This window comes from Rutilus rutilus, assembly GCF_951802725.1.
Source record: "Rutilus rutilus genome assembly, chromosome: 25".
Classification (NCBI taxonomy): Eukaryota; Metazoa; Chordata; class Actinopteri; order Cypriniformes; family Leuciscidae; genus Rutilus; species Rutilus rutilus.
The window spans coordinates 19,664,675-19,735,396 of NC_140229.1; the positions used below are offsets into that span (position 1 = coordinate 19,664,675).

The following is a 70,722-nucleotide window of genomic DNA, read 5'->3' on the forward strand; positions in this document are numbered from 1 at the left end:
CTATTTGCTAGAATCCATAATACCATGTCTCTGAACAAGATGTCCAAGACCTCCAGCAAAAAAAAATAGGCCCAAAATTTCACTTTTTGCACCAAACCCATCTGGTTTTGCAGCACATAAGCTCTTTTTTTAGTTTCATCTGACCCTTTTGAAGTTCCAGTCGTGTCTGACTCTGACAACTGAATATGCCGGAGTTTGTTTTTGGATGAACGAGGAGGATTTTTCTTGAAACCCTCCCAAACAACATGTGGTGATGTAGGTGCTGTTTGATTTTCTTTTCCTGAGGCTAATTCCTGCAATTCTCCATCTGTGATCCATGGAGAGTCTATGGCCACTCGAACTATTTTCTAACAGCCACTTGCTGTTTTGTGAAGCTCAACAATCTTTTGCTGCACATCAGAACTATATTCTTTGGTTTTACTCATTGTGTTGGATGATTAAGGAAATTTGGCCTCTGTGTTTCTTCATATTTACACTCCTGTGAAGCCTTTTTTCTTCAAGTAGCCTAAGTGGACGTTTATGATGATGTACTAAAAACAGAAAAGTTTTTCCTTTGCGTTTTTCGCGTAGGCTACAGATGACAACGTTGTCAATATGATATCCATTCACACGGATCCGCTTAAACGAGTAAAATACATTATTCATGCCAGGCCAGTAGATGGCGATGTCACTTTGTAATAGAAACTACGCACCTATAGACTGAACGCATAATACGCATGTGCATGACGGCACCGTTTTCACAAATTTGTTTTTTTTTTTAGGCCTATACGTTTCTGTTTTAAAACGTTGCTATTGTATAAATGCACGGCCAAAAAGCATGAAAAGATTTCCGTTTTTATCTGAAAACTGTTGCGTTTTTTAGTGGCCCCTAAAACATTTTCAAGAATCTTTTTTTTTTTTTTTTTTTTTTTACTTTGACTCAAAAAAAAATCTAAATGAATTTAAGTATGCTCATAGAAGATGTGTACTGAAGTCAGTGTATTAATGAATTGCATTTTTGAATATAAGGGTCTGTTTTAATGTTGATGGCAACAGACCTCCACAACTAGTGTCACTCCTAAAATATTGCATTACAACATTCATCCAGTTATACAACAGATGTGTTATATAACACGTTTCTTTCATCGGTATTGATTTACTTTTTCTCATCTACTGTTGAACATTGGTTGGCTTTCATTTACACTGAGAACAGATGTACATTTGAAAGAGATGTTTTATGTATTCTCTATCAACAGATATAGACTTGTCATAAGTTCCAAGCAAGGCTGATGAAATATTTGCGGTTAGTAATTTGCCAAAGATGTTTAACTTGCAAAAGGCTCCAATAACAAAATGTTCTGTTCGTTTGGAGGTTCAACTTTCATTGTGCTCATGATGAACAGCAATGATCCATCTTCCTTGTGTAGACTCGCCCACATCTCAAAGCGCTTGTTTATACTGGAGGCTCAAATTCACTTTCCTTCAATGAACAACAGAAGAAAAAAAATACAAAAATCAAGCCACTTCCCGCAGTCAGGTTGTGCACTTGCCAGATCTGTTTGGAATCTATACAAGATAAACTCATTGCAGAAATCTACAGGTCACCAAACAGTTTGTTCCTTATCACTGATGCCCTAAAGCTAATGAGTTTCAAGTTAGTCACGTAGACAAACCTCACACTTACAATTACTGGTTTGCTGGCTGGGTTAAGTTTAATGGCATTTTCTATTACAAAAGCATTATTTTTGTTTTTATTATTGAGATGTATATGCATAAGATGTCTACGGATGGAGATACAAATGTAATCGAAATTATTCACCCCCTGAATAATCCTCTGGCACTGGAAACCTGCAGCGTGTGGAAGGCAAGATGGATTCATCGAAGCTGAGGCTTGGACGTCATTGGACCTTCCAACAGGACAATGATCCAAAGCATACATCCAATTCCAAGAAGAAGTCCTGGAAGATTCTACAGTGGCCATCACAGTCACCTGACTTGAACCCCATAGAAAATCTCTGGTGGGATTTGAAGAAGGCGGTTGCAACACACAAACCCAGTAATATTACTCAACTGGAGGCCATTGCTCATGAAGAATGGGCTAAGATTCAGAAACACTGCCAGAAGCTGGTGTCTGGTTATACATCTCGTTTGCAGCAGGTCATGACAGCAAAATGATGTTCTACCAAGTACTAAAGATGTTTGCCATGAAAGGGGTTGAATAATTTTGAGACTACAGAAGTCATTAAAAGTTGTATTTTCAGTTTGAATTTGGGGAAACTTGAAACATTTGTTGTGTTGAGCTATTTCAATTACTTTTGTTTGATTTGTAAATTGCAAATAGTTGAAAATGTATACATTCTGCCAATAAACCTGATTTGCAATGGGGGTTGAATAATTGCAACTGTAAACAGACAACGACAATCTTCACAGTTGCATAGATTCAAGCTATGTTTGCGGAAATCCCCTTTTGACTGCCAGATAAAGTTACACGGGAGTTTTCAAGAAGTCAGCTGTCAGGCATGCAAGATTTTATAGATCTTTCTCTGCAGATAAGCCGGATATTCCGAGCACACTTTGCACCCGTAACTCAGACTGGACCTGAGGTCTGACTTTAAGCACATTCAGAATCGTTTCGTTGAAAAAATGCACTTAATCTCTCATCTTTCCTTGTTTTGAATCTGTCCTTTTTGTTTGTGCAATGAGCCCGCTTTGATAGGAGAGATCTTTTGTAGTGCAGGGACAAAGGCCACTGGAAAGTCCGTAAGATTAGTTTGTTTATGTGCCAACCACAGGTGGTCATTTCTTTACATGACGGATGGGTATTTTCCACTTTGATGTAGGGCACAAAGGGGGACGTTTCTTCTGGTGCCCGTATTGGTTAATTGTTTTTTTTTTTCTGCATTCCTGTCATGTGTAACAAACAAACTGAAGCTGGTGGGGAAAACACTGATCATTATTAAATAAATAACCTGGTTTGGTTTTGGTTGCGTTTCTGCAATGCGATCAGAAACATCACGGGTCATTTCCTAGAACATTTTCATGTCCAAATATATAGGATAAAAAAAATGTAACTCGTATTCATTTGTTTTCTTTTATCATTATTTTACTATTTTGATTGGGTGTTGTAATTTTGTAATGTAATTCTAAGAATTATATAATAATAATAATTAATAATATATAATAATAATAATAATATTCTTATCTGTTAATCCATCCATTACTTTCTATCCTTTTAGTTTCTAGTAAAAATAAAATAACTACATAACTAGTTATATTATAGGTGCTTAATAACAAAATCCAGCTCCTAAATCTGTTTTTTATTTTTTTATTAGCTTTAATTTTTCATATTTTGCCAATTTAAGTTTAATTGTTAGTCATTTCTTCATGCGATTTTGTAATTGTATTATTATTATTATTTAAATATTATTTATATTTATTTTAGATTTAGTAAAGTTTTTGTTTTTATTTAATTGCTTCAAATTAAAATTATTACAGTTTATTGCCAAGGCAACATTTCTAATTAAATAAGTTTACCACATTTATTCTATTTGATTTCAGCTTTATTTCAGTTAACAAATATGATTTTAGTAGTTTTAGTTAACAATGATATTCCTGTCCTGAATGACATCATATTCCATGAGGTGACTCCATTCATGGTGGGAAAACAATAGCACAAACTTCAGTAGGTATTAGCAATGTATTTGATGAATTTTTATGTGTTCTCATTTTAAACACCCATATACAATAATCTCAATTTAAAAAATGAAAATAAAAGCATCAAAATGAAGTCCCTCGTGTAAGCTAACTTTCAATCTCTCACTGAGCATTGACTAACTTTATTTTTTCCATTCTGTTTGCTCCCATTTTGTTCATTTTCTTGGCATTGTGTAAATAAAGTATAAATATTTAGACACAGACAGACTATGTTTTGGTTGTGGTTCAGCTCTGCGTGACTATGTGGATGAAATAACCTTCACAATAGATAATGTTTCACAAATTAACTCTTTTAGAGAGTGGCAATTTATCAGTTCAATAAAATAACTCCCTCAGCTGTTGAGTAATAAAACACCATCTCCGCATGGCTTTTACAACATTCCAACTCCCTGTTCTCACCATTTCCAAAAAGCCAAGCCCATGTTGATTCTTGTTCTATTAAGGGCGCTGTTGTCGTTCTCTCTTTGCCAGCAGACTCTCTGTTCTGCGTTTTTTTTTTTTGTTTGTTTTTTATAGATTCCCCAGAGGTTCAAGATGAATGCATTCAAGATTTAGCAGCTCCATGTCAAGCTTTCTCACTCATTGTGACTGACAACTACCTATAGCACTCTCCATAGGTGTAATTTGCGGGTGGGACATGTCCCCACCACTTTTCACCAGGGTTTATAGCAACCTTTTAGCAACATTTTTTTGCTACAGGACCAATACAACAAATCCATAACTACCATTGAAATTGGAGCATTACACCAAAAATAAACTATAAATTCTTACCAGAACGATCAATTCTGCTTGTTGGTCATTCCTGAGCTTAATGTCCACTTATGCAAAGAGAACGACCTATGACAGGGCACTTTGTAATGAATTTACCCTGGCACTTGCAGATTTCATAGGGTGGTTTTAGATAAAACAGTGCACTCTGCAGGACAACAGCTGCTCCTGCAAACACAAAGAAACTAGAATACACACACAAACAACCATTTCAAATTGTACAAAATATTTAATTGATTTTTTTCCCCTTTATCAATGAATTTAAACAATTAAAATGATTTCTTTCACAGCTCTAATTCAATCATCCACCACACATTAAGATGTTATTAAAAGCCACTGTATGGCTTGACTGTATTTTGCTTTAAAAAAGTAAATACAAAAATTAGCCTCTCACACACACAAAAAAAATGCACACATGCAGAACAGAATATTCTATTGCATTATGGCTAAATTAACCTGAGCATATGATCATGTAATTATCTTCCCCATGCATTTCTCACAAAAATGAGATGAGTAAAATCATTTAATCCATTAGTGAACTAAATATGTGACAGCTAAATAAATAACAGTCATTGCAAATTGAATGAACACAGATTTCATTCACTAATATCAAACAAGGCAACCGTTAAAACTAGTGACCTGATATCTAGGTGAAGAATTTACCTAGCCAAAAAAAAAAAAAAAAAAAGAGGTGCAGAACACAACATACATGTTATTGGTTCAACCCTGATGCTGGTTATTGCTAGGGAATAGACAGGACACCACATTAACAATGAGCTATTACAAATAAAATAAAATAAAAAACACACACAATAAGAAGCAGGACAATAAAAGAGAAAAAAAGAGAGAAAAAAAACAATTAATGAATGGTTCAGTCCACTGCTGAAATTAATGATGCCCTCAAGAATGGCTTTTAAAGAGACAGTTCAACCAAAAAAAACAAAAAATAATTCTGTCATTTACACTCCAAATCCTGCATGACTTTCTTTCTTCCATAAAACACAAAGGGAGCGCTGTTGCAGAATGTTCAAGCTGCTCTCTCCTATTCAATGAATAGTTCAATAATAATTCAATGGTGAACACAGTTTTCCCTGGTTACAATCCACCATTATTGTACGGAGCTGCTTGGTCAGCTAAATCTCGACATGAGGGTTTAAATGATGACAGAATTGACATTTTAGTTGAACTAGCCCTTTAAATCTTTTGGTCAGTGGGGAGGGGGGGGGGGGGGGGGTTATGAGTTCACATCATTGCAACACTGTGGATTTCATGTAGCCCTTCAATAAAATAACTTCTTAATATTCTCTTGAATGACCTTGTGGGCATTGCAGTAAAAAAGCATGCACAAAGATCATCTCCCTTTCTCTCTCTCTCTTTCAATACAAAGGCAGTAAAGCAACCAATGCCTGTCAACAGTTCAATAGCTTATTGAAAGCATAATGACTGTTGCAGTCTTCTAAAATAGCTTCGGTTTATTGACTTCTCACACGTTCAAAAATCAAGAGATGCTTTAGACCTCTTTGGCCCAAAGTCAGATGCGAAACAGATCTGGTTTTCATCTGTATGGTTGGCAGTGGAGCTGAGGAGGATGGCCAGGTGTCTTCAACTCATCTCTGAAAAGTTCTAGATGAGTTTTTTTGGGTGACAAGTGCTACCTGGAGTTCTGAGGGAGGAGTTTCTTAAACAGACCGCCCACTGACATGTCCACCCTCATCACCATGGCAACCCCCAGAATAACAAACATGCTGCCCACGATGAAGCCAGATGCCTCAAACATCAGTCTGCCGAAAAGAAAAAAAAACACAGCTTAGGATGCAGTTATGAGGATTGTTTTTTAAAAATTAACTTACGCTGTAGTTGCGCTGTGTCATAATTACAGCAATTACAAGATGAAAACTACTCGGGGTTTCTATGCCAACACTCATAATGCCACAATGGATCCCTGTGTGGGTTTGTTCGTAATGACAGCAAAAATACTTCCCTACATAATTTCACCTCATGTGAAAGTCAGAGTTGTCAAAACTCAGAATTTATGTTATAGTTTTAATTCAGGGTCTGTTTAGAAAGCACTGGACTGGAAGTCTATGCTGACAGCTTGCTAAACCTTCTCAACATGAAAAGCAAGTGCTGCGTGGGTGAATTTTAGAAAAGTTTTAAAGGACCTTGTACAAAACAACACTGTCAAACAATACTGAACTATTCGTTCAACCCACCAACAAGTCCATGTAAATGTAACATTAACAATACATTAAAATAAGAAAGAGATCAGAGGAAAAATAGAGAAAGAGATGGAGATGGAAACTCACTTCGGTGCGAACACTTTCCACACCATCAGGTGTCTCCTGAGGATAGCAGCCGCACAGACCGATGCAAAAACCTAAAGGTAAACAAGTTATTTATCATTTTATTTTCCATTTTACAAAAACTTAATGTTAGATGAGAATACACTAGCCTGCTAAGCCTGTTCACACCAAGTCTTACGCGACTCAACACAAATGTATGACATTCGCAAATAAAACGTATTAGAACAATTCACATCTGGTGAATTATTTTTTTTTAAATGACCTAACCTACAAAATAAATGGTCACTGTGGAATGCCATTTCACTGTAATGGAGACCACAGAAACATACTGTTTAGTTTAAAAAATGTTCTGCACGAATTTGGTGTCTGACTTAAATGGTTAGTTTTTGAAGCTCCAAAAAAGTACATCCACCCATCATAATAGTAATCCATACATTAAAAAAGGCCTTCTGAAGCATTTTTGTAAGAACAAGATCCATTTATAACTTTATAAACTAGAATCACTGGCTTCCATTCGTGAGTCTAGCATGACAGAGCAACACAAAACACCAATCACAAATTAGAAGTCTAAATCAAGAATTTTTAAAGAGAAATGTTGAAGGAGCTTGAGTTTGTTGCCCAGTCCTATTTGTTTGAACCACTAGAGTCGTCTACTCTTATCTAAGCTTAAACGCTTCATTCGCCAGAACTCGACTCTTGTGAACTCGTGAATGGACGTTACCGGAAGCTAGTGACGATATAGTCACGTGCGATGGCACGTGCGTCATTACTACGACACACCCCTTACGGCATTGGTCCTGGCTTTTGTTCACACAGGGCGCGTTCCGGGACTGATCCCGGCATCGATCTCGGCATCAATCCCGGGACATGTTTGCATTCACACAGAAGGCACACTAGCAATTTTATGGCAATTTCCCGGGATCAACGCGCCGTGTGAAAGGGGCTTAGGATAGCTTGAGGGTGAGTAAATTACAGGATAATTAAAAATTTTAGGTGAAGTAACCCTTTAAATGTCAGCATGAGGCAATGTGAATGTAGGCATAATTTGAACGCACCTGTGCTCCATTCACAAAGAGGTAGCGTGCAGCGAGCTGCAGGAGACTCGAGCTGAACTTCTGAGGGTTCTCTCTCAGTCTCATCTCCATGACAGCGTCCTCACTCTCCTCTGCTCCTGCTGAGCATGTAGATCGGGTCCCACGCACCTCGCACACCAGAGGCCAGAACAGCAGTAGAGGACAACCAACTGCATGTGCGAATTAGATAATGATCATTAAAAATTGAGAGAATGTATGGACACAAGGGAGAATCTCATAAGCTTCAAACATATGGCTGATCAAAGTTATGACTGGTTGACCAGTATAAGGTGATACAGAAACATCAAGTGTGAATCATGCCTATCATGCACCTAAGCTAAGGTCAAGTTACCCGCAAAGATGATGTGAGAGGAGAAGGTGTTGAGGGTCACCAATGAGGCAGGAAGCACAGTGCCTGTGTGACCTTGAGGAAAACCCACAAATGCAGCACCCCACTGAATGGAGGGGAAGGTTGGGAGGTGTCCTGTAGCGTGGAAAAACTGGGTGGCTGCCAGAGACCATGAAACCACTGGAGCCCATGGCACACTGAAACCATCTGGAAGGGTTCAAATAAGAATATTTGAGGCACAAGTAAAATGTGAAAAAAATTGACGCTTTGAGTGCTGTTGAGCGGAATCGTGAACACCTCTGATTGGCCATTGTGCTCACACACTCATCGGATATGTCGGTGATTGGCTACAATGATCAGCGCACGGGAGCATTTCAAAGTGTTTTGAAAGCGGGAGCGGGAGCGCTTGATAGACACCTGCTTTCAAACGCTCCCGTGTGTATCTGTGTAAGCGCTCAGTGAAGAGCGTCATTGATGTATATTTACAACATGTTTTTGAAGCACTGATCATTGTAGCCAATCACATACATATTTGATGAGCATGTGAACACAATGGGCTATCAGAGGTGTACAATTCCGCTCAACGATAAAATTTCAGTACCGACTTTTTGACAACACTAGTAGTAATAGCTTAGCAAGGCATAAGGTGTGACGGTAGAAATGGAGTGCATCTTACTGGAGTGTTTGTGCAGGCTGGAGAGGGTGGTGCTACAGGCGTGGATGTGCAGCACAGCTCCGGCCTCCAGCAGGAGAAGCAGGAAGGTAAGGGCCATTCCCTCTGGATGGAGTAGCAGAAGCACCAACCCCAGGAGTTCGCACAGCAGGACCAAGGGCGCCGAGTACACTGTACCCAGACCATAAGCCTCCACGGCTGGCCTGCTGTCCTCTTCGTTACCTTCTGTGACCCCATCCTCCAGCGAGTGTCGGATACGCTGATACAGCTGTGGTATAAGGTGGTGCAATTCAGCCTGTGGACTGATTCCCGTGCTGGCTCGGTACTTGGGGGGTGGCAGGGATGTTCCTCGAGAGTTCAACGGAGTCCTTGACTTGAGGAACACAGTCATGGGATCCACCCACAACAGAAGCAATCCCAGGCCCAGCAGACAGAAAGCGGTCCGTGGCAGGTACACCTGGGCTAGGCCGATTAGGTCGGACAAACTCCGGAAGGTGTCCTGTGGAGTGGCGCTCACTGCCCAATGCAACCCCATGCAAACACAGGCCAGTGGTACAAGGAAGCAGGCCAGAAACAAAGTCACGCTGAAACAGTTAAGGTTCCCGTAGTGTCTGAGCCAACGATGTAGAAGGTACCCCCACATGGCCAATGAAACCAAGGAGAGGACATAGTGGAGGTTGCGCAGTTGGCTGTCCTGTACACGTGAGAGCGGGGAGAGGAAAGGTGAGGGCTGGCAGGTGCCCTGCTCCTCTCGGCAGTTGTGGAAGGAGAGGGATAGGTAAAGCGATCCAACCAGTACTCCCAACCACACCAGCAAGATGGTGGCCTCCCGTCTAACCACTGAGGACGGCAGTGCTGTTGGGAGCAGCCGAGGTGGCTTCTGGGTGTCTGGTGGAGGAAGTGGGACCAGGAGTCCATCCCAGTTGAGACGGAGAGGAACATATACGCTCAACGTGAAGAGTAAGAAGGTAACAACATGGCCCTCATAGATGACATAGCTGTCCGAGAGTAGCGAGGCACAGCGCAGGAAAAGAACCAGCAGGGCCGGCGTGAGGAGGCCAGAAGGTGACCACCTATCTTTTGGAGAAACTCCATGAGTTCTCCATAGAAACAAAACCTCAGAAGAAAGTGCTGCAACTCCCAAACACCATGAGAGCTCCAAATAACCTTGCATGAACAGCTGACCTGCAGCTACTACTAGTCCCATCACAAGCCCTGAGAGTATAGGCAACTTCAGGACGTTTTCCTGAATTACTACATGAGACAACTCGGAAAGGACGTAGCACAGCATACAGGAAACCCCTAAGATTAAGAGCCCAGCAGCCATTTTGAAAGGGTTGAAACGGGCCCAGGAGGCTCTACAAGTCTCTCTGACAGCTGTCAGATAGTTCTGCATGGAGACGACTAGCTTAGGAGAGGGAAGATGGCCCTTGTGGGCAGCGGCTAAGTACTGGGAGGAAATGTTTGAGAAGTCAGCCCGCAGCTGAGACAGGCTGTCTGGTGGGATGTCTTTGGCCATGTTAGAGTAGGTCTCCAAGAAGCGGTGTACCTTCACAGAAATGGAAGAATCAGACAGAATTAATTAAGCTATGCTCAGCACAATTGTTAAACAAAAAAATCTTAAATATAATGGAGGCAAAAATATAATTACGAGAAATTCCTCTAACCTGTTTGACATTAATCCACAGCGCCTCAGCCTGGCTGAGTCCTGTAGGTGCACCTCGGGAGCCATTCTGAGGAAACAGTGGCAGAAGAACCTGGCCCACACTGCTATAAGGAATGGGAACTCCCAGCAGAAGTGCCAGGGTGGGCACCAGATCAGTCTGAGGTACTACCTCAGGTTCCACCTAAAAAAATATAAACATGCTGAACTCCAAATGTATGGAAAGAGTCCAAAGATAACCAAAGCACTAAGGTTTTATAGATTTTTTTTTTCTCATTTTATGAAGTGGAAATTGGAAGTAGAAAATTGAGAAAAGGATAATAATTCTGCTAATAATTAAACAATTTGTTTTTCTTATTTTAGATTTCGATATGGACTGAATGTAAAATATACGGATTATGATTTTCTTTCCAATTTGAAATTATTTGATATTAGGTATCTATGTTTTAATGTCACATCTGAATTAAAGCTGCACCTGACTTTTGATTTTGGGGAACGCTTCTGACTTAAAGCTCTTGAGCAGTCAGATGTGTTTACACTCGTGTACATTATTGTTACATTTATACACCAACATTTTTTCATTTCACACAACATTAAAATCTCTGCAATTATGTGTAACACAAGTAAATAAGTGATGCTATTATCATGCAACACAGACGAGTAGTGTTGACTACAGTATCTCTACTCTATCTTTCCACCCAGTCATTTTTTCCTGGACACCACAACTGGTTGTGAAATATTAAATATAGACAAAAATGGACAAATCATAACAGTGTCTTTTACCTGGGAGCCTGGTGCTGAAAATAAGGGAGAGGAACTGTAGAGAAACAGGGCAGCATCTGTTTCTTTCTGGCTCTCTCCACCATGATCCCCAGTGTCTGTCATTCCATGATCACCCATCACAACCAACAGGGTGTCGTTCTTCAGACGCTTTATCACTGACCTGGGGTTAGCGGTGAGACAGCAGCAGATAATATTTAAGAGAATATATTGAAACTGTAACAGCATGCCAGAGTGTGGGTTAATGAACAGCCATGCAGCTAACCTGATAACTCCATCCATCTGGGAGAGTTTCTCAGCCATTGCAGGGTGATCCGGGCCAAATCTGTGCCCACAGTGATCCACACCCAGGAAGTGAGCAATCAACACGTCCCAATCATCCCCCTCCACTGAAGAGAGCAGACAAAACCTCTTAGCCACTCACTCACCCACTGTGTTTACAGTGTAAACATGAGATGTGTACGTCTATTTACAAGGTAAACAAAGTGAGATCTTAAACCAACCAGGCAGGTTCCTAATGGATAGGTGAAATCATTCTGCTTACTGGTAGGATAAATGTTTTGGAGAATGCCATTGTCCACGGTGTGCAAGTCCTTCACATTGAAGCTGGGGAAGGGCAGAGATTTGTGGAACTTCTTGGGGAAGAGACTCACCCATGTATCATCCCCCATAAAAACAACTCTCTTGCCTTTAAACCAGGAGAGAAAACACAACTATTAACAAACACTCTAGCAGAAAAGCTACATTTTATGATCATTTCAATCTAAATATTTAAAGCACAATATATAAGATTTGTAGATTTAAAATATCCAAAAACCACTATAACCATATTATATATTTTGTTGACTGGTGTGCTTACAATATCCCAAATGTTTGCACCATTGTTTTAACCAGTGTGACGTCCCGCGTCTTTTCACCGCCTGTCAATGATGTAATATCCGTGTTACCCTCCATTTCCGGTTTTACTTCCATAGAAAACACCAAAGAAGCTTTAAAAAACATTTGATAGGCGAGCAACTGTTTGGATACCTTTATCTAGAGAAAACTGATCATTGTTATAGCTCAACACGGTTAGTCTTATTGTTAGAATCTCTTGTTTTCTCAGCCACCGAGCAAACACGCAGAGTAACAATATAACAACTTTCAAATGTAACATTTTTTAGTATGATTGTTTTGACTAAGTAAAACAGCTGTTACCCCATAATTTTAATTCGTCAAATAAAGTGACCTGAGTAGTAATATAGTAATATTTTAGTATAGTAATATAGTCAAATTATTTCATTACAATGAAATAAAACGATGTGAATTTAAGTGATCAAACGTAACTATAGTAAAGTTCAAGTTCAGGGGCGGATGTTAAGATTAACTTTAATCGCACAATAAACATTAACAACAAAAGATGAGCGGCAGGGCTGGGTATCGTTCAAAAAATTTCGATACCAATACCGATACCGATACCTTGATTTCGATACCGGTTCCTGATCGATACTTTTTTCGATACCAATTTTATGAAATCCATTTTAACAAGATTACATAACACATTACCTCAGAAAAACTTTGGTTTTATTTTTTTCAGTTTGACTCATGCTCCTTAGTCAGTGCACAAAGGAACAAAAAAAGCACAAAGGAACAAAATATTCCTTATACATGTATATACATAAGGTACAAAATATTTTTTTTATAAAGAGCTCATGCTCACCAAAGCTGAATTTATTTCATCAAAAATACAGTAAAACTTGTAATATTGTGGAATAGTATTACAATTTAAAATCTTATTTGAATATATTTCAAAATGTAATTTATTCCTGTGTTGTCAAAGCTGAAATATGAAAACAGTTTTTGGAAGGTCATTTTTGATCACTTTATTGCATGCTTATTGCTTACTGAAAAAAATTCTGACCAACACGTTTTTGAACGGCAGTGTACAATTCAGTAGGTCATTATTGCAATATAAACACAGTCAGAGTGATCAACAAGGTATCTCTTCATTTACCAGTCGAAGACGCAGCAACTTTCTGCTCTTTTGTTTACTCCGTGCACTGTCAAGGGCTTCATCATATCTGTCGCGGTACCGTCTTTGCAGCCATTATTTTACCACAAATACTGCATCGTGCGCTGTTGGCATCGAGCCTAAAGAAATGTAGCCACACTTTTGATCGACTTTTCCACATCTTTAGGGTATTGTGAGTGTGTGTGCTTGCGTGTCATTGAGTATGTGCGCGAGTTTGTGTGTGTGTGCTCGCGTCCATAGGCTCGCGTCTCATGAGAATGTGCGTGGACAGTTTGTGTGCGCACGCACACAAGAGTATGTGCGGAGAGTTCCGCGCGTCTCGTGTGTGTAGAGTTTGCGTGTATGTGCGTGAGCGAATTTAGGCGTGTCGTTGTGCATTTCATATGTATTTGTTTGAGCACTGACGTTGACGAGTTAACCCCTTAGGTATCGAAATCTGGTACCGAAAAACAAGTCATTTTTCGATACTCGATAGTATCGAGGCAATTCGGTCGTACCTAAAAAGTATCGAACTCGGTACCCAGCCCTAGCGGCAGCTGTGGCACATAAGCATAATAAAAACAGCAACGTAAAACGTCTCAGGCTCTCTGCCCTGCTTCATAACACAGTAACGTTAATAAAACTTTAATAACTCATCCATAAACATGATTTCTGCCTGAGTCCCGTCGGATTGCTTTCCATCGGCTGTGGAGGTGAAGTTGACAAATTCCCATGATTCCACATTCAATCACGCCGTCATCAAGCTACATCTTTGTTATTGGTTTGAATAAGCGACCTCTAATGGTGAAACTTGCATACTGTGCCTTTAAAGCAGGGCTCAGTAGTTTTGGGATTTCTTCGCTGTATTCTCGCTTTTTGCTCGCAGGTTTCTCTCTAGAGCTCCCCCCACAGCTTCGGAATAAATATTTGACAACACTGTTGTAAAAACTCATTGGCGATTCTCAGACACCAGAGGCTATAGATCAACGACATCAAAGCAGATGGGGCATTCTTTAAAACGTCTTCTTCATTCGGGTTCGAACAGCGTGAGGGAGCGCAATAATGACAGCATTTTAGCAGATTTCTTTTGGCCGTAAAGCAATTGTTTACATCGCGAGACCTGATATCACGCGATACTTCCTGACGCGGCGGCCGGCGGCTCAAAGTTGCAAGTGCGGATTTTCCGCTCACGGGCACCAGGGGGGTGCGAAACGACCACCATTCAACCCCAACTAAGTAATATAACCATTCCAATGACTCTGAAGCTGTTCAGTTAAGGTAAAAAAGTTACTCAGATCACCTTCAAGATTCATTTAATTCAATAAAATAGTGATTTAGTAATAAAAATTTCATTAGTTCCAATAATACATAGTAAACAACAGAATTATGGAAATATTTTAGCCTACATATTTCTATATGTTATAAATATTGCTTTTTAGCAAATCTCACAAATGTAACAAAAAAAGGCCCAAGTCACATTTCACCATAAAAATCTAAAAGTTCAAAAGTTTGGAGTTGGTAAGATTTAAAGATTAAACTCTCATGCTCACCAAGGCTGTACAGAAATACGGTAAAAACAGTAAAACTTTGAAATATTATTTTCAGCATCATTACTCCAGTTTTCAGTGTCACACATTCCTATGATGCTTTGGTGCTCAAGAAACAAGTCCTTATGTGTTATATACTATTATTAACATGTTACATTTTTAAGTTAGAACATTATTGCATGTAATATCTGCACACACAAAAAAGTGCACTATATATACACAATTCTGAGTGGCCATAGAATACTATAGTCTTCATTTTCTATAAACTCTTGACAGGTTTGGTGAAAAGGAAAATGCCAGTTTCAGATTCACTCACCCACTTGGCCCAGCTGGTGCACTAGATTGTCTTCCAGGATGGCATTGGATGCAAAGTTGTTCCCCACGTCAATGAACGTGGGCAGGGAACCAGTCGTAAAGCCTTTGATCCTCTGCATGGTAGTGGTGGGCGGATCGGCTCGGAAGGTGTAGAGTCTGGCATGTGAGGGGTGCGATGATGCCATCTCATCTAACACCGGCAGCTTGTTCTCAAATGGTTTGGGTGCTGTGTTCTCCGGATCATAGCGGGTGAAGTCGGCCTTCAGGGCGTCGATGATCAGGACCACTGCCCTACGAAAGCGAGGCTCGCTCAGGCAGAAATCTCCCTTCATCCGGGCTCCTGGAGATAAGACGTCCGCACAGGTGCTGGTTCTGTTGACCTCCAGCCTGACGAGAAGGAAGCCTCCCACAAACAGGAAGATGCCCACATAAAACACTGAGCAGACCCAGATGAGGGCAACCAGGACAGGAAGTCTTCTCATTCTAGGCAAGACGGAGATCATGGAGAATCAATATATGGCTCGTTGTAAAATTGGGGGATATTTCACATCAACAAAACTGTGATTTAAGGCAATTCCAAGCAAACTGAAACATTAGGTACAAAAAATATTTGTGTGAGATAATATGCTTTCCTTTAATGGATAAAATATGCTTTTTCTGAAGAAAATTGTTAGAAACAATATAATTTATCAAATAATACAAAATATATTCTAAATTGTAGAATGACTTATATATATATATATATATATTACATTTAGACATACACATATTAGAGACATATTGAGAGCCTTTCCTAGACACCCCAAAGTGCATTCACTGTTCACAAAAACGCTGTCTAGGTAGGCAACTCACTAGGTTTTGAGACACAGACCGACACAAGCAACGCTCCATAGGTCAAAACTGAAACAACACTAACCTTTAGGACTTTCTCTAAACGTAATGTGAAATGTGCTGTGTAGTGTGTGTGTGCCAGGCCAGACAAGTATATACTACGGAACGCACTAGAAATTGAGTCCATAAATGCAGGCGAGTGGCTGCTGTTGTATTCATTGTGTTTTGTGTGTGTGTGTGTGTGTGTTGCATGCATCCAGTACTGACCTTGCTTCTCTGTGTTCGTCCTCTCTCTCTTCAAGGATGTAAATGTACACCGTGCGTCCACTGCAGGGGGACTGAAGTGCCACAGGTTCACCCACATCTGGCGGCGGTGCTATCAGAGCCTCACTGCTGCTCTACACTTCGGGACATGCAGCCTAATCCATGTCGGGTTGATTTCAATATTGGTCATCTCGCAGCCCGGTTTCCACTTCCGCTGACATGCGCATGACGACGGTTACAGGTAAAGCCAAGTGTCAAAATAAAAGACGCAATGTCTGATTGTTCTGATTGTTACTGATGTTCAGAATAAAAGCCTCTCTGCTCGCGCAGAATCTGTTTTACTGGCTCGATTGTAGTAAAAATCATTGCGTCCAGGCAGGATTTTTATTATTATTTTAAACTAACTTATTTCAATACAAGTAAATACCGTTTAAAATGTTTTTCACGTTAGGTTTAAATTAAATAAACTTAATTTGTCCTAAAGAAATTACTGGGTATGTTTGTTAATAGACATTACAGTTGTAAAAGGCCACACCAACTAACGTTATACTGCATTTATTCTGGCGTAGAACCAGTGGCGCAAAAACGGGGAATGAAGTGTATGCAGAGCATAGGGGCGCAAGACAGGACGGGGGTACCATTGTGGAAAAATAATTCTTTGAAAATCTCCTTTAATAAAACTTTATAAATAATCCAAAATTGTTTGTTAAATTTTTTTTACATTTTGGAAAAGTTTTTATTTAACTTTTGTTTAGCATTTTAACTGATTATTTTATTATATCAATCAATATCCACCTCTCAACTTCCGACTACTTTAAGTCTGTCCCATGACCAAAAATTGATAGATGTGGGAAGCGTTCTGGGGCGCAGGAAAAGGTAAACTGATAAGCTGAACCTATTTATTATTATTTTTTTTTTGTCAATGTAAGTTTTCAAATTGATAAACATTTAACATTTACAATGGTTAACTTTGGTTCAACTTTGCATTTCAGGGCTCGACAATAACACTTGTTTGCTTGTCTGGAGTGGTGAAGAGTCCCACTGAAGTGATGGGTCCCAGCTAAGGACCCAAGCAATCCGATTGGTTCAAAGCACGTTTTATGGATAATCGCTTTAGTGCCTGGTTACAAATCATACAAAATGCAGGGTTCTCAAGTTTTATCAAAAGCTTGGAGTGAGATCACATGCGGTTAGGGGAGGAGCCCTAATGGAGCCCCGCCCCCGCCCGTCCATCTCCGCCCCCCAATTTTAACCATTGTTCATAATTAACCAGCACAAATTGAAATTATAACAATTGGTAAATCTGATAAATGACAGAGCAATTAATCACATCAAATATACTCTTTAATGTTATATTTCAAAATTACAAATATACAAAAATATAACAAATTGCTCCAAACAGTTTGGAAAAACAAATCTTTTTGCATTTTGAATGTGTCTAGTTGTAATGGTATAATGATTTATTGTGTGGTGGGACATTGTGAACAAATGACATAGTATTAAGGTGTGTGTGTGTGTGTGTGTGTGTGTGTGTGTGTGTGTGTGTGTGTGTGTGTGTGTGTGTGTGTGTGTGTGTGTGTAAGTGTGGCCTGGTAAACCTTACATTATGGGGACAAAATGTCCCCACAAGGATGGCAATATCCGAAATCCTTGTTCGTGTGGGGACATTTTTTGGTCCCCATGAGGAAAACTTCTTATAAATCAAAAAAGTTATGTTTTTTTGAAAATGTGAAATTGCAGAAAGTTTTCTGTGATGGGTAGGTTTAGGGGTAGGGTTAGTGTAAGGGAATAGAATATACAGTTTGTACAGTATAAAAATCATTATGTCTATGGAAAGTCCCCATAAAAAATTAAAACACTACATGTGTTACAGAGTACACACTGCAGCTTATGAAATGTGTTTTGTGTTGTAAGTGTTTGTTGCACATTTTGACGCCTTGATAACATTGATATATTTAATGTTCTGGCCTAAAAATGTTAGACGAGCTTTCTTAATTCCAACTTACCTTCTCCATCACGACGTGTGTTCGCGTGATGTTGTTGGTTACTTAGTAACGAACGTACGGCGGCCGAGAATTTTCCGTCAACTTCCGTGTGTTCGCGCCTATGGTTCGCGCATCTATGTTGCCTAGTAACGAACGCAATCTGGCCGAGATACGTGCAGAGAATGTCTGATACGTGCTGGCGGCAGGAAGCTTCACTTTGTGTGCCTGCGCCTCGTATACAATGTTATAAAGCTTGCAGGACAACTTGGTTGGCATTGCCTTTTCAGCATGAGAAATACACGGTGTGGCGTGTGAGCGTGTGAACTGGTTGAATTGCGTGTGTCTCACGGCCAATGCGTGAGACTTGAGAACCCTGAAATCACTTTATTATAGAAGACGTTTGAACTACGTTATAACGAGTCATTAAGTAAGGGATAATGTAGAGCGAGGCGGTTGTTATAGCGAATACAACCCCGACAGGCGGATCAGGACCCCCACGCCTCACTCATGGGTCTGTGACAAAAGAGGAGTAGCGCCAAACTTTTGTGTGGAATAACTAGAATGTACATTTCCTGAAGAAAATATGAGTGGTACTTGCAGTGGCAAAACTCGGCACTGGGCAGATGCTGACACAATTAACAATGTTGCGATACCATGATATACCACCTTCTAGTATGATTTACCATGATTTATCATCTTTCTAGCATGATTTACCATGATTTACCACATTATCGCATAATTTACTATGATTGACCATGTTTCTAGCATGATTTACCACGATTTACCACATTCTAGAATGATTTACTATGATTAGCATGTTGCTAGAATGATGCTAGCATGATGTTAACATGATTAGCATGTTGTTAGCATGATTAGCATGTTGCTAGCATAATTAGCATGTTGCTAACATGATGCTAGCACAATTTGACTCGTTTTTATCATGTTTAACCCTAAGCTAATTGCATGTTGGATGTCCTGTTTGCTAGCACAAGTCAGAAGAGCCAATCCCCATCTCTATACAATGTTCTGATGCAGAGATATAGGTCTTGCAAAATGGTTGCTAGGGTACTGTATTTGGTTGCTATGGAGTGGCTTGGCAGCTGACAATGATGAAACTCCAAAGGCTGCTTGTCAGTATGGATGATATAAACCAACCGCCATGCCTCTATGACATTCAGAATGGAAGATATGCCTCTTTGGATTTGAGTTGCTAGGGTGCTTGACAATGGTTGCTAGGGCGTGGCAAGGAAGTGTTGAGGTGATTCATGATTGGCTGTTTGCTGCCCCGAGTCAAACGAGGCCATCCTCATGTTTCTATGACACTTCTATCCAAAGATATCCCTTTCATCTTTCAATGGAAGTCTATGGAACTTGTTGCTATGGTGCTCTAAATGGTTGCTAGGGCGTGGCTTGATAGCTTCACAGTGATCCTGAGAGACTGATTGGTCGTCTGAGTAAAATGAGGCCGCCCCCTTGTCTCTATGACACTGTGATCCAAAGTTTTGTTCAATACAAAATCCCTATGCAATTCGCCATAGTAGGAAAAACATATGCGTTTCATGGGCCGTCCTTCGCCATAGTTTGTCTATGGGGCAAATTTGGGCAGCTCCTGCCCCCCATGGGTACAACGTTTACCCCATTGTGAGGTATGTTCTTACCGAGCCTGCCAGCCTCTTCAAATGTGGTAAACCGCACGTTTCTGTGAAATCCTCGCTCTGAGCTATGACCCGTCAAAGTTTTCGCAATGCAAAGAGCAGGGGATTTTTTCGGCCACTTTTTCGCCCCTGAGGCGAACATCGTACCCCCGATCTCTTATAAAAATCATAGCACACCATTCCTCAATAATCTGCACGTTTTTACGCCTCATTCGTGGGTCTGTGACAAAAGCTGCGGGAGGAGTAGCGCACCAAAATGTTTTCCAGAAGAAGAAGAAGAAGTATGAGCAATAACAAAAGTGATGCCTTGCCTTTGGCAAGCACCACTAACTAGATAAAAAAGTTTGTTGACAAACTTTAAGTTGACATGAAAAAGGAGCAGGAGTTGGTAAATTACACGTTATTAAATCTATTTATGCAGAAGCAACCAAGATTTTGCGCAGGCTTCCATACATACAAGAGCATACTGACATTTCCAAGCCAACCGTTCTATTAACAGCATTCACGGGTACTGCAGCCTTTAACATCTCAGGTAAAACACGGCACTGTCTTCTGAAACTCCCAAGAAGCTTGAAGCCTCCATACCAAGGCCTGGGAAACAGCTTGGATGAAATCAGGGCAGACCTTTCTAATGCACACATTTTAATTATCGATGAAATATCAATGGTGTCAAAACAGTTGTTTGCCTATGTGAACTGGAGACTGCAACAGATTAAAGGAAACCAGAAACCTTTTGGTGGCTTATCTTTATTAGCTGTAGGAGATTATTATCAATTACCGGCTGTGGGAAAAGCAAAACCTCTCTGTGTGTATGAGGACCATGTGCTGGACTTCTGGAAAGATCATTTTTAAATCATAACTATGACACTTGCATATGCTGAGCTACTCAACAGACTGAGAGTAAAAAAGAAGCATGAGAAGCTGACTGATGCAGACAAGTGCATGTTAGAAATTGTCATAAGATCCTCCCCTGAAGTGTCCCACTGATGCATTACTCATCTATGCAACCAATAAAGAAGGAGACAATCACAACAGTGAAGCCATATCCTCCCGCTTTTCAAATATTATTAACATTGATGCACATGATTACAAAAAAGATCCCAGAACAGGAGAAATGAAAAGGCAAGCGGCACCATTTAAAGGGGACAATCCTGACCTTATTGATACACCAGATGCTATCATGCTAACCAGAAAATTATGCTAACCAGAAAAATGGATGTGGAAGATGGACTGGTTAATGGCACTTTTGGCAAGGTGGCCAAAATAACAGCTGGAACCCGAGATGGATTTGTTCAATTAATTGGTCTTCATTTAGATAATGTGACTGCTGGACAAAAACATCGCAACAAAGCACCTGATGGAGATGACAACATTGTCTACATTGAGAGGTCAGAGGAACCACTGAAAAGAAAAGGAACAGTTCGAAGACAATTTCCCATGAAGCTTGCTTTTGCATGCACCATCCATAAAGTGCAAGGAATGACAATTGATTGTGCTGTTGTATCTCTGAAGCACATATTCGAATCAGGCATGGCAAACGTTGCACTCAGCAGAACAACATCACTCCGTGGACTGCACATTACTGACTTCGATGAAAAGAAAATCTTCTGTGATCCAGAAATAAGTGCCTCCTTGGAGAACACGCCAAAAGCAGATTTTCACAGTATCCAGCTCATCCTTCATATTGTACAGGACTTAAAATCATTCATCATAACACAGAGGGACTGGAGTGTAATGGAGGATTTAAAAATGCCACCATGAGCTTCTCTTGGCTGATGTTTTGTGCCTCACTGAAACACACCTGTCAGGCTCAGCTGTTCCTGCACATCTACATCTGGATGGATACACCATGCACAAACGCAACAGGCATGCATCCTACACAAACTATGTACATTTGGCAAAAAAGAATGGTGGTGGAGTGGCCATTTATGTGAAGAACAGCTTTCAGGTTTGTCCTCTGATGTATACAGAATGTTACTGACTTGGAATATTTGGTTTTGAAGATAGAAGCCCCCAAACAAGCACTTCTCGCTGTAATCTACAGACCACCAAGTTATAATTTGGCACATCTGAACAAAGATCTGATCACATCTGATCACTGGAGATCATCGATTTCAAACCTCTAATCGTTTGTGGCGACTTTTTCATTGCAACAAACCTATTCTTAATTTGTTTCAAGATAAAGGATACACACAGCTAATCAGCACCGGGACAACAGAAAAAAACACTCTTCTGGACCCTGTGTTCATAAGCAACACACTCAAACGTCAGGAGTTCTACAGGCGTATTACAGCTAGCATGATCCTGTGTATTGTGTTTTAGAATAGATACATCAAATGTGTGTGTGTGTGTGTGTGTGTTAGATAAGGAATGAATGAAGAGTGAATGTCCTTTCCAAGGATCGCCACCTTGACGTGGTGGAAAGGCTTGTGTGTTACAGTGATCCAAGAGTGAGTAATTCTGGAGTTTTTTTACTCCAGTTTGACTTGCTTAAGGGTGAGGTTCGAGACTAACTGCGATCCAAATGGGCATTAACTAAATAAAATAATTTTTTTTAACATAATTACTTGATTTTGTCTTTCTTGATCCACACACACATTTAGACACACTCACTCACTTACACACACTCACTCACTCACTCACACACACACTCACTAACTCACACACACACACACATACACACACACGTCACACCCACACATGCACACACTCACACACACACACACAGAGAACACACACATACACACTAACACGCTCACACACTCACTCAGACACACACACACACACACACTAACACACTCAGAGTTTAGAGTTTATTAATTTATGAGTTTAAGAATTCATAAGTGTATGAATTCATGAGTTTATAAGGGTATGAGTTTATAACTGTTTTGACTGTTTATGTAATGTTTAACGATGTTACTTATCTAGATGGACAAGACATCCTGTCTAAGATAATGCACTCAAACAAACAAAAAGACACATTAGATTTGTTCACAGCCCAAACAAGGTCTGTGTGACCACAAATATAACAAAACTTTATACTGTTATGCAATGTCCTAAAAGATATATTATGTTATCCCATAATAAACCATTTGCATGCTGCAGCACTTTTATGTTTCTACAAATTTAATCTAGATCTTAATGATCAAGAAACACACTGGTTCCCTCGACAAAAACCCAATAGGATTTTTCCATTGGCTTTTCAACAAAAGTTTATGATTAAAAACAAAGTTAACACAGCATAATACATCATACCTGGAACACGGAATATGAACACGTTTTGCAAGCGAACGCAAAGTTTCTCAGGGGAACGCACACATTTTGCGAGCGAACGCAAAGTCTCTCAGGAGAACGCAAACGATTTGCGAGCAAAAGCAAAGTTTCTCAGGGGAACGCAAATGTTTTGCGAGCGAAAGCAAAGTTTCTCAGGGGAACGCAAATGTTTTGCGAGCGAACGCAAAGTTTCTCTGGGGAACGCACACATTTTGTAAGCCAACGCAAAGTTTCTCAGGGGAACGCACACATTTTGCGAGCGAACGCAAAGTTTCTCAGGGGAACGCAAACGTTTTGCGAGCGAAAGCAAAGTTTCTCAGGGGAATGCACACGTTTTGCAAGCGAACGCAAAGTCTCTCAGGAGAACGCAAACGATTTGCAAGCAAAAGCAAAGTTTCTCAGGGGAATGCACACGTTTTGCAAGCGAAAGCAAAGTTTCTCAGGGGAACGCAAATGTTTTGCGAGCGAACGCAAAGTTTCTCTGGGGAACGCACACATTTTTTAGATTAGATTTAGATTAGATTCAATTTATTGTCATTACACAAGTACAGGTACAAGGCAACGAAATGCAATTTAGGACTTTTGGAATTTTGTAAGCCAACGCAAAGTTTCTCAGGGGAACGCACACATTTTGCGAGCGAACGCAAAGTTTCTCAGGGGAACGCAAACGTTTTGCGAGCGAAAGCAAAGTTTCTCAGGGGAATGCACACGTTTTGCAAGCGAAAGCAAAGTTTCTCAGGGGAACGCAAACGTTTTGCAAGCGAAAGCAAAGTTTCTCAGGGGAACGCAAACGTTTTGCAAGCGAAAGCAAAGTTTCTCAGGGGAACGCAAATGTTTTGCGAGCGAACGCAAAGTTTCTCAGGGGAACACAAACGTTTTGCAAGCGAAAGCAAAGTTTCTCAGGGGAACGCAAACGTTTTGCAAGCGAAAGCAAAGTTTCTCAGGGGAACGCAAATGTTTTGCGAGTGAACGCAAAGTTTCTCAGGGGAACACACACGTTTTGCAAGCGAATGCAAAGTTTCTCAGGGGAACGCAAATGTTTTGCGAGCGAAAGCAAAGTTTCTCAGGGGAACGCAAACGTTTTGCAAGCGAAAGCAAAGTTTCTCAGGGGAACGCAAATGTTTTGCAAGCGAAAGCAAAGTTTCTCAGGGGAACGCAAATGTTTTGCGAGCGAACGCAAAGTTTCTCAGGGGAACGCAAACGTTTTGCAAGCGAAAGCAAAGTTTCTCAGGGGAACGCAAACGTTTTGCAAGCGAAAGCAAAGTTTCTCAGGGGAACGCAAATGTTTTGCGAGCGAACGCAAAGTTTCTCAGGGGAACACAAACGTTTTGCAAGCGAAAGCAAAGTTTCTCAGGGGAACGCAAATGTTTTGCGAGCGAACGCAAAGTTTCTCAGGGGAACGCAAACGTTTTGCAAGCGAAAGCAAAGTTTCTCAGGGGAACGCAAATGTTTTGCGAGCGAAAGCAAAGTTTCTCAGGGGAATGCACACGTTTAGCAAGCGAAAGCAAAGTTTCTCAGGGGAACGCAAATGTTTTGCGAGCGAACGCAAAGTTTCTCAGGGGAACGCAAATGTTTTGCGAGCGAAAGCAAAGTTTCTCAGGGGAACGCAAATGTTTTGCGAGCGAACGCAAAATTTCACAGGGGAATGCACACGTTTGCGAGCGAACGCAAAGTTTCTCAGGGGAACGCACACGTTTTGCGAGCGAAAGCAAAGTTTCTTGCGGGAACGCAAAGGTTTTGTGAGCGAACTCAAAAGCATTGACTTATTATTTTTCCTCCCATCTCATATTTTATTTCCACCACCATGTCCCTTTAGGGGCTCCGTAAAAAGTTTCTTGGGGGAACGCAATAGTTTTTGCGAGGGAGCACAAACAATTTGCAAGTGAACGCATAGGTTTTCAGGGGAATGTAAAAATTTTGCGAGCGAACGCATCATGTCCTGTGGTTAATTGGAGAACGTGAGAAATAGTCAAAAATTATTTAGTTAAATTACAATTTCTACATGGCAGCTATGATCTCAAAACAGTTTGGAAATATCATGTTGGTGACTTGCTAATATTTAAACCTATTTAACTAGTAGCCCAGAGTTACTTTTCTCCAAAATGGTACCTTATGGGTTTAAAACATAATCTCACTCTAAACAACAAACCAATGTGCCAACTGCAGTGACATCAGATCTCTGAGCACAATCAATCATTCCCTTTACTAAGATGCCAAACGCACACCAGTTTGGAGAGGAAATGACCATTTATTTTTGAAAACACAAATTAACATCCACCCCATTCTCACACCAGTCACCACTGAACACAATAAAGTTACGTCTGATCACAAAGTCAACAATACGAGTCATTCAATGTGGGAATAATGCCACATCTGTGTGTCGGGCGAGAGGTGCCATCCAGCTGTTGGCAGGTAAACAGAGACGAGCCTGTTCCACCAGAGCATGTGATGCCAGCTAGCATATAAAAAGCGGGATTTAAAGCACACACTGGCATTGGGCACACTGAAATTTAGCACTTTGTTTCAACTTGTTCGGCATCCACCCCTTCATTCAAGATGAGAACTGGTATACCCATTATGCTCTTTGTTGCAGTGGCAGGATTCCACAATGGTAAGATTACAATATAACAACATTTGTACATTGATGTCTGTCTAGTTTATCTGTTTTTGTTTTTGTTGTTGTTGTATTGCCAGTCTTGAACAAACATGCACTGTAAAAAAAATAAAGTTGCTGCCTTAAATTGTTAAGAACAATCAATCAAGTCATTTCAACTTAAATTACATTAAACTGACTTTGAAAAATTAGTTGGATCTTGTATAACTTGTAAAAAAAGTTGAAATTGCTTAACTTACTTTGATGAGTTAAAGCAATGTAAAAACATATGCTGTCATAAATTATTGATCATATTTTTTTACTGTGTGTCTTGTTTTTTAATTGAATACATTGTATATATTTATTTGAATATACATTTTATACATGCCTATATATAGCATATATATATAAAATACATGATATTTATAATAATATGTAATAGTATTAATAATAATGTTTTATGATGTTTCTGTTATGAATACTAGGCCATGGGTATGTGCAAGGTGGAAATCACCAGTAATTGATAAAGTTATTTAAATATCTGCATCGTTTCCATTTGTTTTCCTTTGCAATTATCTGTGCTTAGTTAACGTTAATATATAAATTAATTTAGGCCTACGTCATTGATAACCTTTTATTCTTACTGGATTAGCTGGCCAAATTAGAAAGCACTTTCTGTACATAATCTGCATGTAGTAGCCTAATATGAAATCTGTTTATGAGAGAAATTATAGCTATGTTTACATTTTTGTGTTTGTAGCGATCTCAGCATCTCTGGAATTCGATGAAAGCAATACATCGTCTGAAGAGAGAAGTAAATATATTAAGCTTGTTTTGCATGTTTTCCCCCCCCAATACAACATAGTCAAAGATTCACAAAGATAAATGTAATCTCTATTTTGTCTGCCCTCAGTGTATGAAGAGAACGACACGACAACACAACCAAGTGGGTCATAGTTTCTTCTGAAATATTTATAGCTTATATTATATAGGCTATATTCTGCAAGGTTTGCTCAAAGTAACCTCGCCATTCACCACTGACTCAGCACTGATATGGTTTTTTACTTACTATGCACATTTACTTATCGCAGTGTATATCTTTATATCTGTTTCCTCAGGTGAGTCGGGATATGCGGCGGCTCATGTGAACGGTAGGCCTACACACATATGGAGTAAATCTAAAGCTGATCGATTCAAATTCTCAAATTGATGTTTGTTTTGGGCCATTTACTCACTCTCAATATTCTTTGACAGTGACAGAAGATCTCCTAAAAACGACTCATAATGGTGAGAGATGGGTCTTGTTTTTTTTTTTTTTTTTTTTTTTTTTTATCTGAATCATCTGAAAATGTTTTGGACATTTTAGCCTATTTGTTCATTTCCAAATTTGTCTTGAAAACTTTAACAGATGGAGAGACAGAGGCACTAACATTTGATACAGGTAAAGGGAATTACTTTTTCATAATTTTATTTCCTGTAAATAATATAATTTAAGGCCATTCTTCACATTATTTCAACTTAAATTCAAAATAACTCTCCAATACAAGCAATAACCGGCTCAAATCAGCTCAAAATATCTCACAGTGGGTCAATTTGGGTGTCTCTGCCGAAAGAAAATAATATAACATGATATTATTTTCATGACTCTTGCCACTAGAGGGCCTTATATCTCTATCTGGAGCAAATGAGATGTTCTGCTGGGTCCTAAACTCAGTTCTTGAGTTTTTCTCTTCAGTATGCATTCAGATTTCTACATGGCAGCTCAAAACAGTTTGGAAATATCATGTTGGTGACTTGCTAATATATAAACCTATTTAGCTAGTAGAGTTGTTTTTCTGTGGGATTCAGATACACCAAGATATTATAAAATATTTTGAGGTTTTGACATTCCTCGCATTCCATTCATTCATTAAAAGGGTCAAATTGACCCGTGAGGGAAGGATTTGTTACTTTTTTGTTATTACAACCACATAACTCCTAGAATCTATTCATTTTCTTTATGTGTGTATTTGTGGTTCAAGTGCGACAGAAGTCCTAAGGTCTTGGACCACTCCGATGAACACTAGGGTTAATGAGTTTTAAGTCTAAATGACCCAAGGGTAATATGAGGGTTTTAATTATAGGTTATAATTATGGTAACACGTAATTATGTGTACATAACAAATTATAATTATAATTAGTTATAATTATATAACAATATATACATATTCAGCGCAAAGAGGTGTATAGTCATATTTGTTTATTTCCAAATTTGTCTGTTTTTTCTAACTTTATACATGAATAATCCTTACAGATGGAGAGAGAGAGACACTAACTGTCGATACAGGTAAAGAGAAAGAGCATTTCAGAACTTTATTTCCTGGAAAGATATAGATTCAGTACAGGACATAACAGATAATGCACTGCAACATACATGTATATGGCAATTTACACAAATAGGGCCTGGGAAAAATAGTAATTAGCAAAAATGTTGCTTGTCAAGCTTTAAGATGCCAAACTAAATGTTATATGAGCTGTTTAATTTTGTGTTCATTTTATATTAGGTTTACAATGTTGTGTGCAAAAATAAATGTTTTTGGTCATTACAATGAGTTTGAAAATAATGTAGTTCCTTCATATAATTTGAAAAGATTGTCAAAACGATGTCATTGTCATATGATTTAACTGGTGGATACAGGAAGGTCATGACCTCTGAGGCGGGACAGGCCAAAATTACTGCGTTGTGGTGGAAATACAAACATTGGATGTGTTTAAAAACTAGCTAAATCTCATAGATAATAGTTTATGCTGTGTATTAAACAAGGGTTCTAATGGTTTTTGAAAAAAGTAATTATGTTTGGAGTGTACCACATTTGCATCTCTCTGTTCAAAAGTTTTCATTTTCTTTTTATTTAAAACATTTAAACATTTTATGATTAATAGCCTAATACATTTATAATTATTTAATAATCAAGACCCTTCACGTGTAATGTCTTTCACTTGACGCAAGTTTACGGTATAAAAAACTATTTGTTCTTTATGTAAATTTTTATGGAAACAAACTGTACCAAGGCACATGTGACGAAACACTTACGCAATGTTTGTTTTGACGTAGGAAAGAACACCGGATGTCACGAGTCCGTAGGTACGTGCGGAAATCCATTCGTCACCACACGAGGGCGACAGTGTGTCACGCACAATGCAGACTGTACTTTAAAAAGAGATCATGTGAACTGACCGCAGGTTGTGTTGTGTGATTTTATTTAGATAAAAACTCTGAGGAAGACAGTAAGTATATTCATTTGAATTATAATAGTACAGTGCAAGCAAAGCACTGTAAATTATATAGGCTATATATATTTTGTCTTATTAACTTATCTTTCCTTCGTGTTATTTGATTTCTATGATTACCTAAGACGATTAATGGTGTGGTTAAACTGCTGTATGTTTCCCTGGCTTATGTAAAGTTGTGTAACACATGTCTCTTATTGCACAGCCTCTCGACAGAAGACAGGTAAACGCTTCACGTTACATTATGTGTATCCATAATTTAAGACGAAAAACAGTTAGTAGTCTAACATATGTCATTTCATTAAAATACAATGATTATATCCATGCATGTTGTATATATAGTCAGTAATTTAATAGATGACTTTTGCAATTATAATATTTCCATTTGATATTTGACCTGTTCTCTTATATAGTCTCTTGTTATTTTCTAGAGCACAGCGAGCCGGCTGAAGAGATTGTGAAAAGTGCAGGTGAGTTGTGTGCTCTCTGTTCATTCAGCTAATGAAAAAAAAATTAAGATTATGTAACCATGTTTAGCTTCATCGTACTCAAATACAGACAATGTTGAGGGCTGAATCTTAGAAAATGTCAAATATATAAAATTAAAAAAATTCAACAATAAATTATTTTTTTCTCAATGTGACCTTTCTTTCTAGATTATGTCATTGATGAAGATTACGAAGAATACGAAGAATACTAGTGTGTGTGAAGGGCTGTGGGAAATCTGTGTAACATCTTTTAAACCTGAATGTCTTGTTTTATAAAACATACTGCAAAATTGCTAACCTGTGTACTACCTGGACAAAATCCACTGCGTGTCTGTGATCTTTTACACACACAATTTCAAAGATCACTGGGTTTTTTTTTTTTTTAATAAAGACTGTAAACACTGATGTTGTCCAGCCTTCATGTAAATGAGGCTGCAGGTGGGTGTAATAACATGATTACATGTCTTAGGCAGCAGATGTAGGTGGTGTTAGAGAACATATCTAGGACGGTTATCCAGGCCAGCGCCGTCTGCAGTCCGTGGGGGCTCATTTGGGCTTTATTTATATCATCTGCATTGTCCCAGCTTATTTCTGGACCAAAGATGCAAAGTTGCATATCCCCTAAAATAACATTAGAACTAGATGAAACTGGATACTTCATTTGAAATTAGGCATCTAGAAATATTGATGTAGAGTTATATAAAAATAAATAAATAAAAGTATACTCTCTATTGACGATCTATACTAAGAATAATTCACAGCAAGAGATCAGTTACATACGGTAATATGATTTTAATTTCATGTTGACTTCAACACTTTTGAATCCTAGGAGGGGGGGGGATAGATGGTATACTGAATGAGGGAGGGGAAAAAAAGTATAAAACTATCATCATAAATATGGCAGAAGAAATGTGATCTTTCACTGGTGAAATTAAATAAACAGGCAAAGACAAGTGATAATCAAAAAAGACATTTTAATCTTTCATCCCCAAAGCGCAATATACAAAATAAAACGTTTTTTTTTTTTCCTCTTTGGTAACAAAAACAATAAAACAAAACAAAACAAAACAAAAATCAATCCTTAAGGCAACTACAGCAACTATGTAAGGTCTAAATGTGTTGAGTTTATAACCAAATAACCACTCACAAATGGCTTCACAGCAATGCAGATCCTCACCTCCAGTCAAGGAATGCTGGGATCTTTCAACACCACTGCTGCCTTCAGGCCAAACCATCGTTTAACACCACTGTCCCACACCCATCTAAGAAATTGGGCAAGTCATATGTGTTGCTGTAGGGTTTGTAAAATAGATACATGTACATGTGTTTGTATTGGTATACATTCCTCAGAAGTACTACAGTAGGTCTTTGAGAAGGCTGGAGCAGATGAGCTACACCATCCAACTGGATGCCATCAAGTTTTACAGAAACGCCAATGGTCTCAAATCTAGCGCAAGTAAACTTCACTCACTTCATCAATGTGTAATTCACTGTGTCAGATATTAAGCACCACAGCAAAGCATTACTGTAATTCACTCAAAGGGAAAGAGGCTTATTGGTTGTTTTTAAACATAAAGAGGTTCATTTTTGCAGGGGACTTTTTATATATATAATAAACTTATAAACGATATATATATAAACTTGATTTTCAAAGACAGATCTTTCGGTCCCTGGGCAGCATTACAACTGGTAATACGGGAGTTTGGGTATCTTAGTAACACTTCATCCAACAGCCATGGTGACTGAACACAAAGGGCCATAATCCACCGTATGGAGTTCAATTGTCTACAGCAAACATTCAAGGACGCGCGTGCTGCATTTAAGAGTCGCCAATAGCATACTAACTACAGCAGAGCATTCTGCACATTCTGTGCTTTAAGGAAAGGCTGAATCTTTGCAGTAGCTGCTGGGATGTTTAACTGCATCTCCAAGCACAGGTTGCTCCTTTATGGTTATTCAATGCTGAGCAAAGCAGAGCAAATATCAACAGCTCAATTACAGTGGTGCAAAACACGCAGAAGAGTTTGATGTTCTAGAACCCATTGTTGAAAAAAGAAAAAGGACTAAAAGAACAATAACAGAAGGGCTGGACTATAAATATTTCTGGAGACTGCTTAGTTTACCAAGAGGCTTATTTTGTAGTGTAACCTACAAAAGAACTAAAAATAGATCAAGACATCTGGAAAAGGGCACTGAAATTGTATTAAGGAACATGATGTGAGCGACCAATTTCCATTGCAAATCAACCCTCACAAAACTAAAAATGTGAGTCTTAAGGCTCTATTTGTGAGTTAAGTCAGGCCTGCGTAAGAAAAAGTGGAAAACTCATGCTTACTGAATGTATAGAAGGAAAACAGAACTCCATTGCTCTTCCCTAAATTCTTCACACCGTTCCTTTCTAAGGAACTCAAATGACAAAGTAATGAAAAACGCATGTCAAAAGAAGGCTAGCTAATACTGCATTGTAATTGTTGTTTTACCTTAAAAAACCCTTTAGTTCTGTACATAATTACATTAAAAAAACAAAAAAACATTGTGATTTAACATATGTACAAGAGGGAATTTGAATGGCAACCATTCTAGTGATGAAGACATTTTCTTCCCTGGCCTATGGCATGTGACCTGGTGCAATGCACAAATCATCAACACAGGCTAAAAATTATGCAACCAAGAATCACAGGCTCAATCGAAAGGGGCCTTTTTCATCCCCCACTCATCACGAGGATGACAGGAGGGAGGAAATTAAAGAGAGACAGAAGGGAAGGTTGAGACATGCCCTCATCCTCTCTCTGGGGATCCTTGTTCCTCCTTGAGAGCAGAGAGGGCAGCAGAGAGGGAGGCAGAGAGGACTCTTAAGGCCTCACAGAATGACGTAGGTGAACAGGGCCATGATGGCCGCGCTGATAAGGCCAGAGATGGGCACAGTGACAAACCAGGCCATGAAGATGTTTCTAAACAGCCGCCAGTCCACTGCCTTCCTGGAGCGCAGCCAGCCGACAGACACCACTGACCCGACCTGAAAACGACAAAATGATACGCCCTCAACAACAAGCTGTAATTATCAATCTCATTCAAATAGTCTCCGTCTAGGTCTTGCTTTGCATCAGTTTGTTTTGCATACAGGCCCATCTTACCTTGCAGTGAGTGGTGGAAACTGGAAGACCGATGTTAGAAGCAACCACAACAGTGATGGCTGAGGCGAGCTCAATGCTGAAACCACTGAAATTAAACAAAGTATTGTTTAGGGAAGTCTGCAAATTGGGAGGTTTTGCTCCGTACAGCAGGTGCTGCCTGATATTACAACATGGGCGTGTGTTTATACCTAGACGGGGTAATGGGGGTCAGGTCCTTGCCCATGGTCTGGATGACTCTACGGCCCCAGACCCACAGACCGACACAGATGCCCACTCCTCCATACAGCAGCAACCAGATCGGAGTCGGTGCACTTGATGTAACGGACCCACTATCATAGACCAGCCACAGAGCAACCAGGGGACCAATTGCATTACTGAAAGCAAAAGAGATAAGACATTCTCAAATCTTAGTATTAAAATCTGTGAACACAATTTTAAGCACTGTACAGTTCAATGCATCTGCATTACCTGACATCATTTCCTCCGTGAGCAAAGGAGCCAAAACAGGCGGTTAGAATTTGCAAAAACTGGAAGAGCATCGACACCTCCGGTCTGTCAGCATCGGCTCTATCCTCCTCCAAAGAACTACGGCTGCTCCCAGGATCTTCGCCAACGATCTCCAAAGTGACCTCACCCTCGCCGAGGCCTTCAGGTGCACCATTCTCTGCCACTGCATTACAGTAACTTGTGTAGCTGTCCATGCGGACGCGCTTCCTCTCCTGGGTGCAGGCTTTTTCCTTGTCTCCGTCTTCGGAAGCACGAAAGTCAGCTTCTTTGGGCTTGATGTCTCCGTACATGCCAATGATGGCCATAGTGTAGGAGGTGTAGCTGTTGTTGCGACGGATGGGCCGGTCGCCACCCTCCCCCATGCAGTCTCCCACTTTTGCCAGATGGAGTTTGTGGAGCAGGTCCTTGTAGAGGCCGGAGTCCTTGTGAACTGTGTGGTACTGAGAGTAACCGTTGCTAGGAATCTGACTGGGGCCGGTGGTGAATTGAACGTGGGTCCTCGGAGCTGCTGAAGACAGAATAAAGTTACATGATTGATCTGCAACAAAAACAGTAAGCGTGTGTCATGATTGGCATGGCATGTGAGGCATCACACACTACAGACTTACCATTGCCTGTCTCTGACTCTTTGCAGTCCTTTTGATCCGGGTCATCTGAATCCCCAATGTTAAAGGAGACCTTGCGCTCCTCAGAAGGAGGTGGGGAAGAGGGGGTGTTAGAGGACAGGGCACTGGATTCCTCAGGGACAGGTTTCAGGATGGGACTGGTTGCTTCATGCAGCTCCCTCTTCTCCATCAGAGGACTCTCAGAGGGACTGGAAGACTTTAATTTACCTGTATATCAGACAAGATAGATTAAAGATAATGGTCAGCTCCACGATTGCTAGCAAATAAATAAATAAATAAAAATGTTAAAAAAATTAAAACATGTTCAAATGTTTTATTTAAATCAATTTTATTCATTTACATTTATTATGTTTTTCTCAAAACTTTTCCACGGACCACTTAGCACTTCCTTGTGGCCTCTTGGGGGTCCAACCCCTATTCTAATATTTATTATAAATATTAATAAACTTGCATAGTATTTATCTTATCAAGCTACCAATTAATATTTTAAAATAATGAGTAAGATTTGGTCAAATAAAACAAATTAAGACGGAACAGCCAAGTTTATTTGCTTTATTTCCATATCACTGAATGCATTTACACTACAGGTTTAAGGCTTTATGGAATGCAAATATTTAGTCTTTTCAAAAAAAAAAAAAATTTATTATTATTAATTTAAAAGAAATTTAATTCGAGAACCATAATTAGTTTAGTAAAGGTGAATCTGATCAATCATTTGTGAGAAGTACAAAGGCTGGTAAGACTTTACTCACTGGCAATTCACATGGCCATCACATGAGCGCTCGATTCTATAAACTTTAAGAGGCAAACACTTTGTTTGCTTAAATTGTCACTATAACCCTACATTTCAAGGACAGTCTGAGATAACTCGGTCCATCGTCCACTGATCTGCAGAGTAGTGTCAAAGCACTTGTATTCTATTTTAGTAGTAAATGCCACCTCAAACTGTAGCCATACACCTTAATCCGACGAGACGGAGCTACTTCCGCCAGCACCTCAACTGGACCACGGTTATTCCGGTTCACTAGCCAAAGACCAATTAGTGGATCACTATGACCCAATTAGGCTGTTAATACACAGCCAGTCTATACAGCTCTAGATAGACAACACTAGACGACTTGGTTTGTTTGTGTTAAAGAACCATATTACAACAAACAGATTGTCTTAATCTAAAGCTGGTATTTCTTGAAAGTGCAGTTGGTATTAGAATGTTTTGCGCGTTTTTGTCTGTCACATGACTTGAGGATTAGGGAACATTTGCTTGCCATCAAACTTCTGTTACTGTGACCTGTAATTGAGATCAGAGCTGTAACAATGGATGCTTATTACTGTATTTTTCAACTTTAGCTGTGCGACAGGAAAGTCTTGGGTTCAACACAAATTTCAAATAAAATTTTATAAATGTGAGACATGCAGTTTAAGCCACAGAAAAAGTTCTCTGAGCAAGGTAATAAATGTCAATACAGTATATAATAGCTACAACACAACATAAAAACTAATGTAATAAAACTGCTTACAAACCATTCTGCATACATTCAGTATTTTTGCACAGCATGTGCAAGGATACAGACACAAACCGTTGACACAAAGAAAAAATCCAGAGTTGATAGAGCTTAACTTGTGTTGAACCCAGAACATTCCTTTAAAGAGTATATCGTCTTTCTAAGTGACTGATTAAAACTGCTGTCCACTGCCAGAATCTTTAATCTGTAGGGTATTATCCTCACAAACACCTGGTGCTAGGCCTAAGGCTAATAAATCTCTCATGTCCACAGATTGCCATGCAGACTTTTATAGGGCCAGAACATTTCTGATTTAAAGTGTGTACTTATTTAAATAAAAAAACCTTCAAGGGTTGATGTATTGTTATATCCAAGTACAGTGCAACAAAACATCTATAATGGGCCTAATGAAAACCTTTGAGTCACCCCATACATTGTACATTTTCAGTAGTCTACTTTGCATCAGTCAAACAACCCAGTCGTGTTGTGGAAGTGATTATGCAACCAGTTATGACATAGTTCAATTGCGACTGATTATAAACAATTACAAAACTGAAAAACGGATACTTACATTCAATCTTCTTCTTGAGTCGAGGGCAGACAACAAACCAAACGAAGATGCCGGTGACCAGGCCAAAGCCGATGGAAATAAGCAGCACTTCCCACCAGGACAGCTTATCGAATCCCAGCACTGCAGTCCCATCGGTCACAGGGGGAGAGGGACCAAATGGGGTTTCGAGGGAGAGGAGGGGAGGAAAGGAAAGGTGCTTTTGAGACAACAGGCAGCATGTGCTACCAACAACACAAACATCATTAGGGAATGGACAAGGACATTGTGGAGTCCTGTTTTTTAGTAATGGTGTTGGAGTTGAATATTAATAAGATGTAAGAAGGGGATTCGCTGCATTTAGAATTTGCTTACACACCCTTTCCAAAGAAAAGAAATGCACATTCAGAGAATACTTAGGCCACTAGCTCCCATTTATCATTTTCAGTTAGGAGACTATTATTAAGAGTTTAAGAAATGTACTTGCTCCACTTGTTTAGGAGTTCATAGAAATGCAAACCAAAACAACCAGTGCAACCAAGTGTCAAATATCCTTGTCGCATTCAGAATGCAAGCGCAAGGCTTGCGCTCTTACATAACACTTCAGGTGAGATGTGAGTGCAAACAGCAGCAAAATGTTGCAGTGACAAGACAGCGCACAAGGCCAACATACCATGTTCAACAAGAGCAGGTACCTTAAAAGGCAACTGCGGCAAGAGATCACCCCCCACCTCTTTGGGAGGACGAGTGGGGAAAAAAAAGTGTGACCACTCCTGCAGAAAGGTTATATCTGAGCCAAGACTGCGGTGTTAGCTGCGGTAATGAAGAATGTGTGCTGCATGTTCAAGAAAGAGTGCTGGCTGAGCAAGTCGGCCATTTACAAATTCCCCATGGGGTCCAGAACCACAGACAATGAAATGTGTCAACATAAGTTCATGGGACCAAAAAGGGTATTGGAAATATTTGGAGCAAGACTTTGTCCAAATGAGATGGAAAGAAAAGGCTTTGGTGGAGCAGGGATGTGAAAAATAAACAGAAAGAGAGGTTTAGAGATAAGAGGACAGGGACCAGTGGGGCATACATTCCCGTGCCTTGCCACATGCACGTACTACTGCAGGACACTGCAGGGCATGCCGTGACGCTGTGTGCTTTGGTTATGCAACTCCAGTTCAATCTCAGGAGACAAGATTCAAAGAGAAGCGTCACATTCTTTAGAGAGAGCACTGAGGTACATAAGGGAGGAACAGCTGAACTTTCTAACATGACTTAGCAGCATCTAAAGGGACAGAACAGGTGTGGCCAGCAGAGGTGAGGGGGTGAATGATGGAAATAAGAGAAAGGCCAACAAATGGGGCCCAGTTATCACTTATGGCCGGCTGGCACAGTTCCTGCTCAGTGTGTGAGAAATGCAGCCCTGTGCATGAGGTTTAGGCAGGGAATGCATTCATGCTTGCATCGACGTAGTTTGAATAACAATTTCCCACAAAAGGGGAGCAGCCAGGCCACAACCATGCAGTGGGATGAATGAATGGAAGTGGATTCATTTCCTGCTTTGCCTCACAATAAAATCTGCTATCCCATGGCCTTTATTACACAATAACACGAGTTGTTTTTCCAGACACGTTCAAGCACTATACCTCATTCCTGGTGACGTGTTGATGATGGTTTATGAGTCATTGTGGGCTGGGAACTGGTGTTTATCCCAATTATGGCAATTGTGGTCTTTGACTGCCGTGTGTCTGTTGCAAAAGTTACACACCGTTTTTGATAATTAACAGACGTGAAATAAACTTATGGCGTTGTGATATTTGAACTTTTTAGCACTACCAGAATGATATTTGGTGTGGAGACACACCCAGTTTTTTTTTTTACCCATGCCACCAAGTCTGGCATCCGCAAATGAATCTGGTGCTTCAAACAAAACGTTCTTTTTGACACCGTAAACTGTTTTGAGTCATGCGGACTAAGTCTGGCCAAATATAAAAACATTCCATTTCAAATCCACAGTCTGTTATTGCTGCCTTTCGTGTTTGCTTTATATCCCCAGGGCAACCGAAACACCCCACTGTCTGTTTTTCCAAAGAGGAAGCAGACCAGAAAACAAGCATAGACGTACTGGGGGCGGGAGGGTGTAGCCAATCATTATGGCCCTCGTTATTAAATAGAATATGAGTAATCCAAGTTAAGGCCTGAAACTATACAACTTGTAAAATCTGAATAGATTTTAAAACACTGGGCATCATACACTTACAGAGAAAAATTAGGCATAATACACTAAACAACTTTAGATCATACACCACCATTGTCTTAAGAAATTCTTAAATTACTACGTGTTCAGATCATTTCTAAAGAACTTCATACGGTTTTATTCTTAAGAAGAAAATGACAGGCTTTGTTGTTATCTGATTGTATGGTGGTTCTTGCTGAAGACTCCTTAAAAAGCGTTCTTTTTGCACTTTTTTAATCTTGACAGGAGTGTCATAATGTGCATGGTCCCTATTTGAGTCATTTTTGTAGCTTTGTAACAATTTCAAATTCAGCAAAAAGTCACGTCACACAAAATCATGACTGATCATAGTTTATATTATCTACCATCTGACTTTTGGCAACTAGTGTCGAGAACTAGTGTATTTTGCATGGGGAGAACTTTCCAGGCACTGTGGTTGCTGAATGACCGTATGTCTGTGTGCTGAAACTGGGGGTGGGGGTGGGTTACTGCACATTATTAGCAAAGTTTGAGGCACCATGTTAGGGAAAGGGGGTTTATTAGAAAAGGACCAGTGACTAGATGTGTACAACACCTATGTATCACAACCCAAATTAGTTTGAATGGGTTAAACTTTTTGTAAAGTATGTGCGTTGGAATGAGTTGTCATCCTCACACCATGTCCTAACCAGACGCGATGCGATAAGATTCCAGCGACAAATAATTTGTCTGTCCACACTAGACGCGACGTGCGTAAAAATCAATCAAAACCCACAGCCAATCAGAACAGTGTGTGGGCGGAGTCTCGCGGCGAGTGCACAGCACCAGAGAGTAATCTTGACGGCACTCACAAGAAAATGGATAAGTAGCTACATAATCAAATTCACAAATATTACACCATTTAAACATAATTCAAATACATAAGCTACTGAGTTACTAAAACAATCTTTGTCAAATAATACACTTGTTCGTTCACAGTTTGAACGTTCTTGTTTCCATTTGTTTAATTTCAAGATCGGAGGTGAATTATCCATTGTTGCTTTTACAGCTACAAAGCTGGAGCACTAAATGATATTCAAAGTCACATTACACGCTTTTAACATTAAATAAAGCACATAAACAATACCTGAGATTATCATTGCCACACTTTGTGTTTGTTGTTCCAGTCGCAGAAATTTAGAAACCGTTTCTATAATAGAATCGTCGCATGTCGTCGTTGCGGCTGGTTAGGACAAAAACTCTGATTAACATGGAAAAGAGACCTTTTATCACGTGTAGTTAGGACACTGTTTCATACTGTACAAACAGTTGAAATAAAACCAGAAGAACAGGGAGTTCCAAGTACCAGTGCAAACACACCGCTTCAAGGAAACTCCACCTAGTCACATTCTGACCGAATTTTTACAGGGCAAGTGCGCCTGCATTCAGCACCCTTCAGACACAAAGGAGGTTGATCAACGATTCATGACATGCCGCATGCCTCTCAAACCCCCCCCCCCCCCCCGGCGAGTGCTGGTATTGTCCTGTCCTGGGAGAACCTCTGGAATAACTGAACAGCCTTAAACAGGTTGAGAGTGGGAGGAGTCAAGGGACTGTGTCAGGTGATCTGCTGCCTTCAAAGCTAATCCAACAGCAGATGACACGACAGTGTCACTAAGTGTGGCTAAAGATCAAGTTAACCTTATGTTAAGATGGCCCTATTACTATGTTGACCTGAATTGTCAGTGAGACTGTGAGAGGATACATGTCCTTGTCCTGATGCTTTCAGACAACTCACATGACGTGTGTGTCAGCTGATGAATTTGGCTGATGAGAAAACTCATTCTAATTGATTCAGGGTCTTGAAGTGACATCGCAATTATTAAGTGGGCTCTAGAGGACAGCCTTTTAATTTTGAGAAACTATAAATCTTTAAAGTCATTAGAAACTCCATGTATCAAATGAAACCCACTAGGCATAATCTGAATGGACTTATCACTTAAGTTTTGTAACAAACTTAAGCTTATTCTAATATGAGTACTAAACAGAGACTTTATTCAGAAAGTATACTGGCATCTCATAACTATAGACTGTCCAAGTATGAAAAAACTTGATGCATTAGGGTGTTTAGGGCAGAATGTATGTGTGCTGCTATGTGCATGTGTGTATGCTGCACCTTGCTGTGCCTACGTAAAGAGCGCCCGCCTGGAGTGCACGTGTACACACTCCTAGGCTGCATATCCTAGGCTGTCATACTCTGGCCTGTAGCCTTCATTTAATGGCCCAGGCCAGTTGACTTCTTGAATTGTTGAGCCCTGTAGGTAAAAGGAAACAAAAAGGAGCAAATGATGCTCATTTAATAAGGTATCAAATTGAAAGGCAAAATTATTCAGAGCTCAACAGTTAACAGCACTCAGAAACGTAGTGCTTTCTCTACTGAGGCTGACGGTTCTTTTTGATGGGCGTGAATTCTTTATTCCACTGTTTTTTCTCTCCTATGATGGAGAAGGAAAAAACACTGACTGAGGTCATGAATACAGACACCACATGTCCATGTCATGAGTGCTCCACTGAGTTCTCCAGAGCCCACTGGTTAAACACTGCTTTGCCTTATGCACTGTAAACACAGTCTAGCAGAGTCTGGGCATCTGCTTAGGATGTTAATGGGCATGAAAAGGGCAGAAATTCAGAAATACTCACGAGGAGCTCCAGTAAACATTATGGAGAACAGGTTGATTCCCATTGTAACAGCGTAGAAGAATGGCAGGGCCCTCAGACCATTGGGCACTGGATCCTTCTGCAAAGGACAAAATACACTCTTAGCCAACACCCAACCTTGGTGTGATATATTATACTCTTCTCATTGTATATCCAAGTTACTCATTAAGACCAAGTTGGAAAGATAAGATCATTTTATCTACCTTTTGTAAGATGAGTTTGCGAACAAAGTAGAAAAGAACAGCAGACATGATGCCGGAAAGGAGAGGCGAGAGGAACCACGAAATAACTGTAAGGGAACAAAGAACAATGAACTATAAGGAAACTAACACACCTCCAGTATCTTGACAACTGTATTAATCATACAAGTTCAAATAATAAATGGATTGTCTTTGTGAATGCAGCTGACTCACCAATTCTAAGAATCTCCCACCATCTGACTCCCTGCTGACCTCTGGCAACGAGTGAAAAGCCAATGGTAGCCCCCACAATGCAATGGGTCCCAGAAATAGGAAGCTTCAGAAAAGAAGCAGCCAACTGCCACACAGCAGAGCCTGTTGAGTGATGGGGGAAAAAAGCACACTCAAAAAGAGAAACCTCAAATTGTGTATATAAAAGGAAGTAATAACTTAAAATGTACAACCCCTTCATAAGGTACTTACCAACCATAGCGCTGACTGAGCCAGCCATCAACACATGCTCTGAGCCGTTGTACATGGTCACGTCGATAATGCCTTTGCGGATGGTCTCGCTGACCTTGGCTCCAAGCAGCACAGAGCCCACCGTCTCAAAGATGGAAGCAAGAATACAGGCCTGCCTAAGGGTAACTACACCTGAACCCACTGCCGTACCAAACGAGTTGGCGACGTCATTAGCACCCACTGAAAAGGCCAGGATAAACGCTATGACGAAGCCTAGGATTAGGAGCCATAGATAGTCCGCCATATTGATTCCAGCATACCCGGCAATGGTGCTGCTCACAAGCGCTATCGTGGCCATAGTTGTCGATACCATTGTGCGCAGATGGTTTTCAAGTTATACGGAAATTATTATTTTTTTACTTTTCACAATCTTACAGGTAAGAGAACCAAATATGTATAAATAATTCAAGCAGCAGCAGCACACTGGATATTTTATCCCCAGAAAATTGAGGTACTAGTGTTTCTAAATACGTTTTTCTGCCTCAGACCTACCTTCGCCCTTCACTAAACCAGCAAATCAAAGCAATCCAGAAACCAGAGAGAATCTGCACTGCTCTAAACTGATATGTAACGTTAAGGGAGAGGGTGGAGTGAGGGCCTATTGCTATCCTCTGAATAGACTAGATCTGTTACGGTTTGTTTTGGCTTGGGCAATTAGGCAGACAGAGAGGACATCCATTGTGCAACAGACACGATGGGAGAATGGTAGCTCATTCCTGAAGAAGAAAAAAAAAAAGAGAGGAGAAAGTGGGAAGGTTCCCGTGTTATGCAACAATTTCACTGCAAAGGGGCTAGAACTTGGACATAAGTTTGCTATTGCACACTAACGCAGTAGTACAGTACTTTATTCGGCATAGGGGGGAGCTGAAAGTTTCTAGAAAACTCTTTCACTGTACAAAAGGGGACGCATCGAGAACAGACAACCATGACTGATCATACAACAAACACTATACGGCATCTACCTGAGCATAAACTAAATCCAATGTTCATATGGCTTTTTGGCTACAAACATCAAAGTCAAAACATTCAAAGTAAGAAAATGTAGCACTAAAAAGCCAATCTTGTTTAACAAGCCCGAGAAGGCAACACTTTGATTAATATTTTAAGCATTGTGACAACAAACAGCAACTTGCATACAAATTAAACTGCCAGCGCATCCGTGTCATGTGGCTTTCCAGCACATTACTGCAATGCAGCCTTTATTGACAAAGAAAACGCAGAAGAAAAAAAAAAAAAGAAAAAAAAAATCACGAAATGCGTTTGACTGTCAGTGTCGGGCTGTTCCAGCCGGTTCTCCCCGCTCGCGCTAGACACGCACTTCCTCGCTAACGTTAGCTTGAGGAAACAAATCACTCACGGACAACCCTAAATCGTCGGCTTTCAACCCGTTTAAGATGCGCTGATATAAATATGAAAATAAAATAGTACACTAGTGAAATAAAGGATTTTGATACGGCTTTTTAGGAAATGCATCTTTTGTGAGCGCGCCGGGGTGTCCTCTCCGCACTACACGTGTCGTCATTCATTCACACCCGCTAACAGCTAATACGACGTTATAAATCATTAGTACTTCATTAAAAACATACCAAAATAACAGCAAAATAAATATTTAATACATATAAACAGCATATATCAGTGACACCGTATCAATTACTAAAAGTAAATAGACGTGTGTATTTTTTCCACATTCGATTTCGACCACCGCGAGTCAGCTGACAAAGCCACGAGCTCGCGCTCATTCTAACCGTTCACAAATTAGCAAAGGAAAAAAACGTCGACGAGAAAGTACGACAAATACCACTAAGTACTAACTAGAATACAAAAAAAATATTTTTTACTCACCACTCAAAGAAAATTGCCGATGAAATCGATTTAGATATTTTGACACAGTAGCCCGCCCAGTCAACTTCCCGTAGACGCTTTCTCCGCGCGCGCGCGGGGGTAATGTTAACGTTAGATACGATAAATGCTCTCGGCTCTTTCTCAAGCACTAACGTCGGGTGAATAAAGTAAATTCAGATCTTAAAGCGACAAGCAAGACACTGCTGATTGCTTTGAATCCTTGATTAAATAAAATAAAAATTCCCAATAAACCGCTTTTAGCCGGCTTCAGATGATGAGTTCCTGCTTGTCCACGCAAGACACATATATCATCGCACTGAGAGGGCGGGGCGTCTTCGGTTGATGGTGGCGTCAAACAATAAACCACGCCCTCTGACCTTATTTGGCGAGTACAACGAGTAAGTTATTTACTTATTAACCTTAGACTTTTCAACCATTACTACTACTTTGTAAATGTATAATCTGGAAAATGCCTGGATGCTGCTTTTGCATTACAAATAAAGGTAAATTCAACATCTACCCCACATTGCTTTAGATGTATCAGATGCTGGAAAAGAACTTTCTTTTTGTAAATCTATAAAAATAATTTGTTTGTTTTAGAGTTACTTATTTACATATGTAAATTATATATTTGATGTTATATATTTACATTTTGTCTGAAAAAAATGGAAGTATAACTGAATATTAAAGACATATGTATTTGTGAATATGAGGATAAAAGTACAGAGGACACATTAAACTATTTTGTTTTTGATTTGGTAATTTGGTCAAAACAAATGTAAAATAAAACGATATATTCAAATCACATGTATTTGTATAGCACATTTTATAATAAATATAGTTTCAAAGCAGCTTTACAGAAAGTGCCTACATTACAATAAAGTGATCTATCAGAGCTGACTGTGTCCAAGTATTTCAGAAATGTACATCATGCAGTTAGCTAACAATGAATTGAACCAATGTATTCATTTAAAGCAGAAACATACTGCCCCTGATATAAACAGGAGTGCAGATTGATCTGTTGTACTTGGTAAAAATGTGGAATATCTAAATTGACTCAAACATTTTTTTGTAAAACGTCTCTCTCTTTAATGTGGCCTCTTAAATTCTCTCTCTCTCTCTCTCTCTCTCTCTCTCTCTCTCTCTCTCTCTCTCTCTCTCTCTCTCTCTCTCTCTCTCTCGACCATTAATCATCTCAACAATTTAGGCCAGTTTTACCTTTATGTATGATTCCAAACCTGCTATATTTGAATCTGTATATACAGTATACATTATATGTATGTGTGTGTGTATTACACACAATGTATACTGTGTATACAAACAGATTCAAATATAGCAGGCAATTGTTGTCTGTTGGAGATGACTAATGGTCATGTGTTCAAATTTCAAAGGAGTTTGCTGTTTCCCGCAGCTGTATCCCCTCTAATTAATCTATGTGACCATCATGGGATACAGTTTAATGAAGTTCTATGAAGATATGCTGTAACTCCCCCATGTGGCCACAGCAAAACAACTTTAATGGCAAGAGCATTTCTACCTTTCCTGGTCCAGGATTTATCTATTTCAAAAAGGGCATTTATTGCCCATGGAAAGAAAGAAAGAAAGAAAGAAAGAAAGAAAGAAAGAAAGAAAGAAAGAAAGAAAGAAAGAAAGAAAGAAAGAAAGAAAGAAAGAAAGAAAGAAAGAAAGAAAGAAAGTTCAAACTGTTTCTATGCATTTATTTTGGATAGATAGATAGATAGATAGATAGATAGATAGATAGATAGATAGATAGATAGATAGATAGATAGATAGATAGATAGATGCCTATGCATGAATTTCACCCACACACACAAAAAAATCGTAGTTACTCCAAAATGTGATGATGTAATAATAAATAAGTAGGTGTGTCCAAACATCTGACTGGTAGTGTACATATATACTTCTACTAATTCTGAATACTATGCATGAAATAAGTGGTTTATCAAGAAATTTAATCGTTAGAGCACGGACCAGCCACGTGGTAAATGTTTAACCTTACAATTGTAGAGGACCTTTACCATGGGGTTGACTTAAGGTGAGTCATGTAAACATGCTGGTTGATCCACGGGCTGGAACAAAGAAGACAGACAGCCCTATCAACCTATTAGAAGGAAAGGCGCATCCTCGACGTAAGAGACAGCCAATAATAACTCGCAAAGAGTGAGATGGGCGTGGTCAACAGGCTTGTTTGTCACGCAAACTTGAATTTCATTAGAGAGGCGTGAGGGCTTGAAGCTAACGCACGAAGAAAAAAGTAAGATTCATTTAGCCATAAGAATACGATAGTCAATGTAGCTGTTATAAAATAGCGTGTATGATATACTATTAAAACATTCGAGTTGTTTTTTGTTGATTTAATCATAGTTTGCCCGTGGTGGCATGTCGAGAAGGCTTGGCTAGCTAACGTTAGTCAGTTGATCTGTTTTTGCAGTCGTTCGCAAATGTCAAACTGTTTGTTTATCCAATAAATTACTCTTATCGCGTTTATAATATGAGATGAAAATAAGAAAAAATTGTTTATTTTGCTCGTGCATTTCAGCTGTCGTTACCTAGATTGCAAGATAATAGATATTGCATGTCCACTTGACATTGGGGTTGCACTTGTTATCTGAGCCCTAGTACCACATGGGAACTACTTTGTATAGTAAATCATTGCTTTTTAGCTAATTCAGGGCGCTTTAAAGTGCACTTTTAAGTCGAATTCTAGATCTAATCGGTTCGTGGTTCTAGAATGTTCTCCTCCGTCCAGCATCGCCCTGTGTGTAACATGGGGGCCAGAGCTGTCCGACTGCAACGCTTTAGCACCTCTAATCAAACTGGTGCGATAAGTAGCAAATCGTGGAGTTTCTCGTGGCTGGGTGAGCGCGCGGGCCTGCTGATGTCATGGCTCCAAAAAGCAGGAAGGGGAACGAACAAACTGGCCTCCGACAACAACAAGAAGAAGGAAAGACTGTTGTCTATATTCGCCAGCCACTGTAGTTTTGTGACAGGCCAGAGGCTCAGACGGGCTCTTCAGATAGGAGAGCTGTACTCAAACCTGTACTCGGAGAGAAGCAGGTGGACGCTCGTGGGCAGCATATGGCGGCGCCTGCAGAGCAAACACGCGCCCGCGGGGAAGCTCATCGCGGCACTGGCTGGAGTCTTCATGTGGGAAGAAGAGAAGATCCGAGATGATGAGCTGAGAAGGTACTTTAATCACTTCTGGATTGTTTTATGTGACATCAAGGTGCTTTATGTAATATTAGAAATGCGACACACAATGTCTTCCCATTATTTGACATTCGCACTAATTAAAGGTAGGGTATGTGATTCCGGACAGGCTAGCAATAGCAAGCTAGCTTTGAAAGCATAAGGTCCCACTGTCCCTTCAGAGTATCTCCAAAGCCACGCCTCCAAAACACATGAACGCACGCAGCAGCAAAGCATCACAAGACAAGAGAGACGGTGTTGAATTACCACATGTCACAAAGCACATTACATTACCATAATAATACATGTAAACAACTTACAGAGCTCTTATTGTACCACTTGACTGCTGCAGATTAATTTCGGCATTGATATTGTTGGCATAGAAACGAGTCTGACGTGAACCGCTTCGGGTAGAACATCACAGGTTGCCAATGCCATCTCGTAATTACAGTTATGACATGGCGTGAACGCAGCATAAGCCCGTTTTGGTTCAGGAGGAACTGTAAAAGGCGGCTGCCATATGTTGACAGGCAGGTAGGACATTGTAATGCAATGATTGGACGAATAGTTTTTGGTCCTGTGACTTCCACAGAAGGTATATATGTAGGTCTACGTGTTTTAGTAGTTAGACCACTTCTATTATTGATTGCTATCAGAATGTGAAGAGAAGTTTAGTTTCAGTATAACTTAAAGTTTTTATAAAACAAATTGCCTACCCTATCTTTAAGCTATCTTACATGTCTATTATCAACCGTGCCTGAGCTTTGTAAGAAGCAAAATAGCGACAGTGGAGCAGACCACCGTGTACTGACGTCGGATTGGCTGTGGGGATTTGGTGAGGGGAGAGGCACAGTTTAGCAAAATGTCATATTTGAACACATTTTGCATCTTTTCATGTTCTTATTTTTAAAGCAACTTGTGCGAACCTGTGCTTTAGGTGTGCATGGGAGCTGCAGGCCATGGAGTCGGTGCAGAGCCAGAATGTGACCCCAGATACAGCCGTGTATGTGGATCCAGGCTGGGAGGTGGTCATGGAGAAGAAAAACTTCAGAGTTTGGAGGAGACCTATCCAGGGTAGCCATCTTTTTGAATACAGAGGTACGTTTTAAATGGTAACATTACATATATTTGTTGTCTCATTACTTTTATTACATTATATTTTTGTAAATTATATGTTATGTGTTTTGAATATGTTTTTGAATAGGATATTTCTGCAAGGGCGTGTGCACCTTTAAAAACTTTAATATTTAAATGATAATCATTTGTCTAATACTATTCAAATGATCTATTTACATCTTTACAGTGTTTGGTTCATATTCAGACGTCACCCCCCGGCAGTTCTTCAATGTTCAGGTACTAAATCATTGAATTAATATTAAGCTTGTGCAGTTTATTTCATTATTCCAGCTAGACAAAAACTACTTTTGGGTTTGTCTTGTGTGATTGTGTGCCTCAGGATTGCTCAGCCTTTCCATAGCCTAAAGCCCAAAGTATACTTCGCTTCTTGCGTGTACACTAGGTTATGCGCGTGACGTGACTTTTGGCATCAGCACAGTATTCGTGCACCATGTGTGCAGCCATTCACATACGCGTAAAGAACGAAGTATACTTTGGGCTTTACACGTTTCAGGCATCACCTGCCTTGCACTCTTGTTATCTGTGATGACATTTCTAGTTGCGTGCATGTGGTTGGAATTTGAATGTTATATTTAGACTCCCAAATATTTCCCTTCACACCAGTTGGACACAGAGTACAGAAAGAAGTGGGACGCACTGGTTATCAAACTGGAAGTGGTGGACAGGGATGTCAACACTGGCACCGAGGTCGTTCATTGGGCAACACATTTTCCAGTAAGCTATGAATCCAGTTCTCTGCTGCGTTCTGTCATAAGACATTTTGCAATGGAAAGTGAGTCGGCCTGAGTTGAATTAAAGGAAGTGTAATCTAGTACTAGTTGACAGAAGATTTAAAAGCCTTTAATCCTAATCTTCTTTGTGCTTGTGAATTCGTTGATGAAGGAAGTTTGCTTAGATGATTCAAGCTTCAAAATCTTAATAGGCTGACTACTTTAAGTGTGACCAAGCATACAGAAATTATTTAAGTGCAAGGACTTGTGGGTATTCACAAGTTAACAACAGCCTTGATTGTGTAGTTAATCAATTTGAGTTATTAAAATTAGAATTTTAAGTATTTATTACATTACAATTAATTCACATATTTGAGTTATAAATTCAATATCAGTAGTGCTCACAGTGTAACTTGATTAAAAATGACAAGAATAACAAATGTATTAGTTGTTTTAAGGGTCGTTTACAGGACACCGTTTTTTAACAAAGTTTTTGAAAGCATTACCGTTACTGTCTCCGTGTAAACTACAAAAACGTGAATTTGTGAAAACGGTGACGTTATGCACATGCATATCACGTGTTCAGTCTGTAGGTGTTTCTTTATAAAGTGACTTCGCCATCTACTGGCCTGGCATGAATAATACAACCTTTTTAGCCGTTTTCGCGGATCCGTGTGAACGGGGATCATTTTGACAGCTTTGTCGTCTGTACATGAAAAACGTTTCCGTTTTTAATACATCGTTGTCATTAGGGATGCACCGAAATGAAAATTCTTGGCCGAAACCGAAAACCGAAAAAGAGGAAACCAAGGCCGAAAACCGAAAACCGAAACACCGAAAGAAATTATGCCAATTATTGTTAGTAGGCTACCATTGCATTTATGGCTATGACTGTGTACTAAGTTTACTAAAATCAAGGCATTGCAATTGCATAAATTAATATTAAAGTTTCAAAGAATAAATCCATTAAAATTTTATGCAAATATTTATTTAGCATTTGCAAAGTATAAAATTAAATGTTTAACTTGACCCCACTCATGTGTACATTAAATAATAATGTAAAAGCCTACTGGCCTGGAGAAAGGTTTAAAAATGAAATGTTCTCTCATAAAAACAAAGTGCATTTAGGTCAATACTGCCATAGCCCAAAATAATATCTGCAGTTATATGCTCATGGACGTGAGTTGCAAAAACCATAAACAGCTCAGGTAAACCTCTGAGAAATGACGGCTGCTCTGCACACACACGCAAAGGTCTCTCCCTCCCTCTCTCTCATGCTCGCTCGCGATTCCGGGAGATTTAAACTAATTTGCGGGCATTAGGGAGCCGGTATCAATTCGCGGGAGACTCCCGGAACTTCCGGAAGACTTGGGATGTCTGTGTTTTGAAAATCGCTGTCCGTGGGTCACTCTTAGATATATTTAAATACGTCCACACCGCAGATATGTAATGTTGCTTCAGACAAGCACGTGCAGGTCGCGGTGTCTGCTGTTTGCGTCATCACAACATTTCGGCCGTATTGTTTCGGTGATAAAAGTCTTTCGGCCGAAAACCGAAAATGCACTTTTGGGCCATTTTCGGCCGAAAATTTTCGGTGGCCGAATATTCGGTGCATCCCTAGTTGTCATGTAAATGTACCCATAAGCTTCATTTTTTAATTTGATGTATCTGTTAGTATTTACGTTGTTGTTTATTAGTTAATAATGTTATTACTTGTTGACCTTTCCTGTGCAGTATCCTATGTACTCCAGAGACTACGTCTACGTGCGCCGATATCACGTCGATGTGGAGAACAACTTAATGATGTTAGTCTCCAGGTAAGTGTTATTGCCATGTTTCAAAGGTATTATTTAGTCATTTTTGAATGAGTGTTTATTGGTTTAAGTGTGTCCCTTACATTAAGTTTGTCTTTTTTCTCCACTTAGAGCGGTTAAACACCCCATTGTCCCAGAGACCCAGGAATTTGTCCGAGTGCACTCTTACCAGTCTAAGTTGGTCATCCGCCCACACAGGTCATTTGATGAGGTGAGAACAGGGAGTCTCCTGTGTGTCAGTCTGTCTGTGGTTGGTCTTAGTATGCCTTAGTCTTAAGTTAATTATGTTGTCTTAACAGAATGGCTTTGACTACCTGCTGACCTACAGCGACGATCCCCAGACGGTCTTCCCTCGCTACTGCGTCAGCTGGATGGTGTCTAGTGGTGAGCCGTCTGTCTTATGCACTCTCACTGTTCTGAAATGTGTGCTCCTATTTGGACATTAAATATAACTAGAGGTTTTTTTTTTTGTATCCAGGATCAAAAATGACCTTTTTGTCACACTTTATTTAGCAAGGGCGCATTAAATTGATAAAAAGTGACAGTAAAGACTTATAATGTCAAACAAATGCTGTTCTTTTGAACTTCTATTCTTCAAAGAAACAATATATCGCTGTTTCTGCAAAAATATTAAGATGATAATAATAAGAATTGTTCTTGAGCAGCAAATCAGCATATTAGAATGATCTTTGAAGGATCATGTGACGACGAAGACTGGAGTAATGATGATGAAAAATCAACTTTGATCACTGGAATAAATTGTATTTTAAAATATATTCTCATAGAAAACTGTTATTCATGTTAGTTTGGAATTTCACAGATGATTTGGCCGTTATGATAGTCGTCCTTGAGTTCTGCAGCTGCTGTTTCTTGACACCTGTTCGCATCGATTTCACTTCCTCTCTGTCCCACAGGCATGCCAGACTTCCTGGAGAAGCTTCACACCGCTGCTCTCAGAGCTAAAAACATGGACTTCGGTGTCAAAGACTACGTCAGCGTCGTAAAGCCAACCCAACCCACACAAGACCGACTAGGAGCTGACAACGCTCACACCAGAGGCCCAAGCCAGATCTACGCCTGAGCGTCTGGCTGCAGCGATTTGATGTACTGTGGCAAAGTGAGCCTGATCCGAATATTGTTGTTGTGGGGTCATTAATTGAAGCCACAAAGACATCCAAACCATCTATTCCCAAAATTCATTTATGCCATTTGACCAACTGCACTAGCTGTCAAACTGAGCCCTCGCATCCCTCACTTTTTGTGCTGTTAGTTTACTTCCCCTTTCTGTAGGGGTGCATCTATCTGAGATGAGCCAAAATAACGCTGTTATTAATCGTAGACGCTCATACCGAAGCAGGATTTCGCTGCGCATTTCTGTATATTACGATCATCAGAATAGATCATGCAGTTGAAATGTGGAAAAACAACTGGAGAACAGCGTACACGCCCTGCAAGCTTCAAGTTCAGGAAGTTGTTTTTTTCTCTCTCTCTCTTTTTGTGGTTCTTTTCTCCAGCTTAAACTGTGGTGAACTGCTCTCGACAGATCCGGATTGGACTCCCCATCGTCCTCATTTAATGTGTTGAATGTTCATTGCCAGTAAAACCCAAACAGCCTTCATAGGATCACCAAAACCTGCTCTGGAAACAAAAGAGAGGCGTGTCTTATGTGAACCGCAACATCCTCACAAACCGGCTGGACTTCCTCCTGCGCTCTGCGGGGCTGTTTGGAGTCGAAAACATCTTTTGTACTCTGAACTCCAGCAAATGAGGATGCTATGAGAGACAGTTATGCTGACTGAATCTGAATCTTGGAATCTGAATCCATATTGTAATGAAAGTGGAAGGGCAGGCTGCAAACAAACTGGATGGATTTTGTGCAAGTGCGAAGAATAATGGGATTTTTTTTGTGTGTGTGTGTGTTTGGGAATCCACTTTAATGGGATTGTCTGTATTATACATGTTTATGCTTTAAAAAAAAAAAAGTAAAAAAAAAAAAAAAGACAAATAATGATTTGGTAGAGTCAAGCTTGGCTTGTTAATGCAGATTACACACTTTCAACAGAAATGACTTTGAACATCCTGAGTGAGGACATCCGAGGTCTCCGTCCTATCGTTTCATACTGATGTTTGTCATAACGTAGCAGTGAAGCTACAGATACAGTAGCACGTCAGTTTGCCGTGTGGCGAAAAAAGTATGTTAATCGTCTGAGGAAATGCACGTTGACTTTTGTTATCCGTTTCTTTTCATGGTTTCTGCAGTGGGACAATTAAAATGAAAGCAGATCTATTGAATCCCGAGGTGAAGATGTTACTTGGTGGATGTGTGCACAAAAATATACTCTTTTATGACATCTTCATTTGAATGAAGCACTTGATGGTGACACTTTCTTGAAACATCAATTTCCTGTGTTGCATATTACGTTACTGGAGTGGCAACTAAACTTGCAGTGGAATTATTTCACTTGAAATGTGGTCCCAAAAGAATGCATCCATATACCCAACCATGTGACTTTTCGCTTTTGAATATCCATCCTGTTCGCTCTTATATTTAATGAAATTAATTCCCCCAGTTGTTTGTATTGTTGTGTTCTTGTTTTTTTAATTCAATCATAATACACTTGTCACGCCAGGTTCATAAAAAGATGTATTTGTGTTTTTAACACTGATAACTCCGCCCTGTTTACATTCTGGTGTGTTTAAGTCAAAGAAAAGGCTGCAAAAATACTATTTTTGTCTTTGTTTGTTTGTTTTGTTTTATTGAAGATCAACTACTCTGTCATGGTTGGTGATCATGGTTTTCAATTATTTTTTTTTCATGTTTAAAACTAGTATTGCTCACAGAAGTCAGTCAAAGGTACGTCGTCTTTTCCTGAGGAATATGCCAGGTTAATAGAAGTTACGCTCTATTGACATCGAATACCACAGAAAAGGGCTCTTGTAACTACACTTTTTTTTTTGCTCCTTATAATACATACAAATGCGAGCTTCCCAGTGTCATATCTTTTTCTGTTTCCCAAAAGTAACAGTGTTCATTTATTTCCAGGTGATTTGACATGTCTCTACCGGTCCTGAATGTGGTTGTTGAGCATGTTTAGTGTTTCATCATGTTGAAATCTCAGACATTCTAGTACACTGAAAGGTGCATTGCTGTGGTGTCTTGAGTCAAAGCACCGGATGTTGTATAAAACAGCTTAGCTGAAGTTTAATGCACTTGATAGCGTTTTCACTTTCTAATATGTAAACTAAAAGCGTTCTACTGTAATATCAAGTGAAATAGGATAAACGAGTGAGCGGTCTGGAGCATGAGTTCGTTTTTTTTTTTTGCTCTAATGTGAAAATGAACCACGTAAATCAATTGGTGAAAATAAATTAATTTGAATTCATTCTGAGTTTTGTTTCATTTTTATTGATGTAGACATAGAATCTGGGGCCTGTTTCAATACGGAGGTTCAAACAACTCTGAGTTAAAACTTGAACTCTGAGTTGACTTACCCTGAGATGGGAAACTCTGAGTTTTCGGTTACAGAACAGCTGAAATGAGTTAGTTCAATCGACTGACTCTGAGTTAAGCACGTGCACCACAACTATAAAAAGCCATTATCAATGGAGTGCAGATATTATGAGTCACCATGGCAACAGCGCCAGACAAAAAGAGGTCTGCATATTTCTTCTTTTTAAATAAAAAGCAGCGAAGGACAGAGACTTAGCTTGAAAGAAAATAGTTGCTCGAGTCAATGCGTAAGTTTACATTTTAATTAGCCCTACTGTTATACAGTTGGGTGTAATTAATTACCAAGTAATCTAAATACTGTAATTTAATTAAAGGGATTACTCTTAATTCTTCTGTGATTTAAAGTAAAATCTGATTTAACTGCATTAAATACTGCATAGACTATAGAACAATTCTGTGTATTTAACACGCATTTTTAAAAGGTATATTTTTAATGTAACCTTCTCCCTCTACACACTATTTGAAAGCATTAAAAGGGCTGTTTCTTGTCTCTCCTTGTATTGTTCAAGTGGTTGAGGTTGATATGGGATTTGGTAATTAGTAATAAGTAGACCAATACTTTCTAAAGATAGTCATTATTACATTAATCTAATTACACTGTTGAAGATGTCATTTGTAGTTAGTAATTAATAACTATTTTAGAGTACCTTGCCCAACTGTTATAATATCAGAGAGGTGAAACTGGAAGAACAGTATGTTATTCAACCTAATTTTAATTTTCATGTGGGTGCAATCCGTCAGGCATTAAAAGAACATGGCAGCAGCTGAAAATTAAATATAAAAACATAATTCAATCAAGTAAGGCTTGAGCATATCATGGGTGTAGGCTACCTGACTTTACAAACATTTGACATATTAAACAACTAAATAGCATCCAGTTTCTAGCAGTGTAGCAGCATTTGCTGAGGGAATTCCTGGAGGGACTTCATCAGAGCCAGTCACTACCGAAGATCCAAGGGCCTTCATAAAATGTAAGAGGTTTACATATGTGTTATTTTTTATATAGGCTATTTTTGATATTTCCATTTATTTTACTTTGGGTTGGGTTTTTTGTTGGTCCCAACACATTCTGATGGTAATATCTGTCTTTTGGAGCCTCCTGTCCCAACAGAACTCCAGGCAGTTGTAAGTAACCTACTCAATACACCAGAAATTTGACAAATAGTGTTATAAAGTGTAGCCTACTCGGCCAAATGCTCATCTTCACAGGACGATGGGGATAAAACGTTTCTGCTGCCACAGAGAGGCCTACAGAGGTAATGTTAATATTATGTGTCTGCACATTAAACAATCTACACATTCACATTTTTTCACATTTTTATGTGGTTTAGCCTATAGAATCTAAGTTTAAATCTAAGTATAAACGGGTATTCTTATCTCTCCCCCAGAGTGTGGAAGAACAGCAGGAGGACGGTCCATCAACTTCTGCTGCACAGATGAACACAGTTCAGGGATTTTCAGTAAATGCCACAGTTTAATTCTGTAGAATTTGTTTAGAACTACATTATGTAACTCTAATCTACTACTGTATTTTCAGTTGCCAGTTAAAGAGTTTTATAGACTTCATCTTATTAAAAAAATAGAAAAAAAACAGCAACAACAGTAAAAATAGCAATATTTTATTTATTAATAAAAGATTAATTTTATTAATAAAAATGTACTGAAAGAATGAATGAGGTGTTTAAACACCACTTCCTCTTTAAAAAAAGGGGAGGAGACCGAAAGAAACTCTGGGTTTACCGAAGAAAACCTGCTCCCAACCAGGTTAGGTTCACAGAGTAAGTTACCATGGTAACTGACTCTGAGTATAAGTTACCTCTCTTTCAGAAACGGGCTTGACTTACTCTGCTTTCTCGGGTTTAACATACCTCCAATTCTGAAACAGAAAACCCAGAGTTTCCCTCATTGCAGGGTTAACATACTCAGAGTTTTCACTTAACCTCCTTTCTGAAACAGGCCCCTGGTAATGTGAAATTCAAAATAGTTTACTAAGTAATGTTTTTATAGCTTTTAATCATCAACTTCTGGGTATAACAGCAGACTAATGTTAGTCAAGTCAAGTTTATTTATATAGCGCTTTTCACAATACAGATTGTATCAAAGCAGCTTCACAGTATTAAATTAAAATAATACATCAATGTTTGTTTCTAGTGGAAAACATGTTTGGTAATGCTGATCAATAGTATTGTTGATTGATTAATTAAATTAAATATCCCCAACTGAGCAAGCCAAAGGCAAAATAGTCCAATAACATATTTCATAGATAGCTTGTATTAACTACATGTTTATTAGCGGTGTTTGCTAGGGCCAGCATCAGTATTATTATTGCTCATATTGAGGGTTGATCTAAACATCCCGATACCCTAAATGTGACGGTTGTACCGAATAATTGTCCGTGGATGATAAAATAGGCAAAAAAAGTTTAACATCATATAGACAAAATTGACCTTTTTTGTTTGTTTTTTTACTTTGACCAGTAAGCAGCTACTTGGCATAATTGCAGAGCGAAGCCCTGGCTACACCCAGCAGTGTGTCAGCGAGCTTTGCAAACACTACTTGTTTATAGTAACTGTATGTCTAGTTATGCATACGCATATGTGTGTTGCTATGCACATCACATCCGGACCACTGACTTCAGCATATATATATATATATCCTGGCAAAGTACATGGTTGCCATGGTTGTTCTTTAATTATAGCACATTTTCATTGGCTGGAATTCTCTGGTAGCATTTATTGATGGATTGCATCCATATTATCATTGTAATGCATCTTTTTATACCGCTTAACAAATCAGATAGTGTTCAAAAGCTTCATAAGGTGCTATAAACAATGCGAGCTGCTCTCCTGTAGAGGTTGAATCTCAAAGTATTAAATAAAAGATACTTGTGCACAGACGAACAGATGACACAATATCCAAGCAGAGTCCATTACTTTGAAAATGACTGGAGCTGAGCAGTGCAACCTAACATGACCTCTGACGGTAAAACAGAGTGGTTCATTCATCTGGAGACTGACTGTAAATGCTGCTCTCTCTGCAGTGAGCTCCACCCATCATGACCTCCCCGATTTCATCTAAGATTGCATTTACTCCAAGACTTACATTACTAAAGCCTTTTTGCCCAGATTGTTTCAATATTGAAAACGGTGGCTGACGTGCCAAATTTATCCATACATATTTTTAGGATGAATGGGGCTGCACCCAAACTTTGGTAATGCAATTGCCTTTTTCATACCTTATTTTCAAACAAATTGTAAAATTGAAATAAAAGCGGGGGATGGGTATGTGTCCCCCTGTATGTCTATATGATTACGGCTCAAAAGGAAATGGAAAAGACAGAGAGAAATATGTCAAGCCATGGTATCAGCTTTGTTGAGGAAGTGCTGGTTGGCAACAGAACTAACACTATTTTGACCACAGTGTCACGATTTCCATTTTTCTAGCTATTATGATCATGTCACACTTAACAAACAAAACAAAACAAAACACAAGGGATTTTATTCTTTAAAACACTCTTGTTTTGGACAAGAACATTACACTTCAACAGGCTGTTGGAAATGAACAAAAAGTAAGAAGAAAAACATGGAAGAAAGTGCACACAAGTCTCCAAAGTGCTTGGCACAACCATGGACAGAAAGGGAACTGCATGGTTAGATCAAGCACAATGGTGTCCTGGGCAAAGTCGTAAAGTCAGTAGAAACTCGTCCAGGTTCTGGAGCTGTTACAAAAGACAAGACAGAATGGTCCATGGACATTAAAATGCTGTTCAAAATCATGCAGATTACAATAAAGGATGTCTGGGAACAGATCAAGGCTCCAAGTCAAGGTGGAACCGCAAACTCATGGATCACTGGTTGAAGGTAATTCAAAAAGACCATCAAACGTTGTCATCAAGAGTCTTCTTCGGCCATCCTTCGATGTTGTATCTATTTTAATAAGGATTGTATTCAGGTTTCCAAAAACTGGAAGACACATGAAATCGAGAAGAGAAGTATCCTAGAGTTGTTGCAGGTGATTACCGAGAAACTGTGTCCCACACAGTGGGAGAACTGTCGAAAAGGTGTTCGTGATAGACTGCGACTAAGGATGTCTGCAAAATTAAAAAAAGAAAAGATTAGTCATAGGTCACGTTCTCACTGCAGAGATTCGTAGGCACCGCCCTTCCTGCGCAAAAACTGCGTCAAACCCCACCCTCTCCAAAAAATCGTACACGTCCCTACTACCGATGCCTGATGACCAGTCGACAAAACTGTCAATTTTCTAAAATTTCAGTAAAATAGTGACATGGAACTCAGGAGAGCTCCAGAAAGGGGGTTAACAAACGAGAGTGGTTTGGTAATTAAATGAGTTTGCTGTCATTCAATTCTTCAGAGGTTTTCAGAAAATCTATAGAAATAGAGTTTGTTGGAGCAACGGTTGTCTTGTTAAGGGACATCAGTAGCTCCCCAGCTTCTTGACTTGCCCAAATTGACTGCTCTATGGGCAAATAAGAATAAACTACTAATGTCGCTTTCTTTCACAGCATGCCAATGCCATCTATCCCACAGCAATTAGACCTTAGGTTTAATTCTGGACTTGATACTACAAAATTGTGGTAAGGTTTCCTAAGGTATCCCGGAGTATCCCTACAAAAGACCTGCCTAGATTCTGCCCATCTTTCAGGGTGGTAATCATATTACCCTCTTACTTGCCATGCCCCATGGGACATTTTAGTGGGAATGGGAGGGATGGGTGCACTAATCAACTCTAAATGTCGGACAACTGAACCACTTAGCAAGATGAAATGGAAAGAAACAAACATTTTCAAGGATGATGGTTTGGGATTGTGGTGGAGAATGGAGGGTGAGGATCAGAAAGAACAGTTGATAAAGAATGAATGGATGAAGACATTGTCTACGCCTATATACTTCGACAAATTTCATGGTACATTTGGTGTCTCACTGACCCTTGAGTCTGTCCTAAGAGCGTGTTACAAATTTAAAGCAAACACTCCTTCTTACCTAGTTGGTTCAGAAGCGTATTTCGTCCCCCTCTCTTGCGCAAGGAAATCTGTTACCTTGAAGAGGACTTGTCCAAAAGGCTCAAAACAAATTCCTAGAGTGCACTAAAACTGTTCTAAGGAATTGTCAGAGCAGCTCTGTGAGAAGAAAAGAAGGAACGGTTAAGACATTCAACAACTTAGCGCATAAAGGACTCTCACCTCAATCTTGCAGAAGACCATCTACAAGAGGTCTTGTAGAGGATCTTCCAACAGGTTCCCAGAGAGAGAATCTTCATGCAGAGACCAATGCCTCTTGCTCTCGACTCATCGGCGACCAAGATCAGCTGAGGGCGAGAAGGAGCTGCTGTTCTGAGCTGGGCGTCTGGACTGGACCTGTTAGCCAGACTGAAGGCAAATTGTCCAGGATGTCTCTCCTCCAACACCCCCATACTCCGCCCCTCCCTCCGCCTTGCGCGGGGGGGGGGTGGCACAATATCACCCAGGATAGGTGGGTTGCCGAGGAGAAGTTGGGTGGTGTGGGCCAGGGTATGTGTCATTGGGAGGGGGTAGAGGGTCCAGTTCCGCAATTCATAAATATTAATACAGAGTCCTCCCTCTTGAGGAGGGGGCAAATTCTTTAATTTTGTTAGAGGGGGAAGCGCTTTATTCACTTAATGGCTTTTATTAGTGCCCGGACTTCAACTCTTTCATTAGCTAAAGTGCTGCTATAATTTACAGGGGAAAGTGCAGCAGAGGGAGATGGGTGGGGGAAGGGCGGAGCTTGATGGGTGAGCACTGGCTCCTCTGCCATTGGCGTACGTCCCTACCATCTTAAAAAATAAACTCGGATCAATGCCTGAATATGCCTCCATTTCATCTCCATGAACCCAATAACCCTACCAGAAGAAACGAACGCCAGACTAAAGCGTTTGCTGATGGTGCGCTTTAAGTTCTCAATGATAACATACTGCACCTTTCAATTACGCTTTCTTTGAGAAAATTATTTATTGTACTGTCCGCATTAGCTATTGTTTTGTGAATAGGGTGACTGGTATGAGGCTTTTTAATCAATCATTTTGAATGGAAAAAGACCAGACCTGAATAATTTTGGAGTGTACACACAATTTTCAAAAGCAAGAAAACCAACGAAGCATTCAGTGCATCCCCATTACCCATTTTGCTGTTTAATCTCAACTTATGTTGAGAAACGATTTTGCACCGGCACAGCTTAAAGCAGACCACCCAACTAAATAGAAACTGCAGTGTGAAATATATGTAAAAGTTTGTAGTCATCACAAGATGACCTTCTATAGGGATACCACACATTTTTATAAATTAATTTGTTTGTGATTACTGAATAAGCATTGTAAGAAATTGTTCTATAGATATTCTTACAAACACTCACAATGAGCAATTACTGGCCAAGGACCATTGAAAATCATAACACAACTTTAAATGTGCATTCACTATACAATTTTATAATTTTCATGAGTACTCCAGGTCTGAAAAAAATCACAATTTAAAAGAAACTTATCCAAATGTACTTACCACAAGAATAGCTTTTTATTGTAGTATTGTTGACTTTATATCAGCTCAAATGCAAAGGCAACAAAAAGGCTTTTTGGCTGATTAACCTTTGAGGCAGCTTGCACCCATCACACATTCATAATGTCAAATGTCCCTAGTGAGTGGGGCGATTTAAGGGCATCAGTGCTTCTGACGGGGTGTGTATCATTCCCCGTCCGTTTCATCCGCTAAGTGGCCTGGTTATCCTGAGTGATTGATTGTCACAGCGGGGGAGGGTGTTGTGTGACCACAAGACTACTGGATTAAACCACATGAAGTGCTGGTTACGGACTAGATATCTCAGTTGATTTTGTTCATCTGGTAAACAATGCTGACAATTCAACAAAAAGACCTGAATCAAATGTTTTGTCAAGTATTCATTACTTCAATTAGCTCATTGCCTCTGCCTTAAATTATTACATTTCTTAAAAACATTTTTGTGCATAAATTGACTTGTACATTTTCTTTATTTTAAAACATTTTTAGCTGTGATTTGTATATGTACACTTCTGAAATACAACTTAGTTACACCTCTGATAACAGATCACTTTAAATTGTAAAGTGGACTCATGTATTTTCTGTAAAAAAGCACTATACAAATAAATGTGAATTGAATTGTCATGAAAAACAGTCACATTTAGACATCCATGGATTTTTATTCTAGGGTTTTATTGAAGTTCACTTTGTTTTGCAGCCCACATTTGCACTTATTCTATAACTGCATTCAAACCATTTCTGATGCCGAATAAAGCGAAATCCATGAGAAGACAAATAAAAGAAACAGCAATGGTGCCATGGGAACCTTCGGGGCATTTAGAAATGTCTTGTTACTTCTTTTTTGAAGTGTAATGATCATGCAAAGCATCAGAGTCCTTTTATTTCTTGACCAGCTGGATTACGTCCTCATCTTCGAGCACATGGTCTTTTCCGACTTTCTGCGGGTTATGCTTCACTGACGACCCCCACACCAATGCACTGCAGAGAGAAGAGAGAGAGATGATGCTAGTAGGCACGTTTCAACACAGCAGCATTTTCCTAAATGTTTTATACAGTGTTTTAAATCTGATGGGACAATTTAAAAAATCTGCACCAGATTCATTCTGACAGGTTATAAAGTCTTGCTAGTTTGGAGAGAGTCACTTGAAATAAAAAAACAAAAACAGTATTGTCCTTCCTCACCTACCGCAGTATCAGGTTCTGCAGTTACCGTTAATAAGAATGAAAAACTGTTACCAAGAACTTGAACTAATTAAATAGAAAACAAGACTAATTAAATAGCATTTTGGCAAAAAGAAATTGACATCTTTGAAAAGCTTCTTAAAAAAAAATATATAAGACATAAAACCATTTAAACTAAATTGTTACACCTTTTGTGTTCGGGTCAGTTTTGACCTGAAAGTGAGGTGTGGATTTACACATGAAATTATGCGGTTTTGTTTTTTTAAAGCATTAGGAGGGTTCAATTTGACATTGTTATCTGATTCTGTCCCGTGAAAAATCAGTGTAGCAATTGTTAAAGTATTAATTGAAATAAATAAAATGTAAATTTTTGATGAAAAACCTTTAGTTTAACTTGAAATACTAAAATTACTAAAAATAAAATAAAAGATAAACAAACATAAAAAATGTATACATATGACACTAGCATCAAAATTATTAACATATAAACTAATTAAAATAAAAACTGAATATCCTATATAAAAAAAATCTAAATATGATTATTATAATAGTATATGAATAATACAATAACACTTATAAATAGATATTAAAATTCATAACAGATTAAATATAACAATATATCTAAAGGTTAGAGATACGTGATCAATGTTTTTTCTTTTTTTATTACCAAAATGAAGGGATTCTCATATGCAGAATTTAGGAACAAGGTCTTCCCAACCAAAGGAAGTAACATAATGTACACTTGCTGTGACCTTGGAACTGAGTTTAAGATACTGTGCTCATCATGTGAGAGAAATAAAGATACCCAGTGCTGCCATTACATCAGAGCCACTTGCTATCAGCACAGATGAAAAATGACGCACAGCATAAAAAGGAAATACATAAACACTTTCAATTGCACCTGACTAAGTTTCAAAGCAATCTTCACTGAGAGTTCCAGTCCACTTGCAAAAAAAAAAACCACAAGAGCCTCCTTAAACATTTTGAAGTCACTTACTATTTGAACTCTTTGATGAGGTTTTTGTGAATCTTTAAGCAGAAGTCCTCAACAGCTGTCTTTTCATCTGGAAGCACTACAGGTGACGTGTAATCAGGAAGCTGTCCTTTCGGCTTTGTGTAGCTGTGAAATATCAGTCAGTGTTATTATACATAATGAAGTGGCTTTATGATACATAGTGCCCATTGTAAACTTTAGAGTCTGGCAGTGAATACTAAACAGTAGAACATTATAATAATTTATTCTGCGTTATGTTGCTGTAAGCTTCACACAGGCAAAAGGGCATTTTCACTGAAAGTGACATTTCAGTGAAATTTCAGTGAAATTTGTGTACATTTCAGTACACAATGTGTTAGACCTGACCGCTAATGTTCGACTTAACGTTAGTCAACGAGAAGTCTTAGACGACCAAGATTTTATTAGTCGGGGGGAAAAAACTTGTGAGGGACAGATCATTAACGGCGGTTCTTTGTGGTAACTACAGTATGTCGGGCAGGAAATCCAAACGTTCGCCTTTCATCCATCAACCTCAAATATGGCTTATCATTTGAAACCTGCAAGTAGCAACTTCACATGTCCGCTCACTCTAACGTTAACCCAGATAAATGTGCGCTATTATTGGCACATATCCAAGCGTTTGTGTGGAGTGTGGAAGCTGAAGTATAGCAGGCTAACTGCATGACATGGAGGCGGCAGCGCCATCTCTACCATTTTTTCCTGATAACAGCGGAAACAACTCATTTTTTGTTATACATATATAAGAATAATATTCGAAACTGAAGGAACTGAACTAAAGTAGGGCTGCACGATTAATCGCAATTTCCATAAATCGCAAAGGATGCGATTGTTTTTTATGCATAGCTTGTCGTTGATGTACGGCTCTGTAAACGCTGCTCCATCTGACAGCACTGTGAGTTTGAGTCACTTATAACTTCGTCAACAGCTTTCCAAACACGAGAAGCATTTATGAACCTCGTCCAACAAAAGAACATTTAATAACATGCTTTTATTCCTAACTCACTTCATGACAACAGTTGAGCATCCTTCTGTGAGATGATGTGGCTTCTTACACAGAATAAGTTGTGTGTTTATTAGTCATGCTTAATCAAAGCGTTTCAATCTTCTGTTTATTCAGCTACAGCGATGATGCCCTATAGGGATTTCCTGGAATGATGTGCATTACGTACATCTGCGGCGGGGCATATTTGGCGTGTCTGTGTGAGAGCGCCCTCTGGTGTTCAGATGGAGCAGCCTTAAGTACCGATCATCCGTGCTGCACTGACAAGCTGCGCATAAAATAATCGCAAGCTGCGCATAAAATATTCGCAGCCTTTGCCAAATCACGTGTGGTTTCATTGCGATTAATCGTGCAGCCCTAAACTAAAGGGTCTACTTGTCTTTGTGTAAACTCACAATAACAACAAACGTGTTTTTGTAAAATAAAGAAAACCAAAATAAAGGAAACAATCAGGTTGCGCTTTCTGCCGTCATTAATCTTGCGATTATTCGACTAATGGATTATATGAACGACTACTAGTCGACTAGAAGAATCTTTAGTCGGGGCGGCACTACAATATGTATGGCAAATCACTTCTTTTCAATAACTTTTAATTATGTTCATTAGTGCTTGCAAGGTGCCCGCTCCTCCCTAAGACAAGCTGTTCTGGCCAAATTCTAAGCATGCAATCCCAGAACGCATTGCAACGAGCTCAGCGGAACATGTAACTCACATGCGCACTAGTTGCAGGTAGTCCCAGATCCTTTCCAACAGGTCGTCAAAGTTCCAGCGGTGGTGAGCTGAGATTGGCACGCAGTGAGGGATTTTGTAGATAACGTCCAGCTCCTCAATAGAGATCTGGTCGATTTTGTTGAGTACGTAGATGCAGGGGATGTAAACCCTAGAGGAGAGAACAACAACCATGTGAAAAATCTCTTCTGAAGTGAGAATGACTGAGGTTGGAGGATGTGAACATGGTCCTACCGGTTTCCCTCCACCACATCAATGAGGTCGTCAGCTGTGGAGTCGCTTCGTAAGGTTATATCAGCGTTGTGGATCTTATACTCCGAAAGGATGCTTTTCACAGTCTCAGCATCCAGCTCACTTTGAGCACACTAAAACATAAAAGCATGATGACAACTGTGAACACAACTGACCTGATTTATAACAGACACTAAGAAACAATGCAAAAGATGTAGATGAAATGGTTCATAATGAAAAAATGACTTAAGTAAAATGCTTTTTCTAGTATGCTGCTCCATATCTTAGTGAGTAAACTTACATTTCAAAACATTTTAAGACATACAAATGATGTTCATGTCACGAAGAACTGCACGAAACCAACATTGCAACCATCTTTTCTTCTCTATTGTGATCTATATTGTGAAAAGGCTTAAGAAAAGTGGGACGGGACTTGATTTTGTCCATCAGGAATTGATTGGCACATGTCGTTTGCTAATTGCTATTATCTCTCATGAGTGACAGGTTATTAGAGGGAAGAGATTTTATACACTTTGAGATATATATATATATATATACTTTGAGATATATATATATATATTTGTTTTTTATGTTCATTTTATGCAAGAAAAGTGACTTTAACAATGCTTTTATAAATGTATGCATTAGTGGGTTAATAGTACACTGAAGTCGTACAGTGGCAGTGAAGTTGATTCCGCCCTTGTCTTTCTTCTTGAAGCCAATATTTGGTGGTTTCTTGTTGAGCCGGATACCAAAACCTTCCAACTCATGTTCAATGAGCTTCTTGTGTCCGAGAGGCTTCAGAACGTCCAAGACGATCAGGATAAGGTTGCAAGTGCGAGCAACTGTTGGAGGGAAGTAAGATTAGGGAAACGCTAAGATCAGTGAGTGAACGTAACTGGTACTAAAGCACACTTAAAAAGACAGAAGTGCACTGAAAGTGTCTTCAAATGAGTCTCTGTGTTAATGGTTTGTTACCTACCAGCAATGACTTGTCGCCCTCTGCCCTTGCCATCTTTGGCCCCCTCAATGATACCTGGGAGATCCAGAAGCTAATGAAACAAATAAAAAGTCAAACTTGAATGCCTCATTTCTTTCAGTCACTCACCAAAACTGTGAAGATTTGCAAATCCACATTCTAGGATGTTGAAGCCAAGGGAAATTTATTAAATACAGCGTATTGCGCAGAATCTGCACATATCTGGCTTACTTGAACACGCACGTCACTACACAACAAATAACGGCACGCTTGTTCATTTGCATTGAAGCAATAGCAAAGATAAAAAAGCATTTGGTTAGAAGAAAAGACATTGTTTTTTCCACCATACTACATTTTTTTTCATGTTCTTTGTACTGTATTGATCTGTCCACCTAAAATAACTTTTGGTCAAAGGGATCAGGGTGAAAGAGGAAGGGAGGAGATGGCTGGGTGACAGATGACATACACACACACACATATATATATATATATATATATATATATATATACATATTTATTTATTTATATATATATATAGCCTTTATATGTATAAGCTGTGACATAGTTAATCTGGTTTATTTCTTTTTCGGTTCTGAATGGCCGGTAATTAAAAAATGTAGTTGCCAAATTGGCAAGCGAGTAAAAAAGTTAATTTCAAACCCTGTAGCCTATCACTTTAAGCTTTAATATTATCATTATGTACACACTGACGGTTCCCTGTATAGTTTACAGCATTTGTTGACATGAGACTTTTTCCTTAAGAAAACTTAACATGTACTGTACCTTATGTACATCCAAATTAATCAATACTACTGAATCGAATTAAGATCAGAATAGAATCGCAAGCTTGTGAGTCGAAATCGAGTCGAACTGTGAAATGTGTGTCAATACCCAGCCCTACAGAACACACTATAAAAAAAAAAAATCACAATTACAATCACTCTGCCTGGCATATTATAAACTTGTGCGAAGAGTTTCACCTGAATTTTAGCTCCTTTATAGCGGATGACTCCTGGTACAGTTGTCAGTGTGGTGAACTCATATGCAGCCACCTCAGAATACACACCAGCCAAGTTACTCAGAAGAGTGGATTTGCCCACTGACGGGAAGCCCACAAACCCAATACGGGCATCCCCAGTCTTTGCCACATCAAATCCTGAGGGGAAAATCAGGTTTAGTGAAAAAACAAAGCAATAACAGCCCAGTTTAATCACTCAGGACCCCTTTATAAAAAACATGGACATGAAGCTCCCGAGACAAGATATAGCAGGATCTGTGTGTGATGATGGAGCAGCACTGACCCTCTCCAGTGCCTCCTCCACTGCCTCCTTTAGGAGTGATGAGCTCCCTCCTCAGTTTGGCTAATCTAGCCTTCAGCAGGCCCAGATGATGAGCTGTGGCCTTATTCTTCTGAGTGCGAGCCATCTGCAGGACACAGACACTTCATTAAACCGCACATTTACATTGACAATGTCAAGACAACAAAACATTTTCACAGCTTTCACTGTTATGTGAGATTTAACTGCTCGGTTTATTGAATATCAGGTTCATTTATGAAATGCAGCAGGATACACTATTGAATGGGTTTGGCGCTAAAGTGCTAACGGCTATTTTTCATACATTACTGTAAATGTCAACCCACCTCGTTCTCGATTTCGGCTATTTTGGCGAGTAAACTCATTTTGGCGTTGGTCCTTTCAAAGCCGTTAGTTGAAAAATAAAAAGTTGATGTTAGTTATTTAGTTACGCGGCGTGTTGGCTCGTAAGCACACCGTTCACATGCTTTGCCATGAGTTGTTCACGCCACGCTCTGTTCTCGCGATATTTTGCCTCTTCTCGTGCCTAACAAAAGGGTTCCGCCTACTGGACAGGAGCGAATACTTCCAGTTCTTGCACTTTTCCAGAGATATTTTGGAATACTAAGCATAAATATCCATACAGACAGATACTGAAAGGGGTATTCTGTCTTTGTGATAACATGGCTCTGTTGCTGCCTTTAGGTGCACCACCTGGGAAAACCTGTACCTCCGAGTTCAAATCGGAAACATTAACAAAGCAAAATAATTTTATTGTGAACCATAAATCCAAATAACTACATGTGAATTATATCCACCTTATTCCTGACGACCTTACTGCGTTTTGAATTATGGGTGGCAGTGGCACTTCCGGTTTGGGGAACTTCCATTCAAAAAGACTGAAACGAATCATTTCAAATCATAAGGTTGCCCTACAAATAAAGCTGTCAGTTTGACTGGATGAGCTTTCAAATTTCCTTCATGATTTATTTTCAGACATCATGAGAATAACGCTATAGCCTACTTGGTATTTTAACGTGACATGTTATAACAAGAATATATGGCAAGAGCAATTTTCAGTCGCTGCTTTCTTTTCATGAATATTTTATTGTTTCCCTTTGCAATCTGCTGTAAAAGTATGAAAAAGGACAACATATAGGCTACTGCACATTTGTGGTCTGTTCTCCCGAATTTAATTTACGATATTCCATTAATAATTCACAGGAATGCACGAAGAATCTCTCGTTATTCTCCTCAAATCCTCACATATTTTCCGTGATAATAGTATCACGTTATGCTTAAGTTAATGAACATTTTTGATTAAGGCAACATAAGTTACATGATACAGATACACAGTGACAGTGTATTATACAGTTGTGTAACCCGTCCGTTATTGCTGTGGAAAGACTCGCGCTTTTGGGTTATTTGGTCTGTTGAAAGTACCTTGTTGCTTTACACTTTTAAATTTCCTTTCAATGTTCGATGGTTAAAGGGTGAGTAGGCTAGCCTAGATTAATGTAATCTCATTGTGACACTTTTTAACGTATTGCGTTCATAGAGCGAGCCTTTTCACTGATCGTTTACAGCTTAACGGAAGTGCGTAGGAAGGTGGATAGTGGAGAAAAGAAACTACAATCAATAAAATTGCGTTCTCATTTGGCCTAAACAACAAAAGGAAAAAACTCCAAAGAAAACGTTTCTAAGACTTTCCAAGAGAGAGAAACAATCGATAGATTGATTTCGTTAGTCAGAAAAGAGAAATATGTTAAATATGCCGTCACTAGAAACACTCATGCAGCAGCAGCGTTTATAGTTTTCTGCAATTTAATGCCAAGGTAATATAACACAAAGTATAGGTTTATAAATGTGCATTCATTTAAAATTTAAAATTATAAAAAAAAAAAAAAAAAGTGAAAATATAAAAAAAACGTTGCTAGATTTACGAGGTTACGGATCCATGGCGTCATCACGAGAAGTTTTGAATGGATCATAAGATTAAAACAGCAACGCAGACTGTGCGTGTTAGCCAATTAGATAACTTAGAGGCTGCTCTCAGCCAATAGCGCGTGAGCTTGGGGGCGGGACTATGAAAAATGCTGCTTCACCACATATTTAACGGCTCTGACCAGGCAGGCCTGTCATCAGTAATGTACCTTTTTTTTTTTTTTTTCAACTAATGATTTAGATTCTGTAGAATTAGGTAATTCATTAATTAGTTGTTAAATATTCATGGTGATCTCAAAAGCTTAATTGAATTTGTTATAGACATCATCAGCCATGACGTTATAGGGTGCCCTGCTTAAGAATGATAAAAATGTATTATAATAGGCTATATTAGATATGATATAATATACATTATAGGCCACTGATTGTTTCAAGGGCTCAACAAAATAAAAGATAAATAATACACATTAGTATTTCCATGTAACTGCCATTATAGCTAATAACTGAAAGAAATGTGCCACTTATTTTAATAACCAACAGGCTTGTTTCCTATTGAGGAAGTTGGCATTAATTGGAGGGGCATTCCTTCTCACTCTAGAAAGTAACTGAATCGGGGGAAAAAAAGACTACATTTTACAGCCTGCTAACTGTTATATACAGCCTCAAAGCTAACACGACATGTGCAAACTAAGGACTACTTCATGAAATATAACATCAATGCTCAAACACACTTTTTCTGTTAAATAGCTTCATTTTATTGTTTATATTCATTTTGCATACAGTATTTAATCACTCATAGTTTCTATGTTGGTGAAATTGCTGGATCCACCATCGTTTCGTTAGGTTCTGTGACCCATTAATGACATTCTGGGATGTGTTGTTGCTGGGCCAGGTTATGAAATGCACCAATATATCCAACATGAACCCATCATATATCTTTAGAATCTAAAGTGCACAGATCTATCAATAACATGCTATCAATAAATGATAGTAAAGTTTGGTGAGCCGGTCGTATTCTCTTCCACAATAAATACAATTCTTTGCATCAGACAGACATTTGTGTTCACATTTAGAATGGCGTGAGACCGATTGCTTGGAAAATAAGTATGAAACTCCTTTATTTTGATTTGTGCTGTGGATTTGTTTAACCTTTAACACCAGTATGAAAAAAACAGAGGCTGAATTCACAGGACATGCCAGAGGGCCATCCCAGAGAAACCCGTTACAGAACAATGGTAATGTTCAGCTAACTGGGAAACCGTGAGGTTTTCCAGACGACCATCCATTTCCCTTCTTTCTGCCCATTTTGAAAGCTTTGGTTCTACATTCCACTTACACACTCAAACACAGTTCTTTACCACACATCCTTCGAGAAAGACATACGCATCTGGAGGTGTGCTTGTCCTCATTAATATACAAAAATAGGCATTTCCAAACATATACAAGATAGTTGCTGCTCTTAAACAGATCAACAAATAGATCTATAAATAGCATCCAGTAGATCTCTTCTCGTTTTTGAAGTCTGTTTAAGCGTAGAGCACACAGTGAACCGAGAGCGTTTCCTCTCAGCTATTCCATAGATTGCCGTTGGAACTAATGGAGAGTTTGAAACGTTGGTGCATAAACAGCAGCGATCTAACATCTACATTTTAAGCACAGTCATTTCAGTCGAGGTCTCAATTCTGCCCTTGCCGTAGCCTACACAATCATTATCGTTGTACATTCTGGCCATTATCCTATGACTAAAGGTGTCTGTTTATTTGAATGAGCAACATAAATTCATATTATAGTCAGTAAGCATTGAAGTGCAATGATAAAAAGTGCAAGTATAGATTCAGACGCATTCATTTCGTAAATTGTTTGCAACAGGGCCCCCGGAATAGTCACTTTTAGAGGCCTCACAACAGAAGAACACTACAGCTGATGCCGTTTCTAACCTAAAAGATATATGCTTTCCTTTGAGAGTGAAAATCTAGGGTTTTCGCTATTTGGGACAGGGATGGGAAGCATTCCTCATCTGCCCATCTTGGGTTCAGACATGCTATTAGTTCCTCAATAAAGAGTTATTAATGCCTGTTGATTCTAGGAACAGGTCAGATCTCATTCACATACGCAGAGACAGACAATTCGGTAGGAAGCACTAGTC

At 39.3% G+C, this 70,722-nt stretch overlaps 5 protein-coding genes across 7 annotated transcripts; 2 read left to right on the top strand and 3 right to left on the bottom strand.

Annotated features, from left to right (window-relative positions):
- Positions 1 to 4,667: 4,667 nt before the first annotated feature.
- On the bottom strand, positions 4,668 to 16,482 carry pigo (phosphatidylinositol glycan anchor biosynthesis, class O). Its single transcript, XM_084400644.1, has 11 exons — positions 16,253 to 16,482; positions 15,156 to 15,637; positions 11,847 to 11,990; positions 11,568 to 11,691; positions 11,306 to 11,465; positions 10,527 to 10,706; positions 8,863 to 10,408; positions 8,190 to 8,393; positions 7,820 to 8,007; positions 6,768 to 6,838; positions 4,668 to 6,242 (listed from the first exon to the last, which is right to left on the bottom strand). Exons 2-11 carry the CDS (start codon positions 15,634 to 15,636, stop codon positions 6,113 to 6,115), a joined length of 3,228 nt encoding a protein of 1,075 aa, XP_084256770.1. The 5' UTR covers position 15,637; positions 16,253 to 16,482; the 3' UTR covers positions 4,668 to 6,112.
- Positions 16,483 to 25,600: 9,118 nt separating this feature from the next.
- LOC311285162 (uncharacterized protein) lies at positions 25,601 to 29,893 on the top strand. 2 transcript variants are annotated; one of them, XM_084400663.1, is made up of 12 exons: positions 25,601 to 25,773; positions 26,516 to 26,569; positions 26,669 to 26,701; positions 26,874 to 26,906; positions 27,010 to 27,042; positions 27,164 to 27,196; positions 28,049 to 28,081; positions 28,850 to 28,879; positions 29,002 to 29,022; positions 29,231 to 29,248; positions 29,457 to 29,495; positions 29,682 to 29,893. In XM_084400663.1, the coding sequence occupies exons 1-12, from the start codon at positions 25,719 to 25,721 to the stop codon at positions 29,723 to 29,725; spliced, it is 426 nt and encodes a 141-aa protein (XP_084256789.1). In that variant the 5' UTR covers positions 25,601 to 25,718; the 3' UTR covers positions 29,726 to 29,893. The 2 variants fall into 2 exon arrangements, with proteins under 2 accessions (XP_084256789.1, XP_084256788.1); XM_084400662.1 differs by lacking the exons at positions 29,457 to 29,495; positions 29,682 to 29,893 and having other exon boundaries at positions 29,002 to 29,242.
- A 577-nt stretch (positions 29,894 to 30,470) lies between these two features.
- On the bottom strand, positions 30,471 to 43,598 carry slc20a1b (solute carrier family 20 member 1b). 2 transcript variants are annotated; one of them, XM_084400648.1, is made up of 11 exons: positions 43,276 to 43,598; positions 41,395 to 42,149; positions 41,146 to 41,286; positions 40,936 to 41,021; positions 40,715 to 40,811; positions 35,854 to 35,973; positions 33,763 to 33,987; positions 33,116 to 33,659; positions 32,836 to 33,021; positions 32,648 to 32,732; positions 30,471 to 32,529 (listed from the first exon to the last, which is right to left on the bottom strand). In XM_084400648.1, exons 2-11 carry the CDS (start codon positions 41,744 to 41,746, stop codon positions 32,374 to 32,376), a joined length of 1,992 nt encoding a protein of 663 aa, XP_084256774.1. In that variant the 5' UTR covers positions 41,747 to 42,149; positions 43,276 to 43,598; the 3' UTR covers positions 30,471 to 32,373. The 2 variants fall into 2 exon arrangements, with proteins under 2 accessions (XP_084256774.1, XP_084256773.1); XM_084400647.1 differs by having other exon boundaries at positions 33,116 to 33,662.
- Positions 43,599 to 45,161: 1,563 nt separating this feature from the next.
- stard7 (StAR related lipid transfer domain containing 7) lies at positions 45,162 to 53,529 on the top strand. The gene is made up of 8 exons (XM_084400657.1): positions 45,162 to 46,482; positions 47,423 to 47,583; positions 47,789 to 47,838; positions 48,226 to 48,336; positions 50,067 to 50,149; positions 50,258 to 50,357; positions 50,446 to 50,530; positions 51,061 to 53,529. The coding sequence occupies exons 1-8, from the start codon at positions 46,028 to 46,030 to the stop codon at positions 51,225 to 51,227; spliced, it is 1,212 nt and encodes a 403-aa protein (XP_084256783.1). The 5' UTR covers positions 45,162 to 46,027; the 3' UTR covers positions 51,228 to 53,529.
- A 7,325-nt stretch (positions 53,530 to 60,854) lies between these two features.
- On the bottom strand, positions 60,855 to 67,239 carry drg1 (developmentally regulated GTP binding protein 1). The gene is made up of 9 exons (XM_084400658.1): positions 66,980 to 67,239; positions 66,639 to 66,762; positions 66,318 to 66,493; positions 65,341 to 65,410; positions 65,034 to 65,203; positions 64,362 to 64,492; positions 64,111 to 64,278; positions 62,381 to 62,503; positions 60,855 to 61,179 (listed from the first exon to the last, which is right to left on the bottom strand). The coding sequence occupies exons 1-9, from the start codon at positions 67,016 to 67,018 to the stop codon at positions 61,080 to 61,082; spliced, it is 1,101 nt and encodes a 366-aa protein (XP_084256784.1). The 5' UTR covers positions 67,019 to 67,239; the 3' UTR covers positions 60,855 to 61,079.
- Positions 67,240 to 70,722: the final 3,483 nt, after the last annotated feature.

Bases quoted from the DNA above. Each gene is read 5' to 3' on its own strand.
- pigo (XM_084400644.1), bottom strand. From the start codon at position 15,636: ATGAGAAGACTTCCTGTCCTGGTTGCCCTCATCTGGGTCTGCTCAGTG. The intron at 11,466-11,567 runs GTTAGCTGCATG...CGCTAACCCCAG, and splicing joins CAGATGGATGGAGTTATCAG to GTCAGTGATAAAGCGTCTGA. The intron at 10,409-10,526 runs GTTAGAGGAATT...ATTTCTGTGAAG, and splicing joins TGTGGATTAATGTCAAACAG to GTACACCGCTTCTTGGAGAC.
- LOC311285162 (XM_084400662.1), top strand. From the start codon at position 25,719: ATGAGAACTGGTATACCCATTATGCTCTTTGTTGCAGTGGCAGGATTC. The intron at 26,570-26,668 runs GTAAATATATTA...GTCTGCCCTCAG, and splicing joins TACATCGTCTGAAGAGAGAA to TGTATGAAGAGAACGACACG. The intron at 27,197-28,048 runs GTAAAGGGAATT...TAATCCTTACAG, and splicing joins GGCACTAACATTTGATACAG to ATGGAGAGAGAGAGACACTA.
- slc20a1b (XM_084400647.1), bottom strand. From the start codon at position 41,746: ATGGTATCGACAACTATGGCCACGATAGCGCTTGTGAGCAGCACCATT. The intron at 41,022-41,145 runs GTGAGTCAGCTG...GTTCCCTTACAG, and splicing joins GTGGGAGATTCTTAGAATTG to TTATTTCGTGGTTCCTCTCG. The intron at 33,663-33,762 runs GTAAGTCTGTAG...TTCTGTCTTCAG, and splicing joins AGAGTCAGAGACAGGCAATG to CAGCTCCGAGGACCCACGTT.
- stard7 (XM_084400657.1), top strand. From the start codon at position 46,028: ATGTTCTCCTCCGTCCAGCATCGCCCTGTGTGTAACATGGGGGCCAGA. The intron at 47,839-48,225 runs GTACTAAATCAT...CCTTCACACCAG, and splicing joins GGCAGTTCTTCAATGTTCAG to TTGGACACAGAGTACAGAAA. The intron at 50,531-51,060 runs GTGAGCCGTCTG...TCTGTCCCACAG, and splicing joins CAGCTGGATGGTGTCTAGTG to GCATGCCAGACTTCCTGGAG.
- drg1 (XM_084400658.1), bottom strand. From the start codon at position 67,018: ATGAGTTTACTCGCCAAAATAGCCGAAATCGAGAACGAG. The intron at 64,493-65,033 runs GTACGACTTCAG...TTTATGTTTTAG, and splicing joins GAATCAACTTCACTGCCACT to TGTGCTCAAAGTGAGCTGGA. The intron at 64,279-64,361 runs GTAGGACCATGT...TCTCTCCTCTAG, and splicing joins GATGTGGTGGAGGGAAACCG to GGTTTACATCCCCTGCATCT.